Here is a 72,089-nt window from a genome sequence, read left to right on the forward strand (position 1 = left end):
TCTTTGGAGGCATTTCCCAGATATTAAAAATACTAAACTACATTAGCAGTGGAAAGGCTGGAAAGTAACGGCCATAGTGAAAATTGCTTTGGATATAAAATCAGACATCTTTATCTGGCATTTTATAGACCACAGCACCATAATATATTTGAGGTGGAAAGGCATAAAATATGACAACTTCTATAATATTGGGAATAAAAAACAACAGATCAAGTTAAATAGCCAAATCTTCTAACAATGCAATACAATTCAACCTTTCTAGCAGGTGGGCAGGTAAGGTCGTAGTGTGATCAACAAGAAGTCAGTGCTTGAGAGGTAGAAACTTCATCAAGGAAGGGTCAGAAGAGACTTAACCAGAAGCCAGTTCTAGGCCTATCAGAGGAACTGAGAGGAGAGCAAAGCAAAAAAGGTAAGCTTCTGAAGGTTGAGGATGATAATAGACAAGGAAGGTTAGAATTTGAGCTAATCACCAGTGTCAAAAGGCTGAGTGAAAACTATTACTATAATGTAGAGTGGACTGGGAAGGACTAAAGAGCCCATGCTCTGGATTTTCTTATTGGTCTTCAACTGGAATAAGGACTTTCTAGTGTATATCTGAGACCAGTCACACTCACTTGTGGTGTGGTGTGTTGATGGTAAATTTTAGTGTTAACTTGACTGGACCATGGAGGACCTAGACATTTGGTTATCTTTATTCTGGGTGTGTCTGTGAGGGTGTTTAGGCATGAGATTAACATTTTTAATTTTTAGGGTGAGTAAAGTAGGTTGCCCTCCCTAATATGGATGGACCTCATTCAATTTATTGAAGATATGTGGGACCTTCCTACAGAGCAGTAAATTCAGGACCTTCAGGCAGAGACATGAAGATGACTCTTCATGAGCCAAGTTGGCACATGGCACCAAAGACAATTGGTCTTGAGTCCTAAGATCCAGTGCAATTTGTCCTGATAAAGTCCGGACTTGTTTGGACCCATCACCCCTTTTTCCAGTAGAAACATTCCAATGTCAGTCCCACCATTGCATTTTGGAAGAACATAACTTATCTGGTTTCAAAGATTCATAGCAAGAGAGAAATGTTGCCTCAGGATAAATTTTACCTTGAGCTTCACCCATATCCATTTAGATGATGTTTTTAGATAAGACTTTGGAATTTAAATTTTAGCGTCAATGTTGGATCAAATTAAGACATAAATTTGGGTGAGCCAGGGGCAATGATTTAGACTACATTGTGTTGCCTCAAAATTTATGTGATGAAGACCTAACTTCAGGTTTGGGATTAATGCCCTTATAAGAAAAAAATCCAGAGAAACTTGACACTTTCTCTCTATCTCCCATGTGAGGACATAGTGAAAAGGTGACCACAAGTGAGAGCTCCTACCAGATTCAGCCCTGCTGGCACCCTGATTTTAGACTTCCAGACTCCAGACATGTCTTTCCAAGTTACACAGTTTCTTGAGAGCCTGAGCAATTCTGAAACTCAGAATACTGAGTGAAAGCAATAGGACTAAAAAAATAATGAGAGGAGGATGAAGATTATACTGATCTATCAGTCCTCATGTCAGAGAAGAGAGAAGAGATTTCCAGGTAGGGAATTGGTTCATGGGAAATTCTGAAGCCAGAAAAAATCTTATGATATGTTTGGAAAACAGTTAAGTCAAATAGCTAGCTAGAGGGGAGAGTTTTTCAAGCCAATGCATAATGATTTATATATGAAGATGATGCATGAATTCCTGGGTACCATGCATTATCTTTTTTTCAGCTGTGGACATAAATTTACACTGATACTGTGCTTTTTTCTGTACTACTTCTTGACGGTAATGTGGTTGGACCATTAAAGTCCTTTCAAATCCCAAGGTACTCTGATTCAGTTGCACATGTCTGCTTTAGATGAAGGGCATAGTCTGTTACTATATATAAAAAAGTATTAACTGGCAGTAAGTACTCCCAAAATTGTGACCTTGACTTTATCATCAACACTATTTAGTCCAGAGATCACCAAAATGGATTCACAAACTCTCAGAAATATACAATATTATCTATGAAGGCCAAAGTCATAAACAGTGGAGCTTCTATTTATTTCATTTTAATCTCACATTTTGATGAATATTTTATAATATGAATAATATATTAGCAATTTTTATATATATCATAATCAATCAATATATACTTATGAGGATGTGTTTAAAATATTTTCTAATAGGGCTATACAGCATGAAAGTGTGAAGATCATTGCTATAATCAACTGTATTATTCTGAAGTGAAAGGCTTGAAGGGCTTGATAGGCATCTTGGATGGCATTTCTTTTTCTTCTTTTTTTTTTTTTTGGTCTTTTTTTTTGCCTTTTCTAGGGCCGCTCCCGTGGTATATGGAGGTTCCCAGGCCAGGGGCCCAATCAGAGCTGTAGCCACTGGCCTACGCCAGAGCCACAGTAACATGGGATCTGAGCCAAGTCTGCGACCTACACCACAGCTCATGGCAACGCCGGATCCTTTAACCCACTGAGCAAGGCCAGGGACCGAACCTGCAACCTCATGTTTCCTAGTAGGATATGTTAACCACTGTGCCACGACGGGAACTCCCTTGGATGGCATTTCTTAGGAGGTGAGGATGAGCTGAAAGAATTTAAGTATGGGAATGATAAGGCCACATTATTTTTCAGAGTGCTCATTTTGAAGGTTCACTGGAAGACAGGTCTGAGGGGACAGTGAAAAGCAGGGTGAACATTTAATTCTTTTCTCCAAGTAATAGATAATGAAAGTTTGATCTGGAAGGAGGGCCAATAAAGACTTAAAAGAAGGAACTGAATCAAGAAATAATTCACAACCAAAGTATGCAGAATGTGTTTACTGAATGAGAAGAAAATGTGAGAAAAAAAGAATGAAAGATAACTTCAAGTTTTAGGCTTAGGTGACCAGTTAAAATCATCTGCTATAGGAAATACAATTAGGAAAGGTTGAGGGGTATAATATAATCCATGCTCTTATAGTGGGATGTTCAGGCCTTTGGTAGGTGAAGATACACAGAGAAGAGCTGGGGTCTGAGGCTCAGAGAAATTTGGATGGAAGTATGGATATGAGAGTCAGGACAGGTACAAAGAGAGGTCTATGGAAGTATAAAGAATGAAGGTATAAAGTAAAAATGCAGGAACAAACATGCTGGGAAATATTAAAATCATTTGTACACCAGGGGAGCAAATTCAAGGCAATTTCATTTATCTGATAAACTTCGTAGTTTGGATTTTTTAAGTGGATGAAGTGGAAAATGGTGATTCACAGGTGGTGATGTTTTTCAGTCTTTGAAAGCATCTGCTATGCAAGATGGCATCGTTGAGATGTGAAAGAAAAGTTTGACTGTGAAAAATTAGTGGTCATAATTTATTTTCTCTTTTACAAAGAATTGTGATTTTAAACTGAATGTTGGAATTAAATTAACCAAATATATGTGAATTTCTGTATTTTCTCAGGTAAAGTGTTAGCCAAAACTTAGGATAAATGAAAAATAACTCCATCTCAATTTTATTTATCATATTTTGAGAAAAATATTATGTATTGAAAAAGTAACAAATATGCTATTTCATCTCACCTAATTAAAAAATATAGCATTCGTGAAGTTCTCTTGTGGCATATAGGGCTAAGGATCCAGCATTGTCACTGCAGTAGCTTGGGTTTCTGCTGTGGTGTGGGTTCAATCCCTGGCCAAGAAACTTCCACATATTGTGGGTGCAGTCAAAACAAACAATAAAAAAAACATTGTTTTTCATTTTGAAACTTTGAATATTCTCTTCCTTCATCCTGAATATTCTCCTTGTCCATTTCACCCTAGTGAACTCTTACTCAGCTTCCAGTACCCAATTAACAGTTTTTATCCCCAGAAAATTTATTTTGGCTTCCTTAGATGCTGCCTCTCTTATCTATGCTTTTGCAGAGTTTTCCTAAAATTTGATCTATGACATAACATATATTTACTATAATTATTTTCTTCCTTGTAGATTACATTTATTCATTTACTTTTAACAGAGTATTTTTTTCTTATTGACCCTCAGATACAGAGGGTTATGTTAATAAAACACTTCAGTTTAAAGTACACTGTCATCATTTTTCCCAATCTCATTATCCCCTAATCCATAGGTGACATTCTCAGATATCTATGACATTTTTCTTTATTATTATTATTGCAATAATAATAGTATAAAACATGCATATTTTAAAAAGTTTCCTCCTTTTCCCTCTAAGCATTGTATTTAAATTTTTTTATATTGACATTGTGTTGTATACATTGAATCTGCTGCTTTTGAGAGCTCTGTAGTATTCACATCATTCCTCCACTATATTTGCAGATGGACTCCTGTCTCACCTCCAGCTTGAAGTTAACATGGAAACTGCTGCAATGAATAGTCTTGAATATATCCTCTTACAGATTTGATTGGAATATTCTTCAACAGTTGGACTACTGGGACCTAGCAGGGGTAAATATATATATATATATATACACACACACGCATATATATATATGTATATATATATAATTTTAACGTGAATTATTATTTGAATGTTCTCAAAAGTGAAACAATAATGATGGAGAGCTTATATCATTACAATACATAACAACATCGACACTTCAATTTTTGCCAAACATGAGTATATATGAATAACAAATTATCTTAGTTTTTTGCTTCTAATCATTAGTGAATTTGAGGATCTCTTCAGGTCAGGCATTTGGACCACCTCTTGTGCAAATGAATGCTCTTTATTGACTTTTTATGGAATTTTGTTTCTCTCTCTGGTTGATTTGTAGGCATTCAGGTATATTTTAGATATTGTTTGTTGGTAATAGACATAGCATGTGTCTATTCTCAGTATGTCCCTAGTCTGTTATCTTTGCTCATAGGATCCTTCACTGAAGAACAAAATCATTTTTTGTTACTATCGAATTATCATTAAATATGTTCCACCATATATTCATATATATTAGAAAATATATTCACCACATTCATTACAAAAATCCAGCCACTTTTATAATTAGGATTTCCTATGATAATTTTGTAATACATGAAATGTTTATATTATGACCATTTGAAATATTCCTGTAGAGAAGCACAGCTTTTCTCCCCATTATTTTGGAAGCTCTTTTCTATTATAAAATAGAATTTTAGACTGCTTTCCATATTTCTGGTGTATTCTTTGTTAATTCCTAGGTCCTTTTTTTTTTACTGTTTTTTAAAATTGTTATCTTGCTTGGATGTATTTTCTAGTTATTGCCTGAATATAGAAACTATTTATTTTTATATGCTGATCTTGTTTCAGGAAATATATTGCACTTAATTCCAATGCAGTATTAATGTTCTTGGTTTTTCAAGGTAAATGATTTTATCATCTTTAAATAACAACAATTATGTCTTCATTTTTAAAACATATACATCTTAATGTCTTTTCCTATAGTATTTGCCAGGATATCAGTACTATGGTAAACAATAAAAGTGGTAGAGGTCATCCTTGTCTCTTCTTTGTTTTAACAAGAGATTGCATCTGAATATCTTTCTAAAGTATGTGCTTTTGGTTTTTGTTAGAAATTTACCAGATCAAGAAAATGTCTTTGTGTTTATAATTGCTTTTTCTCATGTTATACTATGTGTTGATTCATAGCAGATAATCTTCTGCACCTGTTAAAGTAATCATCACTTGGCTTTTACTTGTGGCCAATTACACCGATATATTTTCTTTTTCTTTCTTTCTTTTATTTTATTTATTTTTTGTCTTTTTGCCTTTTCTAGGGCCACTTCCGGTGGCACATGGAGGTTCCCAGGCTAGGGGTCTAATCGGAGCTGTGGCCACTGACCTATGCCACAGCTATAGCAATGTGGGATCTGAGCCACGGCTGCGACCTACACCACAGCTCACGACAATGCCAGATCCTTAATCCCCTGAGCAAGGCCAGGGATCAAACCCGCAGCCTCATGGCTCCTAGTAGGATTCGTTAACCACTGCGCCACGACGGGAACTCCTGATATATTTTCTGATATTCAATCATCCTTTCATTCTTGGGATAAATAATACTTAATTATGAACTATTTTAATCATACATTACAATCTGGTGGTCAGTGTTTTTTAAAAATATGTGCTTCTATGAGCATATATATATAAGGGATCTAAAATTTTCCTTTTTAAAAAAATTTGCATTGTCTGTATCTAAGATTGGAATAAAGTCCCAGGAACTCATAATAAAACAGTATTTTAGCATATTTCTCTCTCTCTCTTTTCTTCTCAGTTGATACATTTTAAAAATATAGTTCTCCATAATAGTATTATCCTGTACATCTGTATGTAAAAAATATTTACATTATTTTACTTAATAGTATACATCTAATATTATCAAATGGCTTTACATTTTAAGGTATCATTTTAATAGTAATGTAATATTTCCATGAAATAGGCAATATTTCACAAAATAGTATATTTAATCTTGGACTTTTTGGAAAATATTTCCTTCTAAATAAACCTATACTGATGACTATGATTTTTTGACAAAGCAAATCTTCATACCAGAGAGTGAGTTGCTTGTGCCTCAGGGCTTACAATATGGACTTTGTACCCTCAGCATATGGAAGAGTGTAGGGCATATAGGATAACCTTGTTACATCATATATGTTAATGAATGATTGAATCATTTTCCCACACAAGTGTCTCTTGATTTGGTTGATGAGATTTATGTTCACTGACACTACGGAGTAGGCATTGATCAATGGATTGACCTAAAAAGCACAGAAATATGGAAAATCTAGAAGAAAAATTCTAAAACTCCCCCTTTCTATTTAGCTCCATTTCTGAAACAGTTGACACCTGTCTGTGACTAAAGACTGACCGGTCCATGAAGAATGGGATATTTAATACAAATATTTTGCTTATCAGAAGAAAATCCATTTAAAAGATATAATAATAGCCATAATTTCTTCAGTTTTTACTATGTGCTGGGGTCTTCTCTGAAATTACCTTATCAAATCCCAGCCACCATGTATGAAGTATGTACAATTATCCTCATCTATGAGGTAGTGAATCTAGGTTAAGTAAGTTGCCCAAGACTGTTGAGCTAAAACATTGTGGAGACAATTCTAACTCAGATCTCTCTGAGCTATTCTCTTAACTGCCTACACATGTGATGTCAAATTTTATCAGGCAAATCAGCCTGAATGACTGGTGCTGGCTATGCAGGTTGGTGAGGTAAGCGGAATGTCAAAGAAGCACTCACGGCTTCATAGGAAGAGAACATAGACATTAAGTTGTAGCGTCAGCCACCATAGATTGGCAAGGGGCTGGTGGCCTCCTTTGACTATTAATTTAATGTCTCTTGACCTCTGCCTCTTCTGAACATAGAATGTTTGCTAAGTTGACAAATCCTCTACTAATTAAAATACTGTCTCTGGTTATATTTCTGGATTTTCAGGGTTAAATTCTGCCTCCTGCCCCTCTACTACCTCTCCTGCCCCATTGCTTCTGACATCAGCATAACAACTGGCTCTTTTGTCTTGCTCCTGATGCTCCAGAGAAGAAGGGAGCAATGTCTCCTCTCCCTGGTGAAAAAGGATTCAGTCTACTTTCCACTTGCTTCACCTCAACCATCCCAAGGAAGTCTCTTAAGTAGCAAGAAGAAATAGCAGATTTCTGCAGCAAAGAATAAACACACACTGTCATTTTGGAAAGCAAATGGTTATATTTTGAGAACTGCTTCTTCTCTCAGTAAAATATAATTTCATCCATATTTTAAATTTTTTTATGTGAAGGTAAAGGAAATGGGTATATATTCTATCAAAGTCTTTCAATGACATGCTAAATCATTTCTTCTCTTGTTTTTTTTTCATTGTCTTTAACATATTTGTTCTATTGGTTGAATGTCATTGAAAATTGCTTTGTAGAGGTAGACATGCTTTTTTTTCTTCTCCTAACATTGCTCATTAAAGGCCTTTTTGGGTTCAGAGTAGTTGCCATTTTTCAAGGCTGGCATTTCCATTTTGTGGTGTGGCTCTCAGGAGAGGGACTGCTACTTTTAATCACCAATGGGGGTGTTTCATTAGATAGTGTTAGAGATAACTTAATACCTTTTGCTAGCTCTGGGGGAGCAATCACACTTCAGGGCTCTGAATTTGATTCATCAGCGAATCAAGAGCAGGCTTCCTATGGAAGGATAGGTTTTTAGCTGAGCTTTCGCTGGCCATTTCAAAAGAGTTAAAGTTTAAGATTAAAGACAAATGAACTTTTACGTCTGCAAAGCTTTTTTGGGGTTGTACAGGCAGGCTCTTCTCATGGATGAATTCACAAAGAGATATGAAAAAAGTGTTTCAGGAGCTTCTAGCAAGTGTGGGTAGAAATAGTAACAATCAGAGACCTAAGCATGTGCTTACATTTATCATTATAGGGAGAACAATAAAAAGTCCTGAAAATTTGGTGTCAAAGAAAGGAAAAGATGTAACTACTGGATATAGACAAGCCTCCAATGTTCAAAAATATATTTTAACTTGCAAATACATTAACTTCTTTGCAGATTTTTTGAGATATAATTGACATTGTGTAAGTTTAAGGTGTACAACGTGATTTGATTAATCTAGTCTTAAGGAACCTGGAATTATTCCTACCATATGTGTAAATTCCTTAGCTTCCCCTTTTCCTCTCTCTGCCTGGTGTGTATGTCATTCTGTGACCTCGACAAAAAAGAAATAAATTCAAGCCTCCATTCAGAGTAAGCTTGTATCTCCCATATGATGAAAACACTGTGTGGAAATGCAATAGGCATGCATTTGAAGTAGGCTGTGTAAAATGCAGATCTTATTATGAAGAAGAAAACTTTGTTTGCAGTTTGTATTTTATATTTTCAAAAATTCAACCCAGATGTTTTAAATACTTTGTTTTAAGTACATAACTTTTAAGTAATATTCATATATATATATATATGATGCCTTTTTTGTGTGTCTGTGTATATATGTATACACACGTGTGTATATATGTATGTATATGTGTGTATTTATACATATATGTGTATATATATACATGCCTTTGCTTGCACCAAAGTTGCATACTTTTTTTTTTTGTCTTTTTCTAGGGCCACATCCACGGCATATGGAGGTTCCCAGGCTAGGGGGCTAATTGGAGTTGTAGCTGCCAGCTTATGCCAGGGCCACAGCAATGTGGGATCTGAGCCGCGTCTGCGACCTACACCAGAGCACACAGCAATGCCGGATCCTTAACCCACTGAGCAAGGCCAGGGATTGAACCCACAACCTATGGTTCCTAGTCAGATTGGTTAACCACTGCGCCACGAGGGGAACTCTCAAAGTTGCACACTTAATGTTTGTATTATATACATTCTAAAAAATTGGTTTAATCAACTAACTAAAATTGCTTGGAATTAGTCAGTCTTGCATAACTTTCAGCATTAAAGTGGTTGAATAAATGAGTCATAAAGTCTACTCAAGTGTTCAAAAAGGCAGAGCCATGGTCTTCATGCTCCAGAAGCTTTCTATACCAAATCCATACAAACGTACAGGGTTTTCTTTTTTTATTTCATGGATTCTGATCAATAGCTCTATTAACAAATTTTGTAGGCTAGGCCACACAACATCTAAAGAGAAAATTTAAATTATAGTTAATATTAGAATGTGTCTGAAGAATGAGGAGGCTGTCTCAGCTGGGGTTGCACTTTATATTTTTAGCCTCAAGGAAAGGAAGCTATACTGATAAATAGCACCTCTATGAAAAATTTTACTCTATGGTTTAGAAACTGATTTCTTTCTTTTGGAATGGATAAGCAATGAGATCCTGCTGTATAGCACTGAGAACTGTATCTAGTCACTTATTATGGAACATGGTAATGTGAGGAAAAAAGAATATATATATGTTTGTGTGACTGGGTCACCTTGCTGTATAGTAGAAAATTGACAGAACGTTGAAAACCAGCTATAATGGAAAAAAAATCATTTAAAAAATAAAAAGTAAAAAAATAAATAAATGGAACCACCAAAAAAAGAAACTGATCTCTTTATTTTCCTAGGAATCCTAAGCACTTTTTAAAATTGAAGTATATTTGCTATACAATATTATATGCTACAGGTCCACAACATAGTGAGTCATATTTTTTTTTATTATAGTTGATTCTCAATGTTGTGCCAATTTTTGCAGCACAGCAAAGTGACCCAGTCATATATATACATACATTCTTTTTCTCATATTATATTCCATCATGTTCTATCCCAAGAGACTGGATGTAATCCCCCGTGCTATATAGTAGGACCTCATTGCTTATCCAGTCTGTAATAGTTTGTATCTATTAAATGTTCTATTCTCTTTATAGTAGAACTATTGGCTACATTCCCCATTTTGTATAGTATATCCTTATAACTTATTTTACACCTAATAGTTTTTACTTGTTACTCTTGGTTACCAGTAGGGATGGGGCAACTGGGAGGGGCAATTTAGGGGTAGGGAGTAAAAGAGACAAACCTACTTTTAAGCTATATATCCACTTATTGTGGTCTGAATTTATTTTATTAATTTTATTCAACCATGAAAGAGAAATGGCTGAGGAGGAATGGTAAAAACACATACAAGTAGAAAAAAATGTAAATAAAAGAAGAAAAATAAAAAAAGTATGTGGCAATCTATAAGAAAAGACTTTTGAGGGTTAAAAGACACAAAGATTGTAATTAAACATTTTTTCTAAACATCGTAAATGTTATTTACTAAGCGTAGGTATACATTTCTTTTTTAAAAAACATTTACTTTTGTGCATAACAAGTTTTCTTTATATGTTTCAGAAACTGCAGTAGCGTGTGAAAAAGAAAAGCGAAAAAACAATATTCATTTTCTCACCATTATTCAAAACCTGTGGTACCTTTGGCATACTTACTGCCAGGCTCTTCTGTATATGTACATGTAGTTGAGATGATTCTGTACACACACATACAAACACACACATATTATATTGTTTTATGTCTTCAAGGTTTTGCCTTAGTATTGCATCACTTCTGTGACCAAAACCTACCAATGGATTTCCAGCTTACTTTCCATAGGCTGAATGAATTTGGCTCATCTTGGGACCTAATCTCCTTCCACTTTCCCTCTTTCATTCCACTCTCAACAAGCAGGTCTCCTTTCCCTTCCTATAACTTGCCAAGCATGACTCTCTTTGGGAGTCTTTGTCTTTGCCATCCCTCTGCCCACAGCACCCTTCCCTTTAGTGTGTACGATTTTCTTCCTAACTTCATTCAAGTATCCTAAAACCATCTTATGGGAAAAGTCACCCCTAAGCAATGCTTCTAAGTAAAGCTCCCTCATTATCTTCCCACTCAGCCTGATTGTTTTCATACTTCTGGCCACATATATTTATTTCCTTATTGCTTATTTCTCTCTCATTTTACACCACACACACACACACACACACACACACACACCACACTATAAACTCTAGGAGAACAGAGTCTTTGTTTTGTTCACTGCTCAGTTTGCAATGCCTGGTACATAGCAGATAATAAACATTGGACAAATCCTTAATTTATTGGCTGCATAGTATTCCATTTCATAAATATACATGGCTATTGTTGGACAAATGTATAATTAATAATGCAGTATTTGTTATGTTTAAAAATGTTATCCGTCGTTTATGTCCATAAGATTATTTCTTAGCAAAAAAGTTCTTGAGTTAACATACAAATTTTGAAAAATTCCCTTTGAACTTTACAAATAGTATCATTAACTGTTTAGAAAAATTTGTAAGTTACATACACAGATTCTTAAACTGCCTTTGGAATATTCTGCACTAATTTATGCTTTTACCATTTTGCAAATAAAAGGTTATTTTACTATAATCTAGAGAGGAAGAATATTCATTTTCAAAATCTATAGTAATTTGAAGATTTATTTTTGAAGAATAAAATAGCAAAATGCATTTTCAGAAATTAGTGATTTGTTAGTGACTTTTTGTATTTACTCTGCTTTATTAAACTTTTATAGTTTTAATTGTTGCTTTCTTCACTATGTATATGATACATGTATATTTCTATAGTTAAAATACATGACTATGTATTAAAATATTCACCTATAGAAGTAATAAAATTGAATGCTTATCTGATATTTAAGAAACTATATACTTAGGGTGTGCCATTCTCCTTCTATGTAATATCTAATTGCTAAAACAATATGAAAAATTTTATTTTACCATTGTTATATTAAAAGGAAGAAAGTAAAATTTATATATTGAATTACTTTCACTCTTGGTAAAATAGGAAATTGGGACCTGTCTATTTCTCCAATATGACATAAGCCAGATTTTCTGGGGTATAGGCATTTATACTATTTTCCATAAAGGTTATACCAATTTACATTTCAGCTGTTGGTGGGAATGTAATGACTTCATTTTAACTGGATTACTCTTTAAAGCTTCTATTTTCAAACAAGGTCATATTTTGGGATATTAGAGGTTAAGACATCAACATATTTTTTTGAGGGGGAGTAGTGAGGATACAATTTGATCCATAACACTATTTTTATCGAAAAATAAATAAAGCCTTCATTCTATTTTATTTATCAATGTCTTTATTTGGAGGAAGAGCCCTGATGTTATTATTTTGATTTTATAATAGGTTTTATTTTTATGATAGAACTGATCTTCTAATACCAATCTTTTATTTAAAAATGTCTTACCTATTTTCAAACATTTTTATTTCCATATGAGTTACATAAGATTGTTATTCCAATTTCTGCTAAATCTATTAATTAATTTGAAGAAAACTTACATGTTTTTGATAGTAATTTTTTCAAATTAGAAGTCTGGAAGTCTTTTAATTTATTATGTCTCCTTTTTTTTCTTACTCAGACACTTTGATATTTTCCTTCATAAAGTATTGTCAGAATACCCAAACATGTTATTTTCAGGTGTTTACTGCTGCGTTGCTATTGCGAATGGGATTATTTCCTCCTTCTTATTTTCCAAAGGGCTATTTCTAGTACATGAAAAAAATGACCCCAATGTTTACACATTAATAAGATATTTAATACATGTGTTAAACCACTCTGTCCAAAATCAGCCTGTAAGCTGGTTTTCTTGTGCTTTTCAGGGATGCAATCATCATTTGCAAGGCCATATGTAAATTTTCCATCTTTTAAAAGTGTGTACTATTTTGTTTTATTTCTAGTCTTTTGAGGGGTTCATAACTAATAGGAATAACAATTATATAATGAGAGCTGATATCACGGTTCTCTTCTTATGCATTGTGTTATGAAAGTCTGCAGTACCTCACCTTTTTATTGATGACTTTGGATGCCTGATAGAAATATTTACTTTTATGTTAGTAAATACTCTTCATTTTGATATTGAAATTTTAAATCATAAATGAATACATACAATAAATAACTAACAAGGACCTAATGTAGAACACAGGAAATTATACTCAATAATAATAATACTAATAAGCTATAGAGGAAAAGAATTTTAAAAGTAATACTTCAATAAAAATTAGGAAGAAAATAATGCAGGAGTTCCCATTGTGGCTCAGTGGAAACAAATCCAACTAGTAACCATTATGTTGTGGGTTTGATCCTTGGCCTTTCTCCGTGGGTTAAGGATCCTACATTGCCATGGGCTATGGTGTAGATCATAGACATGGCTCAGACCTGATGCTTCTATGGCTGTGGCATAGGCCAGCAGCTCTAGCCTGGAAACCTTCATATGCCACTGAGCAGCCCTAAAAATAAAAAAAAATGCATATTTTAGTTTCACAAATAGCTTTTAATTTTACCTAAATAATCTATTATATTATGTAATGTCTCCTTACAAGATACTTGGAAATTTATCATAAATGTTTACATCACAGATGGCCAAAAAAAAAACAAGAACAGATGCTCAATATCACTAATCATTAGAGAAATGCAAATCAAAACTATATTGAGATATAACTCACACCAGTCAGAATGGCCATTATCAAAGGATCTACAAACAAATGCTGAAGAGATTGTATAGAGAAAAGGGAACCCTCCTACACTGTTGGTGGGAATGTAAATTGGTAAAACCGCTATGGAAAACAGTATGGAAATTCCTCAGAAAACTAAATGTAGAACTACCATGTGACCCAGCAACCCAATCCTGTATATATATCTGAAGAAAACCATGATCTGAAAAGACATATTCACCCCAGTGTTCTTTGCAGCACTATTTACAATAGCCAAGACATGGAAACAACCTAAATGTCTATCAATAGACGAATGGATAAAGAACATATGGTATATGTACAATGAAATATTACTCAACCATAAAAAAGAATGAAATAATACAATCATGGCAACATAGATAGACCTAGAGATTATCATGCTAAATTAGTAAATCAGACAAAGACAAATATTGTATGAGATCACTAATACATTGAATCTAATAAAAATGATACAAAAGATGCAAAATAGAAACAGGCTCAAAGATGTGGAAACCAATCTTATGGTTACCAAAGGTGAAACATGTTGGGGGGCGTAAATTAGGATGTTGGGATTAACGTATGTACATCTCTCTATATAAAATAGGTAACAGGGACTTAATGTATAGCACAGGGAAATCTACTCAATACAGTGCAATAACCTATATGGGAAAATAATTTGAAACAGAAAGGATATATGTATACATAAACCTGTTTTACTTTGCTGTACACCTGAAACTAACAAAATATTGTAGGTCAACTATATTCCAATAAAATTTATTTTTAAAAAGTCTACATCATGGGAATTCCCTTTGTGGCTCAGAGGTTAGCAGACCCCACTTAGTATCCATGGGAATATAGGTTTGATCCATGGCCTCGCTCAGTGGGTTAAGGATCCAGTGTTGCTGTGGCTATGGCACAGGATGGCATCCCTAGTCTGGGAAATTCCATATGCTGCAGATGTGGCCCTAAAATGAAAAAAAAAAATCTACATCACATGGAATTGCTTTATCCTAAGCCAATGTCATTGATTGTGAAATCTTGCTTTTAAATGAGTACCTGAGTTTTATGATGAACTGCTCAGAAGTTTAAAAGTACAATTTTTAAAATTTCAGATCAATATTATTCTCTCTCTCTCCCTCTTTTTTTTTTTTTTTGTCTTTTTGCCTTTTCTAGGGCCACTCCCGCAGCATATGGAGATTCTAAGGCTAGGGATCTAATTGGAGCCATAGCCATCGGTCAATGCCAGAGCCACAGCAACGCGGGATCCGAGCCGCATCTGCAACCTACACCACAGCTCACCTGGCAACACCACATCCTTAACCCACTGAGCAAGGCCAGGGATCGAACCCACAACCTCATGGTTCCTAGTCAGATTTGTGAACTACCGCACCACAACAGGAACTCCTCAATATTATACTTAAATACAAAAGAATCAGTACTTCTTTACATTTTTATTGTATATAAATTATAAATAAAGTCAACTTGAGAGGCACAGTCATTGTTGTTTAAGATTTTTGATATTAATAGGTCAAGTAATTTAATTTTAGGTGCTATACTACACACTGGGAACAGTAAAGTGAGCTATCAATATTAGCAGCAAAAAAAAGACACTTTGTTTCTCTTTTCCTGGAACACATACTATATTTTGAGAGAGAGGTAATACACATCACTTAAACACTAACATTATGAAAAAGCAGTTATAAATGCTATAAATATTCTAATGGAAAAGAAATTTCTTGAAGTCACATTGGGGTAGAGGTACAGTGGGTTGGTGAGAAAGTAGTGGTCCACGACAGATTTTGAGATCATTCTTGAAATGTTAAAGAGAATAAAGAGAGTTCCCTTCATGGCTCAGCAGTTAATGAACCTGACTAGGATCCATGAGGATATGGGTTTGATCCCTGGCCTCACTCAGCTGGTTAAGGATCTGGCATTGCTGTGAGCTGTGGTGTAGGTCACAGACACCGCTCAGATCCCACGTTGCTGTAGCTGTGGTGTAGGCCAGCAGCTGCAGCTCCAATTCGACCCCTAGCCTGGGAATTTCCAAATGCTGCAGGTGCAGCCCTCAAAAGCAAAATATAAAATAATAAAATAAAATAAAATAATAAAGAGAATGCAAAATTTAAGGGTATCAGTAAGTGCATCCTAAAGAGAGTTTCTTTTTTATTTTTATTTTTTCTTTTTAGGGCCATATCTGTGGCATATGGAAGTTCCAAGGCTAGAGGTCAAATCAGAGCTGTAGCTGCTGGCCTACACCACAGCCACAGCGACATGAGATCCAAGCGGCATCTGTGACCTACACCACAGCTCGTGGCAACACCACTTCCTTAACCCACTGAGCGAGGTCAGGGATTGAACCTGCAACCTCATGGTTCCTAGTCAGATTCGTTTCTGCTGTGCCACAACAGGAACTTCTAAGGAGAGATTCTTAGGTAGAACTCTGCAATCTAAGAAAGCCTAGATTTCTGTGAAACTGAAAGTTGACCAAAGAGGCTGGAACTGTAGAACATGCACAGGAAAATTTGAGGTGAATTTGACAGGGCCATATGATTGTGTTTCTGTGGATGACATGAAAAAGCCTGATTTCTGTTGTAAGAACATTAGGGAGCTCCTTAGAGATTCATCTGGATTAAATGTTCATGGACCATGGTGAGGACAAGTAAAACAAAGAGAAGTGGATGAGTGAGCAGACATTTTGAAAATAAAAGTCTATGGCAAGATGAGAAAATAAACCTTCTAACATCTTTCCATTCAAAAGAATGAAACAGTGGTGGTTTCATGGCAGGCAAGGCTCCAACAGTACCTGTTTCCTTTTCAAATTAGAGAAACTACTTCAGACGCTGGACAATGCATCTGGGTAAAGAAGTGTGTTCCTGAAAACTGGGCTTTTCTTATATTCTAGGAGCTATTTAAGTTGGCATAAGCACAAACCAAGAAGTGCTCTCTTTAAAAACATGTATAGGTCATGTTTTCATTAATTCAGACCTCACAAATACATCCATTAATTCTATGTATTAAAACTATTTTAATTGCATTTAATAGACATCAGCTCTGAGAGCTTAAGCAAAATTCACAGCCCTGAAAGAGGAAGGAAATCCAAGTCCCGCTTTCCCATTCTCTGTCTCTCTCTCTCGTGACTTCCCTGTATATATGAGCCTATCTTTTCAGAGACTTCTCAATCTATGTAGTGAAATGTGACTGCCATGTGGTTTATATGCTTCTGACTTTCTCTTTCTTTAATTCTGTATTTCATTGACCTACTTTTAAATTTATGCAGAAGGGACTCTGAATAACTCAGTGTATAAAGTTTGATACAGATTTGCTAACAGTATGTATCAAATGCTCAATCCTTGTCTGATTAGCTATAGCCAGACATTCAGTGAAGAGTAAAAATGCCTGCTGTGAGCTCTTACTGTCCGGGGAAATGGAAGCAGTGGGGAGTTAAGCAGGTAAAATGAAGTAGGAAGACCTTCTAAAAAGTTTTTTTTTTTTTTTTATTACAGGCTTATAGCTTTCCCCCTATAATTCTACCAAAATACTCAAATATGGCCTGGATATAAAAAAATAAATAAACAGAAGATCTGAATAGAAAATTTTTCTAAAGAACATATACAGATGGCCAACAGGCACATGAAAAGATGCTCAAAATCACTAATCCTAAAAGAAATGCAAATCAAAACTACAATGATATAATGCCTCATACTTGTCAAAAAGATAAATAATATATAGAAATACAATAGATTTCTGTGCACTAATTTTGTATCCTGAAACTTTACCTAATTCACTGATGAGTTCTTAGAGCTTTCTGGTAGTGTGTAGGATTTTCAGTATATAGTATCATGTCATCAGCAAACAGTGACAGTTTTACTTCTTGTTTTCCAGTTTGGATTGCTTTTATTCCTTTTTCTTCTATGATTGCCACAGCTAAGACTTCCAAAACTCATTGAATAATAGTGATGGACATCCTTGCCTTGTTTCTGATGTTAACGGAAATTCTTTCAGCTTTTCACCATTGAGAATGAGGTTAGCTGTGCGTTTATCATATATAGCCTTATTATGTTGAGGTAATTTCCATGCATGCTCACTTTCTGAAGAGTTTTTATCAGAAATGGGTGTTAAATTTTGCCAAAAGCTTTTTCTGCATTTATTGAGATGATCATATTGTTTTTATTCTTCAGTTTGTTGGTGTGATGTATCTCATTGATTGATTTGCAGGTATTGAAGAATCCTTGCATCCCTGGGATAAATCACAGTTGATCATGGTGTAATGATCCTTTTAATAAACAGTTGGATTTGGTTTGCTAATATTTTGTTAAGGATTTTTGTATCTATGTTCATCAGTGGTATTGGTCTGTAATTATTTTGTGGTGTCTTTGTCTGGTTCTGGTATCAGGGTGATGGTGACCTTATAAAATGACCTTGAGATTATTCCTTAATATGCATTTTTTTTTGTAAAATTTCAGAAGAATGGGTGTTAGCTCTTCTCTGAATATTTGAATTTGCTTTTGAAGCCATCAGTATCCGGACTTTCATTTTTTGGAAGTTTTTAAATCACAGCTTCAATTTCAGTACTTGTGATTGGCCTATTCATGTTTTCTGTTTCTTCTTGATTAAGTCTTGGAAGTTTCTACCTTTGTAAAAATCTGTTCATTTCGTATAGGTTGTCCATTTTATTGGCATATATATTTCTGTGGAGTTAGATGTAACTTTTTTTCATTTCTGATTTTATTAATTTTAACCATCTCCCTTTTTTTCCTTATGAGTCTTGACCTAAAGTTTTATCAATTTTGTTGATCATTTCAAAGATCCAACTTTTGGTTTTATTGATCTTTTCTATTGGTTGTGTGTGTGTGTGTGTGTGTGTGTGTGTGTGTGTGTGTGTGTGTCTGTATTTCATTTATTTCTGCTCTGACCTTCTACTAACTTTATAACTTATTTCCTTCTATTAAATTTGGACTTTGTCCATCCTTCCTTCTCTAGTTGCTTTAAGTGTAAGGTTAGATTGTTTACATCAGATTTTTATTTCCTGAGTAAAGATTGTATTGCTATGAACATCCCTCTAAGAAATACTTTTGCTGTGCCCCATAGGTTTTGGATTGTCATATATTCATTGTCATATCTTCATTGTCATTTGTTTCTAAGTATTTTTTGATTTCTTCAGTGATCCATTGGTTGTTTAGTAGCATATTATTTTGCTCCCAGGAGTTTGTGGTTTTTTACTGTTATTTTCTTGTAGTTTATTTCTAGCCTTATAGCATTATGAATTAAGTCAGACAAAGATAAATATCATATAATATGTGAAATCTAATAAAAATGATGCAAAAGTACTTATTTATAAAACAGAAACAAACTTACAGATTTCTTATGGTTACCATAGGTGAAACAATGGAGGGGGGGAATTGGGAAGGTGGGAGTAACATATACACACAACTATATAAAATAAATGATTAACAAGAACCTACTGTATAGCACAGGAAAAATCTACTCAATACTTTGTAATAACCTATATGGGAAAAAAGAATGGATATATTTATATGTATGACTGATTCATTTTGCTGTACACTTGAAACTAATACAATCTAACAAGTCAACTGTACTCCAATAAAAATTTTTAAAAAGTTACTAGGGAATTCACTTAGAAGCCTGATGGGTTCTCATGGCTGCCTGTACTTTATTTCCCTTACTTAATCTCTTAACTTTATTAAGTCTTATGTGCATTAAAAAAAAAAGCAAGTATTGGTAAGAATGTGGAGAGAAGGGAACTCTTGTGAACTGTTGGTAGAAATGCAAATGTGAAGCCACTATGGAAAACAGTATTGAGGCTTTACAAAAATTAAAATTAGAATTACCATATAATCCAGCAACTTAACAAATGGGTATTTTTTCAAAGCAATTGACAACACTAATTCAATAAGATTAAACACACCCCATGTTCATTGAAATATTATTTTCAATAACCAGGCTATGGAAGCAAACTAGGTGTCTATTGGCAGAATAGATGAAGAAGATAGATAGGTAGATAGATAGATAGATGGATAGAGAGATAGAGAGATAGATGATAGAGAGATAGATGTAGATGATAGATAATAGATACTATTCTGCTATAAAAATAGGAAATCTTTCCATTTACTACAAGATGAAAGGAATTTGAGGGCATTATACTAAGTGGAATAAGTCACACAAAGACAACTATCATATGATCACACTTACACATGAAATGTAAAAACAACTGCAACAATAAAAACCAAGCTCTTAGGTATAAAGAATAGATTGGTGGTTCTCAGAGGTGGAGGGTGAAGGTGGAAAAAATGAGTGAAGGGGGTCAAAAGGTACCAACTTCTATTTATAAAATAAATAAGTCATGAGGATGTAACATACAGCATGGTGACTATAGTTAATATTGTATAGCATATTTGATAGTTGCTAAGAGAGATCTTACAAGTCCTCATCACAGGAAAAAACATTTTTTTAACTATGTGTAGTAAGGAATATTAACTTGACTTAGTGTGGTGACCACTTCATAATATATGTTAAGTATACCTCAATAAAATAATAATAAATCACACATAATGACATTAAAAATTGCCTGGATATTAACATATTTTAATACAACTGTTATAAGTTAGAACTATAGAACTGTTATAATAGAACTGTTATGGTGTATAATTTTTTGATATGTTGTTGGATTCGGTTGGCTAAGATTTTGTTGAGAATTTTTGCATCTATATTCATCAATGATATTGGGCAATAGTTTTCTTTTTTGGTGGTATCTCTGTCTGGTTTTGGAATGAGGGTGATGGTTGTTACACCTATGGTCAATTAATCTTTGACAAGGGAGGCAAGAACTTAAAATGGGAAAAGGAAAGTCTATTCAGCAAGCATTGCTGGGAAACCTGGACAGCTGCATGCAAAGCAATGAAACTAGAACACACCCTCACACCATGCACAAAAATAAACTCCAAATGGCTGAAAGACTTAAATATACGACAGGACACCATCAAACTCCTAGAAGAAAACAGAGGCAAAACACTCTCTGACATCAACATCATGAATATTTTCTCAGGTCAGTCTCCCAAAGCAAGAGAAATTAGAGCAAAAATAAACCCATGGGACCTCATCAAACTGAAAAGCTTTTGCACAGCAAAGGAAACCCAAAAGAAAACAGAAAGACAACTTACAGAATGGGAGAAAATCGTTTCAAATGATGCAACTGACAAGGGCTTAATCTCTAGAATATATAAGCAACTTATACAACTCAACAGCAAAAAACCAATCAATCAATGGAAAAATGGGCAAAAGACCTGAATAGACATTTCTCCAAGGAAGATATACAGATGGCCAACAAACACATGAAAAAATGCTCAACATCGCTGATTATAAGAGAAATGCAAATCAAAACTACCATGAGATACCACCTCACACCAGTCAGAATGGCCATCATTAATAAATCGACAAATAACAAGTGCTGGAGGGGCTGTGGAGAAAAGGGAACCCTCCTGCACTGCTGGTGGGAATGTAAACTGGTACAGCCACTATGGAGAACAGTTTGGAGATACCTTAGCAATCTATACATAGAACTTCCATATGACCCTGCAATCCCACTCTTGGGCATCTATCCGGACAAAGCTCTACTTAAAAGAGACACATGCACCCGCATGTTCATTGCAGCAGTATTCACAATAGCCAGGACATGGAAACAATCCAAATGTCCATCGACAGATGATTGGATTCAGAAGAAGTGGTATATATACACAATGGAATACTACTCAGCCATAAAAAAGGATGACATAATGCCATTTGCAGCAACATGGATGGAACTAGAGAATCTCATCCTGAGTGAAATGAGCCAGAAAGACAAAGACAAATACCATATGATATCACTTATAACTGGAATCTAATATCCAGCACAAATGAACATCTCCTCAGAAAAGAAAATCATGGACTTGGAGAAGAGACTTGTGGTTGCCTGATGGGAGGGGGAGAGAGTGGGAGGGATCGGGAGCTTGGGCTTATCAGACACAACCTAGAATAGATTTACAAGGAGATTCTGCTGAATAGCATTGAGAACTTTGTCTAGATACTCATGTCGCAACAGAAGAAAGGGTAGGGGAAAAAACTGTAACTGCAATGTATACATCTAAGGATAACCTGACCCCCTTGCTGTACAGTGGGAAAATAAAAAAAAAAAAAAAAAAAAAAAAAGAACTGTTATAAGTTATATTATCATGGTATGATATTTTTATATTGATTTATAAATTAAAACACATTGTGACCAGTTGTTTTGAATGTGCAGTACACTTTATGATGCAAGCAGAAACAAATTTTTGCTTTTCCGTTAAGCTTGCTTAACAATTACTTTTTGCCCTGGGATGTAATCTCATGTAAGTCCTATTGCTTTTCCAGTAATTGTTAAATAATTAAAGTCATTTGCTCACTTTGAAACATTAATACAGTTCAGTGTCACAGTTGAAACTTGTAACCTCTAATTTAAGTTTTCTCCCATCTCTAAGCTTGGACTTACATCATGTAGAGAAGAAGCAGATGGCTTTTTTCCCCTCATTTCATCTCCTTTCAGACTCACAACTCCTTATTTCTTACTTCTTTATGTATTTATTTATTCATTTTTTGTTATAGTTGATTTATAATGTTGTGCCAACTTCTGCTATACAACAAAGTGATTCAGTCACACACAAATATAGTCATTCTTTTTTAAAATATTATTTTCCGTCATGGCCTATCCCAGGAGATTGGATATACTTCTCTGTGCTATACAGTAGGACCTCATTGCTTATCCATTCTTTTTTTTTTTTTTTAATTTTTTTAATTAATTAATTAATTAATTTATTTATTTTTTGTCTTTTGTCTTTTGTCTTTTTGTTGTTGTTGTTGTTGCTATTTCTTGGGCCGCTCCCACGGCATATGGAGGTTCCCAGGCTAGGGGTTGAATCGGAGCTGTAGCCACCGGCCTACGCCAGAGCCACAGCAACGCGGGATCCGAGCCGCGTCTGCAAACTACACCACAGCTCACAGCAACGCGGGATCGTTAACCCACTGAGCAAGGGCAGGGACCGAACCCGCAACCTCATGGATCCTAGTCGGATTCGTTAACCACTGCGCCACGACGGGAACTCCGCTTATCCATTCTAAATGCAATAGTTTGCATTTAATAACCCCATCCTCCCTGTTCATACCACTTCCTCCCCACTTCCCAAACACATCTTATTTCTGAACTCTGGAGAAACTTAAGGTGGAAAGGGTACAGATTAATATATCTGTTGGGTTGTGATGGGCCCTTGGAATTCTTGGGGTCTGGTTAATCTAAAAACTAACTTTATTTTCATGAGACACGTTCAACAATTGCTTATGGTTGATTGTTCATAACTCATTGCTCATCCAGGTAGCTTTCTTGGGGATTAAATATTTGATATTATAGTTTAAAACTAGCAATGCAATAAAAAAGTTTAGTGTTATTACAAGTTTCTAAAACAAAAATGAAATAATTCATTTTATAATACATATTATACATAAACACATGTTCTTATAAAAATCAAAATGTCAAAGTTCCTGTCATGGTGCAGCGGAAACAAATCCAACTAGGAACCATCAGGTTGCAGGTTCGATTCCTGGCCTCACTCAGTGTGTTAAGGATCCAGCATTGTCATGAGCTGTGGTGTAAGTCATAGATGTGGCTCAGATCTGTCCTTGCTGTGTCTGTGGCATAGGCCAGCAGCTGCAGCTCCAATTCTACTCCTAGCCTGGGAACCTCCATATGCCAAGGGTGTGGCCCTAAAAAGCAAAATAAAACAAAACAAAATCAAAAATCAAAATGCTAAGGAACTTTGGCTTACAAGCTATTGTTCCTTTTAATTCCTTCAATCATCACTTTTCCCACCCCTCTCTCCTCTCCTTAGCCAAGTATACTTTATTATTTTGTGAGTCATCTTCAAGACTCTTTTCTATACATACATATAGGAATTTTAATATAAATCGATCTACAATATAAATCAGTTCTATTACTTGATTTTTTGAATCTGACACTTATTGGAGATCCTTGCATGTTAATACATTTAGATATGAATCATCTCTTTAATTACTACATAGTATTACAAATCTCTCAGTTAGTAGTTTTACTTTATAAGGGAGGTACTATTTTAAAGCCGTTGAATCAGATCGCTAAGTGATTTTTTAAAAGCATTCCCAGATATTTGTCCATGTTATATTACTTTCACTCCCCATTTAACTGAATTTCATTAATCTTTGATATTTTCTTGGTATGCATGTCTGTATAATATCCTATGGAGTTATGTTTTCAAGCACTACTCTGATCATTTCATGTATCTATATACATTGTTATTATTATTTTTTAAAATGTCAAGGTTCTCTATTTATAAAGAATGTTTAAAAAGTTAATGTGAATAAAAATTTCAGTAGGATATTTCTTTGTTAAAATTACCCAAATGAAGTTCCCATGGTAGCTAAATGGGTTAAGAATCCCACATTGTGTCCATGAGGATGTGGGTTCAATCCTTGGCCTTGCTCAGTGAGTTAGAGATCCAGCCTTGCTACAAATTGTGATATAGATCACATAAGTGGCTTGGATCTGGTGTTGCCTTGGCTGTGACATAGGTCTGCAATTGCAGCTCTGATTCGACTCCTAGACTGGGAACTTGCATTTTGCACAGGTGCAACAGTTGAAAGAAAGAAAAAAAAAAGAAAAAAATTACCCTTAATATTGCTGTTATCTAATTTAAAACTGTAAGAAAGACATGTACTTGTGACTCTTGAAGGTTTTGGTAATGTACACTTTCTAATTTTCAAGTTCATTTTTAGACATAGTGTTCACAGTTCTGACTCTCCAATTTATATCTCCAATGAATTTGTATATCCAGCCCTCTATTTATATATTCAACTGCCTCCTTCACTCCTTAACTTGAAAGTCTAGTAAGCATCTCACATTTAGTGTCTCAAAAAGAAAATTCCTCCTGATCATTTCCTTCTACACCTCCTCATCCCACAGTCTCCCCATCTCAATTTAGGACCACCATTCACTTAATCCAAAATTTTAAATTTTCTCTTGAATTCTACCTTTGTCTCACAACATATAGCAAATCCACCTGAAAATCTCAAAATGTATCCAAGTGTTTCACTCTTAGTAGCCACCTCTCCTGCCACCATCATCTCTCACAGTGATCATTGCAATAGCCTCTCATCTACTATTCTGGCCCCAAGTTCTGTCACAGAGCATCCTTTAAAAGTACAGTCTCTTTATAGCTTTCCTCTCCTAAGAATTTCTAGTGTATCCACATCTGACTCATTAAGATTCCAAATTCCCTAGAATGATCTGCATGATTTTAGCTGATTTTGGACTCCTGAAAATTTCCTGCCTTTATCTCCATCTACTCACCTCACTCCCTCTACTCCAATCACATTTGTTCTCACTGATGCTTCTAGAAAATTAGAAATTAAGCCATGAAATGAAGCAGTCCTGCTCCTACTCTTTGCCCTTCTGGTTCCCTCTCCTTGCAACAAACTCCTAAGGCCACACCTGTCACCTCCTTTATGTCTTTATTTAAATAATATCAACTTGATAGGTCATCTCTGAGATCAGAAACAAGACAAAGATGTCCACTCTCACCACTTTTATTCGACCTAATTTTGGAAGTCCCAGCCATAAAAATCAGAAAAGAAAAAGAAATGGGATAAGAATTGGAAAGGAAGAAGAAAAATTGTCACCATTTCCAGGTGCCATAATACTATACATAGAAAATCCTAAAGACACCACCAGGAAACTACTAGAGCTCATCAATGAATTTGGTACAGTTGCAGAATACAAAATTAATATACGGAAACTTGTTACATCTCTATACATTAACAATGAACTCTCAGAAGGAGAAATTAAGGAAACAATCCCATCTACATTTATATCTGAATATTCAACTTAAGGCTGACTTCTCAAATTAGCTTAAGCCTCCTTTTCTGGTTTCCAGTTTTCTCCTTAGTATTCTTGACTTAGAAATATATTACTTTTTCTGCTATCTTTTTTATCCACTACAATATGTTTCCTGACAGCAAGAACTTCAAGTTTTATTTATCTGTGGTATATAAACCTGAGCTTGGAACATATATTAGTAAATAATTAGTAAATTAGTAAATAATCAATGAATAATGATTAAATGAATAAATTAACCCCTCTCCAGTCAATGAATCCAAAATGTAAATGTGCACATATATTGGCAATATAGTGCTATTTAATAGTAACTAATCATTAGCCATGCAAGTGCAAATTAAAAGAGCACAGTGACAATATTTTTCTTTAACATCAAAAAATAGCAAAAGAAAGAAAAAGAATGATAAAACTTTTAAAAATGTGTTTTCCTATTGACCCACATATTATACTTCAAGCAAAGAAAGTATTTTTAAGGATACAGTCATGATATTTGCAAATATTTCTTTTGGTCTTGCCCTATGGCATGCAGAAGTTCCCAGGACAGGGATGGAACCTGTGCCAGAGCAGTGACCTGAGCCAGAGCAATGACAAAGCTGGATCATTAACCCACTGAGCCACTAGGGAACCCCCTGCAAATCTTTATTTCTACTTGTATTAGATCCAGAAAGGTTAATATTCGCAATACATTTGAAACAACTATTTATTCAAAAAGGATTAGTAACATATATTCCATATTTAAGATGGAGTGTGGTGCAATTATTGAAAATAATGCTGTGAAGAGTTCACATCATGGCTCAGCAGAAATGAATCTGAAGCATCTATGAGGACATGGGTTCAATCCCTGGCCTTGCTCAGAAGGTTAAGGATCCTGTGTCACTGTGAGCTATGGTGCAGGTCGCAGATGTGGCTAGGTGTTGCTGTGGCTGTGGCAAAGGCAGGCGGCTACAACTCTGATTTGACCCCTGGCCTGGGAATCTCCATATGCCTTGGGCACAGCCTTAAAAAGACCAGAAAAAAAAAAAAAAGGAAAGAAAAAGAAAGAAGAAAAATAATGCTATATGAAAGATTAAGTGATAACATTGGAAAATATTTCCACATATTGCTAAATGAATCAAAGCAAGTTTAAAAATTATAGTTGCTGTAGCTCTGGCTTAGGCCGATGGCTACAGCTCCAATTGGACCCCTAGCCTGGGAACCTCCATATGCCGCAGGAACGGCCCAAGAAAAGTCAAAAAGACAAAAAATAAAAAATAAAAAATAAATAAAAATTATTTTATACAGTCTTCTCCTTAAAATATCACAGACCAGTAGTTTCTATCTCTTAATGGTTAAATTTCCTCTGAATTTAGTATTATAATAGGTAAAAATAAATACCTCCCTAGCAAGCAAAACACAGGTCTGCTGGAATAAAGACAATGCCCTTGATGCCAGTTAGTTTTATTACATTGACAAAATATATTATTATGCTCTGATTTGTTTTCCATTTTAATTAAAAATCACTGTTTACTAATAACCTGATTTCTAGTATAATTTTAGCATCGAATGCCTGGCCTATTTGAATTCATGCATTTTTTTGTAAAAATTAGTGAGAAATTCCAAGGTCAGTCTTTATGTGTTATTTAACACAGTTGAATGATTCTCATTTAAATTTCTCCACATCTTGTCTTCCAAGACATCTCATGGTCTAGCTTTCTCCCTTCTTGACCTTTTATTTTCTCTAGCTTTTTCTTTCTGTCTCCCTCATCACAAATGTTCCCCCAAATTCCACCCATGAGTCTTTCCCTTCTTTCTCCTTCTCTCCAATGGCAATAGAATTTATTCATCACTCAGTCATTCATAATATGTTCTTTCCAAACATATTTATTACCTAAATATTCCAGGTGCTGTGCTTGAAGCTGGAATGCAGTTGTGATTAACTCAGACTTATTGCTGAGAACTGAATTGAGTCCCCCTAAAATGCATACATTGGAGCCCTAACCTCAATGTGATAGTATCAGGAGCTGGGGTTCTTGGAAAATAATTAGGCTTAGATGAGGGTGGGACCCTTATAATGAGATTAGTGCTTTTTTAAGAATAAATAGTGGAAAGATTGCTCCTTCTCTCTGTCTTTCTGTCTTCCTGCCTTTCTTTCTGTCTTCCTTTCTTTCTGTCTTCCTTTCTTTCTGTCTTTCTGTCTTTCTGTCTTTCTGTCTTTCTGTCTTTCTTTCTTTCTTTCGTCTTTTGTCTTTTGTCTTTTTAGGGCTGCACCTGTGGCATATGGAGGTTCCCAGGCTAGGGGTCTAATCCGAACCATAACTGATGGCCTACGCCACAGGCACAGCAATGCCAGATCCAAGCCACATCTGTGACCCACACCGCAGCTCACGGCGATGCTGGATCCTTAACCCACCGAGCAAAGCCAGGGATTGAACCCACAATCTCATGGTTCCTATTCGGATTCGTTTCTACTGCACCATGATGGGAACGCCTTCTCTCTCTCTTTCTACCCACACACCAAGAAAAGACCATATGAATACACAGCAGGAAGGTGGTCAAACTAGAGTTCTCACCAGATACCAACCATGCTGACATTTTGGTCTTGGACTTCCAATCTCCATAATTTTAAGTAGTAATTTGTTTAAGTCATCCAGTCTATGGTATCTCGTTGTTGCAGACTGAGGCAACTAACAGGTTTGGGTACTAAGAAGTGAGATGCTGCAAAAAACCACCTAAACTTGTGGAAACAGCTTTGAAACAATGGGTAGAGGATAGAAGAATTTTGAGGTACATGCTGGAAATAGGGACATTCTGGTAAGATCTCAGAAAATAATGAGGAACATGTTACTGGAAAATCAAGGAAGGAATATCTTTGTTATAAAGTGGCAAATAATTTGGCTGAACTGTGTTCTAGTGTTTTGTGGAAGGTAAATCTTATGAGTCATGAAGTGAAGCAGACTTCTAAGCACTATTGAAGAAACAGCTTGTTTCCTTAGGATTTCTTGTAGTAAAAGGCTAGAAGAGAGAGATGGATTGAAAAAGCAACTGTTCAGCCAAAAGGAATCATAATGTAAAGATATGGACATTTTTCAGCCTTTCCATGTTGTAGAAAATGAGAAAGCATGTTCAGGAGAGAATGCCCACAGTGTGGGTATCAGCCATTTGACCAGGAGATTAGGGTAGGTGTAGACTATAGACATTATCAGCCATCTCAACAGAAGCCAAGAATAGAGATGGTATCATACTAGGAGAAACACTGTCAGCTGGGACTAATGGAAACAGAAAATGGGATGAAGTGAAGACTGAGAATGTTCTATCTTTCAAGAAAAAGGACTAAGTACCCAAAGGTGATTCAGAGATGATCAGGGCTGCTACTCCCACCACTGGCCCAGAATACAAGGGGAGAATAGTGGGGGGCACAGAGGGTGGGTAAATATGCCTCCACATGGATTTTCAATGGACAGGACCTCTATCTAGCAGAGCTGCCTTGTCAGGGCCCTTGCAGAGGGTCCTGTGGGTTCTGTTTTAGAACCATGTCTGATTTATGGATTTAAACTTTAGAGTTGATGTTGAAATGAGTTAAGGCATTGGAAAGAAATTGGGGCTATTGAGATGGGATAAATGAATGTATTTCGCATGTGAAAAGAACATGAATTGTTGGGGGGCAGAATGCTGTGGACTGAATTGTGTTGTTCCCAAATTCATAAATTCCTTAAGTGACTTAAATCACTCAAGGAATTTAAAGCCTTGTAAGGATGATGATCAAAACAACAATAGTCAACATTATGTGAGAATTTAATTTAATACATGTAAAACACTTAAAGCAGTGTTTTACTCAGTGTCAATGCTCCATAATTGACACTGAGTAAAACACTGCTTTAAGTGTTTTACATGTATTAAATTAAATTCTCACAAAATGTAATGACGTGAACTCTAATCCCAACCTGATTTTAGAAAAAAGTGACTGTGGGGATAGTGAAAAGAGGTGGCAAGATGTACAAGCAGAGTGAAGTAGGAACTTATGCAGGGTATTATAGAGGCAGAGACCACTGAGGAGTCAAATTCGGTAATCCCCAACAAAATTTGGCCATGCCCCATGGTAGCTAGCAGTGGAGATAAAATAATTTGGCTCATTTGAAATACATCTGGAAGTTGAATCTGAAAAATCTACTAAAGTAGTGGTTGTGAGATGTGAAGGAGAATAAAAGTTTTTCTTGATTCTCAAGTGTCTAATATGGTGGGGTCATTTGTTGAGAATAGAAAAGCAAAGCAAAGAATACATAAATTGTATATACAGCTCTTTCTAACTTTTCTGTATTGCATGGTGTGGGGTTAGGATACATGGTATGTCATGTGTTTTTCACATCATCCCCTCATTCAGTCACTGATTTATTATGCACTCTGAACCATGCCCTCTGCTAGATGTTTAGAATACAAGGGTAAGGGATGGACCTCAGTAGGCCTGAGGCTTGGAGATGTGGTGACAGGGACTCAGACCTCCAAGGAGGAGGCCGCCTCTTTATTTTTGGTGATTTAAGCTCTACAGAGATGCAAGGAAGATGTTTCTGTGAGTGAAGAAAGAAAGTGGACTCTGGACCCAGTTGTTACTGAAATGAACTAATGCTTCTAGAGTGGAAGGTGGGGGTGGCTGCTGAAAGAAACATTAAGCAAATCAGAAAGTGCAAGTCCTTTTTTCATCCTCCAATCTTTCAGAGAACTCCAGTATCTTTTCTTTCTTTCTCTTTCTTCCCTCCCACCTTCCTTCCTTCCCTCCTTCCTCTCCCGTTCTTTCTTTTTTCTTTCTTTCTTTCTTTCTTTCTTTCTTTCTTTCTTTCTTTCTTTCTTTCTTTCTTTCTTTCTTTCTTCCTTCCTTCCTTCCTTCCTTTCTTTCTTTCCTTTCTTTCTTTCTTTCTTTTCTTTTCTTTTCTTTCTTTTCCTTCCTCCCTTCTTTCCTTTCTTCTTTCTCCCTCTCTTTCTCCCTTTCTTTCTCTCTTTCAGATTGGTTTAAATAAGGAAGTCATACTTACTCCACAAAACACTGCTCTATTAACTGGGTGGCATTTAGTGAATTGGAGACTAGAAAAATTCACTGAGTTCACTGAGGTCATCATGTGTGACCAACTATGTCCTTGAAAAAGTTAATCAGCAGAATTCAGATGGAGCCCTATGGACCAAAACAGGGTCAGCACCACATCTTGGTCCCAGTCACAAGAAGGGAATAAGGACCTTCAAAATGCTCAGAGTTCTTAAAATTTCCTTAAGTAAGTGGGAGAGCACAGAGGTCTGACTCCCTGAGCACCTGGGTATGAGTGATGCATATTGAGCAGATGTGTCAGATAGTATAGGTGAAATACATTGGGCCACAGAGACTGGCAGTGACAGGGAGCTGGACTGAGCAGTAAGCAGCAAAATCCAGCCCCTTAATGTTCCCACATACCTGGACCTTATGGGAAAGATAACACTCATGATGATGTTTGGATGTACAAGGATGAGCTCAGTTATTAATGGAAACTATCTGAGATCCAGATGTCAAGGAGCGAATGAAGTCAGTGGAGCCTGAGTTATAGAATCACAGAGCAGTTAAAAGCTTGAGCTCAGAGTGGAGAGACAGTAGCTTATTAGCCCTCATATGATCAGGAGGCTCATACGGTTATATTTCCAGTGCAGTACTTGACCCTTATTTCCACATTATTTGTCTAATTGCCTTCTCTGTCAGGATTCATGCTTGAGTATCTAATAGAAATCATGCATAGAAAATGTTCAAAACTTAACCACTCATTTTCCCATATAAGTTATTTCTTCCAAATTCTTGTCCATCTCAACCAAAACTCTTTCCATTCTTATTTCTCGAGACTAATCCCCTGAATTCATTCTTGAATTTCCTTTCAATCCTCATGGATAATCCATCAGAAGATCATGTTAGTTTTACGTGAACACATATCTGGAATGTAATCTCACTTCATCAGCTCTAAGCCATACTATTTTTACTGGGAGAACTGAGATAGCCTCGTAATCTCCCTTGCTCCTGATCGTTTATGTATGTATGTATATATATATTTATTAATTAATGTATTTATTGCTTTTTAGGGCTATACCCATGTTTATGGATGTTCCAAGGCTAGTGGTCAAATTAGAGCTACAGCTGCCAGCCTACGCAACAGCCGCAGCAACGCAGCATCTGAACCATGTCTGTGATCTATATACCACTGCTCACGGCAGTGCAGGATCCTTGACCCACCGAGCAATGCCTGGGATCGAAACTGCATCCTCATGGATCCTGGTCAGGTTCATTAACCACTGAGCCACGAAGGGAACTCCCAAGTAATTCTTTTAAAACATAAATCAGATCACCTTAGTCCTCTGCTCAAAATTCTCCAGAGACTTCTCACTTCATTCTGAGTGAAAGCTTAAAGACCATCAATCAGCATTTCTGTTCCATCATTTCTAATCTCTTCCCCAGCCCTACTCCCTCCCCCTGATTTTACTACTTCTCCCATGGGCCAAGAACTGTCCTCCATCACAGGCATTTGCAATTGCAGTTCTCTATCTCAAATTCTCTTCTTTAAGTCTTTTTAGGACAGTGTACAGCACATTTAGCCACTCAATGAAGATTTGTTGAGTGAATTACGGTGTCAGAGGCTTTCCCAAGAAGGGAAAGTCTTTCCCAATATTTTAACCAAGATCAGAAAAATAATCAGAGGGCTAAAGCTGAAATGTGGGTGAGGGCTGATAAGGAAAGAGAGATCCCAGCAGAGGGAACAGCATGTGCAAAGATCATGAGGCACGAGTGAACATGTCTTGCATATAGTTGAGGAACATCAAAGAGGTAAGAAGTAAAAGTAAAACTGGAGGGAAAATAGAAGCAAGGATATATAGGGGATAAAATTAATATGTAGGAATGCATGTTATACTTTTCTAATATGATTTTTATTTATTAAATTATCATTTTCCTGGACAACCAAGAATTAAATATTTGAAGTAGTCTCTAATTTTGTTTCCATTTTTTTAGTCATTTGATCCTACATATCTGATGATCTCTCTTTCCAGTTACTTTTGTTTTTATTCCTACCACTGATTCTTTAATTCAGGTCTGCATTTCCTTTTCCTAGACTGTTTAAGGAACATTCATGCATCACTGCTTAAATTTCTTTATTTATCTAAAGCATACACAACAGGCTCTGATAGAATTTTTATTTATTTTCTTAATCCTCCTTTCTGTCCCCTCTAGCTCACCAAACTTCAGTGGTTCTCCTCTTTACTAAGTCAAGAGTCCTGATTTTAGCATTCAAATTCCATCAGCAAACATTTTCAACCTACATATCTGACATAACTCCTGTGCATATGCCAACAAAACTAGACTTTCCTAAAATCTAATATACCTTAGTAGAATTTCTCAAATAAGTTACATATTTCATCTATAAGCCATCTATTGAACCATATTTATTTAGCATATCCATGCCTTTATGCGTATTGTTCAAAATATCTGAAGCCCTATTTTCCACTTCCATCTGTTAAATTGCTACACATTTATCAAGATTTTTCTCAAGTAGCTCCCCAGCTACTTTATAAGGCCAGCTTTAGTCATCCACTGAAAATAAAATTTCTAGTCTTTGAATTCCTGTAGCATTTTGTCTTCTCTCTAAATTATAATCTGATTTTTATGTAGCTATTTATTTTATTGATTAAAAAATTTAGTGAGCATAAAGTTATATTGCAAATGAAATTTCAAAGCAGATGTAAAACTTCATTTTTCCATTATTCTTATCGATATTAATCTTCTTGTCTTACCCCTCACTGCAAGTCTCAAAGATCTTGATACATGGGTTATAAATTATTCTTTCCCCCCTTCCTTAGGGTAATTATTACCATGACTTGCATATAAGTAACAAACTAATAAATGAGTTTTGAATTAAATTAATAGCACTTATCCTGGATTGAAATATTTAAATATATAATATTTTATTGAGGTATGTTTGATTTATGATATTTCATAAGTTTCATGTATAAAACATAGTGATTTGAAATGGTAAATAATATACTATAAAATATGTTTATATATGAGAATTATTTCAGAGTCTCAATCACCAGAAGTGTGTCTTATAAGTTCTATTTATAATGTGTTTATAAGAGCAAGTGAAGCTCTTTACAATAGATTAGTTCTCCTCCTCTGACTATAAAATACATAAGTCAAAGGCCTTCTATGCTGAACAATTAAGTTAAACAATGGCTCAAAACTAGTAGTTATTACCTTGAAATAATATTATCATCCCCTGGGGAGATTTTGAAACACTCAATGCCCAAGATATATTTCAAATCAATTAAATCAGAATCTCTGCAGATAATACCCAGGCATCAGTGTATAAAAAGAGTAATGCATCATGATCCAGTAGGATTTATTCCATATATGCACCAATTCGAGTCTTTCACCCATTCTAATTTCTTTCTTTCATTTCTGATTTCTTTCTTTTACCCATTCTAGTTGACTCTGGGTCAACTAGAAATGAAAGGTAACATCCTTAAATTGAAAAAAGTAAGTCTATTAAAAAGCCCTGCAATGAGATAATGATGGAATCAAAATGATTCCTTCCAAAATAATTTTTAAAAGATAAGAATATTTTCTTTTGTCACTTTTATATAGCATTGGAAGTCTTAGTCTCTGCAGTAGGGCAAATACAAAAATAAAAAGCATATAGATTATAAAATAATAAATAAAATTCTTATTTCCAAATGAAATAATTGTCTATGTGGTAAATCCCAAATAATCTATAACAAACTTAGAACTAGTAAGCAAGTTCAAAAAGATAGCACGATATAAGGCGACCACACAAAACTCAATCATAATTTGGTATATTAGCAATGAATAAATGAAATAAAAATTTTAGTATAATACAATTTAAAATCACCCTAAAAATGAAATAATGTATATAATTTAAAAATGGATTTGCTAAATATGATAAATTCTGAGTAAATAAATTAGACTATACTTAAACAAATGTAAAGGTATACCATGTTTATAGAAGACTCAACATAGAAAAGATGTTAATTACCCCTAAACTGTTATATAGGCTAAAAGCAATTTCTATCAAAATTCAAGCAGCTATTTATTTGAAATACAGACAAGCTGATTCTAAAATTTATATAAAAAGATAAAGGAAGTAGTATAGCTAAAATAAGTCTTAGAAGGAAGAATAAAGCTGAAAGAAGCATATCATTCAGTTTTAAGACTATCTGGCCATACTAATTAAGAAAATGTAGCATTGAAGGAGATACAGACTTATTGATCAATGAAACAAACATAGACTCATACAAATACACTGATTTTTAACAAATTACAAAAGTAATTCAGTGAAGAAAGGGCAGGTTTTTTTGACAGATCTTCTTCTTTTCTTTTCTTTTCTTTTCTTTTCTTTTCTTTTCTTTTCTTTTCTCGACCCCTTCTTTATGGCCACACTGCAGCATATGCAAGTTCCCCGGCTAAGGGTTGAATCAGAGCTGCAGTTACTAGCCTACACCACAGCCACAGCAACACCAAATCCAAACTGTGTCTATGACTCACACAACAGCTCATGGCAACAGTGGATCCTTCACCTACTGAGTGAGGCCGGGGATCGAACCCAAGTCCCCACTCATACTAGTCAGGTTTGTTTCTGCTGCAACATGATGGGAACTCCCAGGGCAGTATTTTTAATGATTCATTTTAAACTATTGAATTTTCATAGGCAAAAGTTTAAATTTGACCTAAATTTCACCCATATAAAAATTAACTCAATTTGAGTAAAATATATATATGTATGTAGGTGTGTGTAAATATATATGGAAAACATATAAAGATAAATAATTTAGAAGAAAACATAGTAGAAAATATTTGTGACTTAGAGTTAGATGAGGAGTTATTGGAAATGACACCAAAAATGTAATCTAGAAAAAAATTAACAAAGTACATATCAAAATTTAAAAATATATTTTCTTTAAAACACCCTGTTAAGAAAATGAAAGTTAAGCTACAAACTGGGAGATAATATTTACACAACACATAATAAATCAAAGAAATTATATAGAGAATACATAAAGAAAATCTATTTTAACCAAAAGGATAGGCAGATATGAAATAAGAACATAAAAAGATGTTCTACTTCAAAAAAAGGCAAACTAGAACACTAATTAGAGCCAATACAGTATAATGCATACAACAAATAAAATGGCTAAATAAACAATACTGACAATACCAAGTGCTGAAAATGATGCAGAGCAACTATTTCTCTCTAATGAGAGAGTAGAGGAATGGAAAATAGCATAGACAGTCGGCAGAACATTTTGGCAGTTTCTTATGAAGCTGTATGTACATTTATATTACTCACGAATCACTTCTGTGTGCACATTTATTCTAGAGAAGTAAAAATTGTTATCCATCCAAAACTCTGAACACAATTGTTCATAGCAGCTATGTAATAGATTAAAACTGGAAACAACCAAATGTCTTGCAGTAAGCGAATGGATACACAAAATGTGACACATATAATGAAATATTTCTCAGCTATTAAAGAAATGAATTATTGATATACACATACCAGCTGAGATGAATCTAAAGGTATTGTGCTGAGTGGGGGAAAAAAAAAGCCAATCTCAAAATGTAACCACACATTTTATGATTATATTTATAATTCTTTCTCAATGAAAAAAAATTGTCTTGATGAAAAGAGAGTAGCTAAATCTAGGGTTTGAGTAGTGTTTGATTATAAAGGAGAAGAAAGGGGAAATTTCTTCCTGGCAATGGAACAGGTATGTATCACATTTGTGGTGGTGGTTAAATAAATCTATACACATGATAAAATTTCACTGCACTGCACTCTAAAAATTGAGAGCAAGTAAAAACTGGTGGACTACACATAAAGCTTGGAGTTTAGTTAATGGTGAAATGCCAGTGTTGATCTCTTGGTTTTAGAAATGTACTTTGGTTAACAAAGATGTCATCATAAGGGAAACATGGGTGAAAGCTATATGGAAATCCTCTACTATTTTTGCAACTTATTGAGCCAAATGTCTACAAATAAAAGACAAAAACAAAAATGGAGCTCCCACTCTGACCAAAGTGGGACCATATGGGCTAGAGATAACAGGGGTATTCTTCCCCTCACGGGGCTCATAGCAAAGCAATATTGGACCTTTAGCTAAAATAGTAAACACAAGAGAGGAACTAAGTTTGAGATTGGGATTTTGTAAATGCCTGAGAATTCAAATGCCTGTTGACGTCTCATTAAAAGTACAGGAGATAGTTGAATGGAAGGTTCAGAAAGAAAGATGAATATATAGGTTTGGGAGTCATCAGCATAGGATGATATTATCACAAAAAGATGAAAGGTGACATAGAAATGTACCCTCCTCTTGAGCTGCACATCTACACTAGCTTGAGCTGGTGTCTCCTCTCCTTCCCTTAAGGTATTGGTGCTGTGGCCAATGTCACAAACTCAAATGCCAAAAAAGAACATAAATACATGATCTGAGCCTGGCAGATAGAAGATAGACAGTGAAAGGACTCTGGAGAATGGGAGGAAGCCTGTTTTAACTCAAAGTCATTAAATTCAAATTTTGGGCAAACTCATTTGTTCTAGCCAAACAAAATAAGGCTGCAGCCAGATTCTGCAAAGAGCTGAATGTTTGCAACTTCCATTGGGCATGTAGTTGACGAGGTTACTAGTCTCTAGTTAAATGATGACGCATTCATGGCTTAATATGTTACCTGTTTAACATATTTGCATTTTGAAAATGAGTTTCATGAGATACAGTATTTTTATCCTTTGAGAATTTTACACCAAGAAACACTGTAAAATATAATAGGAAAATAGATCCACCTCACACCTGTCAGAATGGCCATAATTAATAAGTTTACAAAAAACAAATGCTAGAGAGGGTGTGGAAAGAAGGCAACCTTCCTAAACTGTTGGTGGGAATGTAAATTGGTACAACCACTGTGGAAAATAGTATGGAGCTACCTCAGAAAACTAAACATAGATCAGACACAACTTAGAATAGATTTACAAGGAGATCCTGCTGAGTAGCATTGAGAACTTTGTCTAGATACTCATGTTGCAACAGAACAAAGGGTGGGGGAAAAATGTAATTGTAATGTATACATGTAAGGATAACCTGACCCCCTTGCTGTACATTGGGAAAATAAAAAAATTATAAAAAAAAAAAGAACTACCATATGATCCAGCAATCCCACTCCTGGGCATATATCTGGACAAAACTGAAATTCCAAAAGATACATACAACCTATCTTCATTCAGCACTATTCACAATAGCCAACATAGGGAAACAATCTAAATGTCCATTGACAGAGGAATAGATAAAGATGTGGTACAATGAAATACTACTCAGCCATAAAAAGGAATGAAATAATGCCATTTGCAGCAACATGGATGCAACTAGAGATTCTCATACTAAGTGAAGTAAGTCAGAAAGTGAAAGACAAATACCATATTATATTACTTATATGTGGATTCTAAAATTTGGCACAAATATACCTTTCTACAAAATAGAAACAGATTCACAGACATGAGGAACAGTCTGTGGTTGCCAATAGGGAGGGGGATGGATTGGGAGTTTGAGGTTAGTAGATGCAAACTATTACATTTAGAATGGAAAAGCAATGAGGTCCTAATGTACAGCACAGGGAATTATATCTGGTCTCTTGGGGTAGAATATGATGGAAGATAATGTGAGTCATAGTGTACAGCAAAAATTGGCACAACATTGTAAATCAACTCTAATAAAAAAATTTAAAAAGAGCAAATCATGGGAAAATCTGATCTGTGGTTTTTTTTTTGTTTGTTTGTTTGTTTTTTGTCTTTTTGCCATTGCTTGGGCTGCTTCCATGGCATATGGAGGTTCCCAGACTAGGGGTTGAATCAGAGCTGTAGCCACTGGCCTATGCCAGAGCCACAGCAATGCAGGATCCAAGCTGCATCTGCAACCTACACCACAGCTCATGACAATGACAGATCCTTAACCCACTGAGCAAGGCCAGGGATCGAACCCAAAACCTCATAGTTCCTAGTCATGATCTGTATTTAAAATACATGTTCATATAAAGAGAAAGTGACTTTTAAAATTCTATTTATTTGTCCAATATAAGTTATAATTTAGACCCCGTTTTGTTGACTGACTTGCTAGAAATGCCTTGTAGGTACTGGTACATCTTTCTTGCACATGTTAATTTTTAAGAATAAGACTTTTCATTTATCAATTCAGATAGCAAATTAATCAGCTTCTGAGGATTTGACAAATGGAACATGGATCATTTAATTTTATTATTTTATTTTTAGTTTTTTGTCTTTTTAGGGCTGAACCCATGGCATATGGAAGTTCCCAAGCTAGAGGTTAAATCGGAGCTGTAGCTGCTGGCCTATGCCACTGCCACAATACCGATCTGAGTTGCATCTGTGACCTACACCATAAGTCATGGCAACACCAAATCCTTAACCCACTGAGTGAGGCCACGGATTGAACCCATGTCCTCATGGAAACTAGTGGGATTCATTACCACTAAGCCATGATGGGAACTCCTGGATCAGTCAGTTTTATAATTATGATTGGAATCAAACACTTCACATTTTATGCTAATATTGGTGATTTGGGTGACTAACTGGAAATAAATTATTTCTGCAAAGATTCATCTCAACACATAATAAATCAGAGGCTAGGAATAAATAAATTTCTTTAAGGAAACCAGATGTAGAAAATATTTAATGAACAGAATAATCATGTGTAATAAGAAATCTTAGATGTGGTATGAGATAAAATCTGAATGTAAGCATGGCTTTTCCAGAAACTCCTTACTCTGGTTTACAAAGTCCTGTGTGAGTTGGTTTATGTCTATCTGCTCTTTTTTTCATCTCTTATGTGATGGTTACGTGGTTGTGTTTTTCTATTACTTTCATATGGCAAACCTGTCCTAGGTTTACTTTACCTCTGTCCTTTGCCTGGGATGCTCATTCCCCGGTTATTTGATTTTCTGACACCTTCTGGTCACTCAGATTATTATTGAGAGGCCTGTTCAGAATAACTAATCTACAATAGTTAACTAATGGCTTTAGATAATTTTATTTTATTTTAGTTCCCCAGTGACTCAACAGGTTAAAGACCTGGCATTGTCACTGCTGTGCCTCTGGTTACACCTGTGGCACAGGTTCAATCCCTGGCCCACAAACTTCCAGATGCTGTAGGTGCAGCCAAAAGAAAGGTTATTTTATTTTAATTGTTTGAGTGCACTGGTCACTAGCTGGTATTTTTAAATGTGTTCCTTTGCGGTCCTTCTTGATTTCTACCCATTTCTAACTTTCATGTGTATTGGCAAATATAAGTCTATGTAGTGGGCTGAACAGCATTGCCAAAAAATATGCCCTACTCTCTAGAATCTGACCTTAGATGTATATAGCAAAAAAAAAAAAAAAAAAAAGGTGAGAAGTGAAGAATGTTGAGAAGGGGAGCTTATCTTAACTTCTCTGGGTAGGGTCTAGCACACACTGAGGAGAAAACTGATGTAAATGTGGAGGCAGGAGTGGAGATATAAAACCAACAACCAAGACATGCAGGCAGCCAGCAGAATCTAAAAGAGGCAAAGAGAAGTCTTCCCTGGACCCTCCAGCAGCAGCATGACTTTGGTGGGAAAGCTCGACTTCAGACTTCTGACCTCTAGGCTTGGGAGAGAATAAATTTGTATTGTCTTTAGCTATTTGCTACAAGGCAATTTGTTATAAGAGCAATGAGATTGATATACTTTCTTTAAAAATAAACCTCAAACTAAATCAATCAAGTTGTTAAAATAGAGTTAAAAATAACAAAGATAGAGCTCAAGGAATGACTGGAAATATTGCTAGGAAACAACATAAAAGGTCATGAAAAGGAAAACTTACCAAAAACACAAATGGAGATCTAGTGGACACACACAAGCAAGTCTCATAAAAAGACATTGTAAAGTGAAAACCATGTCTGATACAGAAAAGGAGAGATGAAAGTATGTGCTTTTGGGGTCCCTGACAAGAGAAAAGAAAAATATTCAAGATATGACATACACATTTCTCTGTGAAAAAATTATATATATATGTATACATAAATTTATTAATAAAAGGAAATACTACCTCCTCCCAAATATTGTACGATTAATGAAGAAATATCAAGCTATAGTTTATAAATTTCCATTAAAATAGAGGCATATGGTCATATAGGTAGCAAAAATAAGATTTTTTTTTGTCCTTTTGTCTTTTCTAGGGCTGCTTCCTGCAGCATATGGTCCCAGGCTAGGGGTCTAATCAGAGCTGTAGCCACCAGCCTAAGCCAGAGCCACAGCAATGCAGGATCCAAGTTGCGTCTACAACCTACACCACAGCTCACGGCAACGCCAGATCCTTAACCCACTGAGCAAGGCCAGAGATTGAACATGCAACCTCAGGTTCCTAGTTGGATTTGTTAACCTCTGCACCACGATGGGAACTCTGAAAATATAAGAATTTTTAGGCAGAAGAAATGTAACAAATTTAATCTCAGACTTCCTCTGAACCATACTTGACATCATAAAACAAGAAATATGTATGTGTAACTCACCGAATTCAGGAACTAAAGGAATGAATGAAGATTCATGAATCTTCTTGGAATATTATATCTGAGGATGAAATCCAACTAATCAAAATATTAATAATACAAACTTTAGGAATGCAAGATAATAAAAGTTCTAGCAGTTGGGAAGGCTTTTTAAACCATGGCTCAAAATCCTGAACCCACACATACAAAAAAAGATTTATTTCAATAATATTAAAAATGAGTTTCTGGATATTCCCACTGTGGCTCAGCAGGTTACAAACCCAGCTAGTATCCCTGAGGGATGTGGGCTTGATCCCTGGCCCTACACAGTTGTTAAAGGATTAGGCATTGCCATGAGCTGTGGTGTAGGTTGCAGACACAGCTCTGATCCAGCGTTTTTTTTCTCTGTGGTGTAGGCTGGCAACTGCAGCTCTGATTTAACCCTGAACTAGGGAACTTCCACATGCCACAGGTGCGGCCCTAAAAAATAAAAGAAAAAAAAAAGAAAAAAAATGAATTTCTTATTAGTGAAATAAAAGATAAATTACTTTCTGTGAAAATTGTTTGCAATTTTATCACAGACAAGGTCAAATATTTTGCTTTCTTTAAGGGTCTAATCGGAGCCACAGCTGCTGGCCTATGCCACAGCCACAACAACACCAGATCTGAGTCACGACTGTGACCTATACCACAGCTCACAGCAATGCCAAATCCTTAACCCACTGAATGAAGGGCCAAATATTTTGAATATATAAAGAGCTTCCAGGTGTTAACAGGATAACATCAATAATGTAGCAAACAAATGGGAAAATTTATGTGACCAGACAATGCACAAAAAGGCAAAACGACCTGTCTGTACACATAAGTAAAGATGCCAAATCTTGTTTGAAGTAGAGATGGACAGTTAAATCACACTGAAATATCATGTTCTCGATGTTAGTGAAACAAAAATCCAAAAATATGATAACCCTCCCTGTTTGTAAGATTTGTACTATCAGGGACATTTCTCCATTGTTGTTGTAGGGTAGATCTCTGCACATTCTATGAAAGAAAATTTGTCAGTAGTTATCGAAAACACTTGTACAGACCCTCGCACACCACTTTCATTTTGGGGAATTTATTTTACAGATGTACTTCCAGAGGAAGGAAATTAAATAAGTGCATTGCAGTATTGTGTGTAAAAGAAAACTATTTTAAAGTTCTGGTTAAAAGAATTAAGATACCTCAATACAATTGGAAACTATGCAGTTATAGAAAATTATGACTCAACATTGATAATAATGTTGTCAAGAAAGAAACATTTATGTTTCTACATATAATGTGAAGTGATGGACATAAAATAAAAGTGAGTATATGCACTATGTTTTCCCTTTTACTTATGATGTGTCTTGGTATGGATCTCTTTGGAGTGATATTTTGTGGAATTCTCTATACTTCCTGGATCTGGGTGTTTATTTCCTTTCCAAAGTTAAGGAAGTTTTCAGTTTTTCCTCCTTTGAGTAATTTCTCTGCCTCTTTCTCTGTCCTTCTTCTGGGATGCCTGGAATGTGAATGCTTTTATGCTTGATGTTGTCACTTGCACAACTCCTGAGCTCATTGAGCACTTTTATAATCATTACTTTGAGTTCTTTATTAGGTAGTTTGCTTATCTCCACTTTGCTTAGTTCTTCTTCTGGGGTTTTATCGTGATCTTTCCTTTGAAACATTTTCCTTTATCTCATTTAGCCTAACTCTTTCATTTGCTTTAATGTATTAAATATGTTGCATATGTTTCTTGATCTTGGAGAAATGGCTTTATGCAGGAGATGCCCTATGGAGACAAGCAGCACACTATCCTCTGCTCACCAGAGTTATAAGGTCTAGGGGTGGCCCTTGGGGTAGCTGTTTGTGTCTCTGTTGTGCTTGGGTTGACTGCTGCGGTCATGCTGGTTGGCTACCAGTCCCTATTTTGTGCAGATGCTGCTGGCCTCTGGTGGGTAAGGGTGGGACTTGGAGATCCTATGGCTACTGTCTTCTCACTGCTGGACAGGGTCAAATCCTGGGCCCACTGATGGCTGGGGTTGGGTTCCCAGGCAACTCCTTGCAGGGTGTCAGTGTCCTGTGTCTTGTGCCAGCCCACTGGTGGATGGGGCTTGGGCCCTGCATGACAATCTGCTTGGCCTATGGTGTCCAAGGAGCAATTCTGACCAGAGCTAATAGGCTAGCAGGAGGATTTGAAACTTGTGTTTTTCCAGTGTCCTTGTGGTAGAAGGAGCTTTAAAAAATGGCTTCTTCCCAGGGTCCCCAGGGGGAATCCCAGCATCTTTCTGCTTCTCCAGGAGGCTCTCCAATATCAGTAAGTATATCTAACACAGTCCTTTCAAAATACTACCATGGTTCTCTATCTCAGAGCTTGGGAGGTTTTTTGTAGTGTAACATTGAAGGAAAGAATCTGTTTCCTACAGTCCTCTGTCTCCCCAGTACAGACGCCCCACTGTCCCCTGTTCAAAGGTGACCCTTCTGGAGACTCATTTTCCCTCAGCAGAATTCCAAGGCTAGGAAGTCCAGTGAGGGGCTTAGACCCCTCTCACTCATTAGGAAGAACCTCTGCAATTGTGGCTATTCTCCCATTTGTGGGTTTTCCAACCAGTGGCATGGGTCTTGGCTATAACCCACCTCCTATCTGTTCCTTAGTGGCTTTTTCTTTATATCTTTAAATGTGGAAATATTTTCTGCTAGTTCCCAGGTTGTTCTAATTGATAATTACTCTGTAAGTAGTTGTAACTTTGGTGTCTCTGTGAGAGGAGGTAAGTTCAGAATCTTCCTATGCAGCCATCTTGGCCACTCTCCAGCATTGTCCTTATAATGTTTTAATTTTCTCCCTTTCTCTAATAAGTTTGAGTTTCCTGGAAATAAACCTAAAATAAACACTTTTTTTTTTGTCTTTTGTCTTTTTAGGTCCACAGCCATGGTATATGGCAGTTCCCAGGCTAGGGGTCTAAAAAGCTGCAGTTGCTGGCCTACACCAGAGCCACAGTGACACCAGATCCGAGTCACATCTGTGACCTACACCACAGCTCATGGCAACGCTGGATCCTTAACCTACTGAGCAAGGCCAGGGATCAAACCCACAACCTCATGGTTCCTAGCCAGATTCGTTTCCACTGCGCCAAGACAGGAACTCTCTAAAATAAATACTTTTCTACAGAACCTTTCTTGGAGAGTACTCTTGAGAGATAAATGTGTAAGGAAGTAAATGAGGCAAAACTGGAGAGAGATGTTGACCTATAATTGCAACAGAGACCTCATTCAATCTTTAATATGCTCAGAGCCAATGCGGTTCTTCAGAGCACTTCAAACTTGAAGTGGATACTCTTAAGGGATATTAACATGCTATTCAAAAGTATTCGCAATTTGTGCATACTCTCATAGTTTCAATTTATTTCCTCTCCCTAAAACTTAAATTCTCCCATCTCTTTGTTTTCATATTCCAGACCATCATTAGGCCATTCCTATTGCATATGTCTCTATACAGATTCATAGTTCAGCCCATTCCTCATATCCAAAATAAATGACCAAATCCAGTATTTGGAGCTTTTCTCATTGGAGGACATCAGGCAGGACCATCTCACTGGGGCTGTGACATAATTGCACTCCATTAGTACCTCACATTGACCTACAAAACTGACCCATTCATGAGAACCAAAGGCATCCTTTTTCCTTCTCCATGAATTGGCCATAAAGAATCTCTCACATGATCAGAGGTGTTTGCTAAGCATGAAGAACTGGTGCAACTGTGAGGAATGGCATTAATTCTCTGGGTAACCTTCTTGTGTATCTTGTGTGGTCACTCTCACACTGCCTGCATATGATCCCAGTTGTATCACTTCCGTCTTATGATGGATTGATGTAGAATCCACCTAACTTTATATTACATTGGATCTGACAGAATCCAATGCATTGTGGGCAACTCTGGCCAGATAATCAGAGTGTTTCACTGTTGCTCCATATGTCTCAGTTGGATTGGCATGACAGGAGCTATTTTTGGAATCACATATAGTTCTCTGAATTTATTGTGGCTTTGCTCTAGAATGATGTGGTCTACATTGTCATTAACTATTGGGTCTATCATTAGCTCCACATGTCTTTACATCAATAAATAACCTCACTTCACTGCCCAATATGGTAGCTACTAGGCATATGTGATTACTTCAATTTAAATTGAGTTAAATAAAATCAGAAACTTAGCTCCTTAATTGTGCTAGCCACACTTTGAGTGTTCAGTAGTCACATACAACTGTTGACTGCTATATTACACAATACAAATATGGAACAATTTCAGTATTGTTGAAAGTTATATGAAAAATGATGCAGAACATAAAGTCTTTCAAGTCATAGGAGCTAAGTGGCATGCCTTCTTTCACTAGGTAGGGTTCTTTTGAGTTCTTTCCTGTATTAGATCCCTCTTAAACCTGACCATTTTTTATGCCACTGAGGAATTAGATTTTGACTCATTTTCCCAAGTTAAAAAAATGCTTCCATCTATAAGAAGACAATCCACAGACTGGGAGAAAATATTAACACAAGGCATTTCTTACAAAGGACTGTTATCTAAAATACACAAAGAAGATGCACAGATGTCAAAGAAGCATATGAAAATGTGCTCCAGACCATATGTCATCAAAGAAATAAAAATTAAGACAATAATGAGATACAAATTATATGTGTTAAAATAGTCCATTTCTGTTTTGTATATAGAGTCCTCTGTGCCATATTAAAGATTCCACATATAAGTGATATCATATGCTATTTTTCTCTTTCTAATTAACTTCATTTAGTGTGAGAATCTCTAGTCACATCCTTGTTGCCGCAAATGCCATTATTTTTTCTTTTATACAGCTGAGTAATATTCCATTATATTTATGTACCACATTTTCCTAATTGACTCATCTGTCAATGAACATTTAGGTGGCTTCCATTTCTTGACTGTTGTGAATAGTGCTGCTAGGAACATAAGAGTGAATTATCTTTTTGAATTTTAGTTTTGTCTAGATATATGCCCAGGAATGGGATTGGTGGATAATACAATAATTCTATATTTAGTTTTCTAAGGAACCACCATACTGTTTTCCATAGTTTTGTATCCATTTACATTCCTACAACAGTGTAGGAGGGTTCCCTTTTCTTCACACCCTCTCCAGCATTTGCTGTTTGTAGACATATTAATGATGGCCATTCTTACCAGTGTGAGGTGGTACCTCATTGTAGTTTTGATTTGCATTTCTCTAATAATTAATGATGTTGATAATCTCTTCATGTGCCTATTGGCTATCCATATGTCTTTGGAGAAAAGTCTGTTTAGGTCTTCTGCCCATTTTTTTGTTTGTTTTTTTTTTGTTTTTGTTGTTGCATTGTATGAATTATTTGCATATTTTTGAAATTAAACTCTTGTTAGTTGCATAATTTGCAAAGATTTTCTCCCAATCTGTGGGTTGTCATTTTTTTTTAATTGTTTCCTTTGCTGTGCAAAAGCTTTTGAGTTTAATTAGGTTCCATTGGTTTACATCTGTGTAAAATATAGGCATGTATTAAAAATAAAGCAAGGTATGTATTCTATTTTTGTATTTATGCATTACAATAGCACATTGCTTTCTACAATAACCATTAAAATTACAGTGTGTACCATAAATTGGCTTTGTGTATATACACACCTTGCTAGATCCAATAAGGATGCCATTAAGAACTACTTATACTCTATTTATTCCTCTGCCAAGACTTTTTTTTTCCTTCCATTTACCAAAATTTCTCAGGAAATGCTGCCTCCAAAACTCAAACAGCTCTATCAAGTATACCCTGTTTCTTATTTGAGGAACATACTCTATCTGATTATTTGTCCTGTGCTTTAGAGCGCATATCCCAGTATGAGCTGGATTACCATATCCATTAAATTTCATTTATATGGCGGATCCTTGAATCTTTATGCAGTTTATCTCACACCCCATGGAGCCTAAGTATCTTACAAAGCCCTCTGTGCCACTTGCAACTTTGTGCTCATCTGCCTATAAACATGATATAAAGACCCATTGATGATCTAGGGAATGTCCAGAAGGTCAAGGTACCTTTGAAAAGTCAACATAGCTCTGGGACAAAAACATGATGTATACTGTTGTCCATATCTTGTGATATTAACTGTTTTTGGTGATCCTTCTGAATAGGTACAAAAGATTCCACATTTTGTACTACTTCTATAATCAAAACTAAGTAATAACTTAGTTGTTTGTATTAGGTTATTATCATCTGTAAACCTATCCAATTTTTAGGGCCTAGTCTGTTGAATTACATGAGGATATGAGAAGTACCACACTTATCATCTTTAAATATTGGAGGATAGGAATTCCCATTGTGTAGTGGAAATGAATCTGACTAGTGACCATGAGGCAGCAGGTTTGATCCCTGGCCTGGCTCAGTGGGTTAAGGATCCAGTGTTGCTCTGAGCTATGGTGTAGTTTGCAGATGTGGCTTGGATCCTGCATTGCCATAGCTCCAATTAGACCCCTAGGCTGGGAACCTCCATATGCCACAGGTGTGGCCCTAAAAAGGAAAAAAAAAAAAGAATAAATAAATTTGAGGATAATATTATGTTTTCCATTCCTTCAAAAATGTAGTGTTATTTTTTATTTACTATTATTTTCTGAGGAAGTGGATAAATTTAGAGGCTTCCAATGGGCTTTGTGCACTCTAATTCTTACCATGTAGAATAAGGACTCAATATTACAATTCTTCCAACTGCCAGTGGATTCATCGCAGTTATACTCAGTGATCAAGAACATGACCACAGACTTGTTAAGTCCACATGTTCCAGATTTCATTTTAACAGGACAGAAATAGTGGTGCTTTACATCCTTGGTTTTGGTGCCAATTCAGACTCATATCCAATAATCCTAAAAAGATATGGCTATTCCCCTCTCTTATATCTATAGATACTCAGTATATAGTGGCCTGTGCTTTTGGGAAAGAACTTGAGACAAAACTGTAAGAATTACCACTTGATATAATTTCTGAGTTGTTTACTTGGTCCTTCCTGATGGTGACTCAGACTCCTACTTGATCATTAGATTCTGGATCTGAGAACTGACTCAGGTCTGGAAACTAGGAAAAGAGGGAACACTATGTCAATGGCACTGTTGTGTTCATTCTCCTCATCCTCTATTCTTGATTATATAAAATAAATAATTTTACACAATCCTTTAAATATTGTTCCATCATCTTCAGGATACACTTTCATTCATACGCTCTTGGTACCTATTAAACAGATGCTGCAGATCCTTTAGCATATTATCTTTTTTCCCTTAGCTAGCTGAGTACTTCTCCATGGGACTGTACTGGTATTGGACTCTCTTCTTGGTCTGGAGGGAGATGAGGGTAGATCCTTGGAATGTAAGAAGCATAGGCAGGAACACTGACTCCGAAAACACCTGACTTATTTGAGTCTTATGCATGATCTCCAAGCAAAGTTTCCTTAAAACAGAACAACTATCTTCTGACAAATGTGGGTTGCTTTCAACTCTGAGAGGGTTCAGGGGAAAATGGAATTTCAAGGGTCTCAACTTCATCTAATCAATTATCTTTATTCCATATCTTAGGGGAATATGCTTTTATCATTAAAACCCTTTCTTTAGTCCAGGAGACCTGCTGGGTTGAGAAGTTACTCTTTGAAGATTCACTAGTTTTATGATTACATTTTGAACCTAATCTTCTACTCTGTCTGCTCTCCAGTGGCAGGCAATTAAATTTTCCTTAAATGTTGCCAAGTGTCTCTCTGGTATTCAGATTTTGCCTTGGATGGATAATTAATCACCTGAACTTATCATTCTCTCTCTTCAATTAAAATAAAGTGGCTCTAAGTAAAGCATTCCCAGTTCATACTACTTATCACTTTCCTTTCCATCAATTTCCATTAATAATTACATAGCCAGTGTGTCCTTTTCCACCAGCAGTGGGCTCCAGTTCACTCTGTCCCAGTTATCACTGGCAATAATTTTAACAGCTGTCAAATGGCAAAGACTTACTCCCAGCAATAGTCTCCTCATTGCTGGGTAGTTTTATACACAAATTACCAGTTTATATGATCTTTTAGTACTAATATTTTCTTCATCTTAGTCCTCATTTTATCTTAATTCAATAGGCAACAATATACTTAATACCACAAATCCTTATATTCAAGCATTTTTCATCATTCTGGTTGTCTCATTGACTTCTCAGGTAATGCTCATGGGAACATTATTATTTGAATTCTTTTTTTTTCTTTTTCTTTTTTTTCTTTTTCTTACATTCTCACCTGTGGCATATGGAAGTTCCTGGGCTAAAGGTAGTATTGGAGCTGCAGCTGCAGGCCTATGGCACAGCCACAGCAACACCGAGTCCAAACTGCATCTGTGACCCATTCCACAGCTTGTGGCAACACCAGATCCTTAACTTACCGAGCAAGGCCAGAGACCAAACCTGCATCCTTACAAAGACAATGTCAGGTCCTTAACCAGCTGAGCTACAATGAGAACTCCAGGATGAAGCACATTTAAAGAAAGATTTGATCAGTTCACTTGAGTTCAGTTCTGTGGGCTTGTGCTAATGCTCAAATGTATGGTAGTTTATTTTCTGAAATACTCTGCCTCTATTCATCTCCCAAAAATGTGAAGCATCTCAAATTCTTCTGGGAGACATTTGTAAAGTGGAGTTAATAGATTAAATTGCAGAAATATTAAACATTTTAAAATGTATTTACATATAATGCCAAATTCATTTCCAGATTTTTTTCATATGGTAGTTCTATTTTTAATTATTTGAGGAACCTCCACATTTTTTCCATGGTTGCTGCACCAATTTACATTCCCACCAAGAATGTACAAGTATCCCCTTTTCTCTCTCCACAATCTTTCCAACACATTTTTTATCTCAGTTTTTTTTTTTTCTTTTGTTGTTGATTTTTTTCAGCCACGCCCATGACAGGCAGAGGTCCTGGGCCAGGGATTGAATTCTAGCCACAGCAGTGACAACACTGAGTCCTTAACCACTAGCCCACCAGGGAAGTCCTTTATCTAGTTTTTTTGAATAACTATTTCGATGGGTGTGGGTTGGCCATCTATAGCTCTTTGGAAAAGTATAAATTTGGATCCTCTCCCCATTTTATATCATATTGTTTGTTCATTTGCTATTGAATTATATGAGTTCTTAACATATTTTGGATATTAGCCCCTGATCAAACATCTGATTTGCAAATATTTTCTCTCATTTTGTAGATTGCCTCTTCAGTTTTTCTTTTCCTTTTTCTTTCTTTCTTTCTTGTTTGTTTCTTTCTTTCACTATTTTTAAATAATTCAATGGATTTTATTATATTTTAAGTTGTACAACCATTGTGGTTAGAACATTTAGAACATTTCCATCCCAAACCCCCAGTCCACCCCTCCATTTCCCCCCCACACACGTACCTGTCCCCTTTGGTAAACATAAGTTTTTCAAAGTCTGTGAAACTGATTTTGTTCTGCAAATTACTTCATTTGCATCCTTTTTTTAAGATTCCACCTGTAAGTGATATCATGTGATGTTTGTCTCTTACTGCCTAACTTCACTTAGTATTATAATTCCTAGGTCTATTCATATTGCTGCAAATGGCATTTTACATTCTTTTTGATGGCTGAGTGATAGTCCATTGTCTATATGCACCACATCTTCACCTTCTGCACCACACCTTCTTTATCCATTCATCTGTCAATGGACTTTTTGATTGCTTCCATGTCTTGGCCATTGTATACAGTGCTACAAAGAACTTTGGGGTACATGTATCTTTTTGAATTATGGCTTTCTCTGGATAGATGCCCAATAGTCAGATTACTGGATCATATAATTCTATTTTTATTTTTTTGAGGAAACGCCATACTATTTTCCATGGTGGCTGTACCAATTTACATTCCCACCAACAGTGAAGGAGGGTTTCTTTTCCTCTGATAACTCTCCAGAATTTATTGTTTGTAGACTTTTTGATGATGGCCAATCTGGCTGGAGTAAGGTGGTACCACATAATAGTTTTGATTTGCCTTTTTCTAATAATCCATGATATTGGGCATATTTGCATGTGTTTTTTGGTTATCTGTATGTGTTCTTTGGAGAAATGTCTGTTTAGATAAGCCATTTTTGATTTTTTGTTTGTTTTTGATATTGAGTTTCAGGAGGTGTTTATATATTTTGTAGATTATTCCCTTGTCAGTTGCTTCATTTGCAAATATTTTCTCCCATTCTGTGGGTTGTCTTTTCCTTTTGTTTATGGTTTCCTTTGCTGTGTGAAATATTTTAAGTTTAATTAGGTCCTATTTTCAGTTTTTGTTTTATTGTTATTATTCTAGGAAGTGGATTTACAGATATTTCATGACAATCCACACAGTCCATCACTGTGGAACAGCAAGCCTCATGCCACTATGCCCATGCAAAGACTGAATGTTGTTCTTTTCCTGTGTTGGATCATTTATTTAAGGTGGACTCTCATTGTTTCCTTAATCCCCCTCTCAACCTCAACCTCCCTATACAAAAGCACAGATAAATGTGCTTATATGGCTAAGATAAATGATGCACATGAGTTGTTTCTTTATAATAACAAGAAAAAAGTAGTATGTTTGGTTTGAAAACTACAGGAATTGTAGAAACTCATAGACACTAGAGGAGCCAGTAAAACCCATGTTGACTGTGGCTAGGTTTTCTCTCATTATTCATATCAGAAGTAAAGGAATCTTTCAAGCACTTGTTGTTTTGTTGTTCTTTCTGCTCTGCTACTGGTCTCTATTCTTCTTGATGATGTGCCTTAATTCTTCTGTATATTTTCAATAGAAACGTCCTCTTTTATGGAACAAGGAAACTTCCTTTTATGGAAAATTTTTAATATTAATTTATGTTCCTCTTCCACTTAAACCCCAACACAAAAATGCACAGGAACACACACTTCACACACACATACACACACACTCACTAACAGATATCTTCTTTTCTCATAGTAAATATTTTTGTTCTTGCTTTGTTTGTTTTTATTTATTTTCAACACTGAACCCCACAATCCTAAGAGAGAAACTGAAGTTTCACAGTCACTCCTAGGATAGAAAGTGAAGTTTCATTTTGCAGGACAGAAGTAAGAGCATTTAATTATTTATCTGAAGTAGTAAAAATAAGAGTTTTGAGTACAGGACCAATGCTGTTGGCAAACCAGCAGGAAGGAAATTAAAATTTACTCAGCGAGTGTTTTCCAGACACTGTGCTCGGCACTTTTCATGTGCTATGATGCCATCAGTTTTTAGCAATAATTCAGTAAAGTAGAAAACATTATACATTAGTTTACAGGAAAGAATACTGAGACTTAGAAACAATATGTGAACTGCCCAAGGACAGAGATATCAAATCACTGTGTAAGAGCTGTTTAGATCAGTAAAGTTTAAGTTTAGATCAATATAAGTTTAGATCAGTCTCTTTCTAGAGACTGTGCCTTTTTCTCTTATTATCAAACTACAGAAAAAATTATTTGGTGAGGTATTTATTAGTGGTGCTGTTTGGGGCATGTTTGTAAAACAGTGTCTCTGCTTCAGCAGACCGTCTTTGTAGAAGTACATAAACTCATAAAAATGCCTCTTTCCTCCTATTAGGCTCATTTTTCTAATCATCTTATATAAGGAATTTTCAAATGATGCTAATTTGAAATTGAGATAATTGAGACAGATCCTAAGTGAGCAGATTTAGAAACCTAGGTTCTATGTTTATTTTTAATACTTAAAAATACAAGTATTTAGGGTATGTGCACTTCAAATGTGGTTAAAATTGCTTACCTTATTAAAACATATTTTCCACTATATATTAACAATTAGAGTGATTCACAAGTATAATAATAACATGGCATTTCTAAAGTCTGATATAAACATCATATAGGTCTTTAATATAAATCTGTTCTCTTCTGAAGTCAATGAGTGGTGCCTGTGAAGAGCAAAGAGGAGTGAGTGGGTAGGAGTGTGTTGTAGTGGGCTACTTGCTTCTGCAAACTTAATGTCTTTTCTAGAAGTTTGGTTAACTTTTATGATCTGTCTACTTCTAAACTAGGCCTGGAGAGATTAAAATGACATTTTGATGGGAAATTGCATAAATTTTGCTAAATTTACCATTAATTGAAGACTTTCTCCTTTTTAATACACTCCTACACTCTGCAACACTTTAATTAATTTCAGTGTATAGTATTAAGGAAAATGAGAACAAATATTTTCCATATTACCATGATGAATATTTTAGAGACATGTTGTTTTAATTTTTTTAAAGCTAAGTTTTATTAATTCCATTCAGTAAAGAACACTTTAATAAGAAAAGAATTAACCACATTGAGACTACTATTCTGAAACCATGACAATAAACAATGAGGAAAACCAAAATGCCTGCTAGCTCTAATTTTATTATATTTTCTTATATGGATTGGAAATCAGAATTCACCACTTGTTTCCTTTGGAAATTAATTTAAAAGAAATTAAAATGATCATTTTTATGAATAAATTATTGTGTTTAAGAATATTAACTCTTTTTCTCCAGCATTGCGACTAGTACGTCATAATCCTCCACACTCAAGTATTCTGATGAGAAAAACTTTTAAGTCACCCTTGTTACACATTGGTCAGTTAACCAAAAAATAGTAAAACAAAATAAAAATTCTCAATTAGCACAACCTAGCTTTGCTCTCCAGGTAATTTTATTTATCTTCTTAAATCTATATGTGTGGGGAAACCAGACTGCTTAGAAAGTATACTTCTTGCTAATGCCAAAATGTCACCTGAAATCAGCCAAGCCTTCCTGACCTGGAGCTTGATAGTTTTAACACTCAGCCAAAGTTATGTAAAATTTTTGAAACTCTCACTTATTTGACACAAAATTTTGCTTTGACTTCCTCAAACCTGTGCCTTATATAACAACTCCTTCTGGTTTGTTCTTCATCATAAGACTTGAGTTTCTTTCCAATGGAAATTTTAATTGCTAAATTTTGTATATATGTATATATGTCATATTAAAATATTTTAAAAATTATATAGTATCATACTATTATTACTATTAATAGTACATATAATTCCAAAAATAAATAATTTAAATAAAATAACTACATAGTGATTATTTTACATACAGCCATTTTACTTATACATATATGTATATTGTATAATGTGTGTATATTTTTGAAATGAAAAAAGATGCTTAACATATGTTAATTATTATATATAAGACCCTTACTAAATAATTTTAGATGAATAAATGAAAGACTATAAGGAACACATTTTATAATCTCTATTTTTTAAATAAAGAAACTGAAGCTTATGTAGTTCCCATTGTGGCTCAGCAGCCTAAGGACCCGAAGTTGTCTCTGTGAGGATGAGAGTTCGATCCCTGGCCTTGCTCGGTGGGTTAGGGATCTGTCATTTCCACAAACTGTGGAAGGTCACAGATGTGCTTGGGATCCAGGGTTGCCATGGCTGTGGGTAGGCCTGTACCTGCAGCTCTGATCTGACCCCTGACCTAAGAACTTCCCTATCGCATAGGTGTGGCCATATAAAGAAAAAAATAGAAAGAAGGAAATTGAAGCTCAGAGAGCCTCAAAAAGATGAATCTGATCATCTAACCAGTCAGAATAAGACTCATATTTGTAGATAGAAATCAGTTTGATTCCAAAAACTTACAAAACCAAGTTATATGATATATAATAGGTTGGATTATATACATTTGGAGACCTGAGCAGAAGAAAAGCAATTACAGAAGTTATAAACATATAAGAAAAAAATGTGCTGTGTGTAATACATAGCCTGCTCATTCTGCATTAGAACTTTATTTAAAATAGTATTCAGAGTTCCTGTTGTGGCTCAGCATGTTAAGAACTTGACTAGTATCCACAAAGATGCTGGTTTGATCCCTGGCCTTGCTCAGTGGATTAAGGATCTGACATTGCCCTGAGCTGAAGGGTAGTTTGCAGATGTGATCTGGTGTTGCTGTGGCTGTGGTGTAGGCTGGCAGCTGCAGCTCTGTTTTGACCCCTACCCTAGGAACTTCCATATGCTGCAGATGTGTACCTTAAAAAATAACTAAATAAAAAATAAATAAATAAAATAATGTCACCATTAATTGTGTTTTCATCTCATCAGGAAGTTCTCCATGATCAGAAGATTTGGGATGTGAATTAGATATAATTAACTAAAGAATAAAAAAGTAAATATATTTAAAATTTTTACTTTTTGAGGTATTTAGGTAAGACTAGAAAAAAATTAATACCCCAGAATTATTTAAACTTATTACTGCTTATACACAATTCATTTGAGAGGAAGATACACTGCCTGATAAAAGAACTACTAAAAAGATAAGCAGAAATGTCTTTAAAAGACTTCTATAATCTATATTGAGAAATTATACTTTCTCCATTTATTCCTATTCAAATGTATTTTAACTTTTAAAGAAAAACATCACTCTGTGAGGAATATAAACAATATTAATGATCAAGGTTCTAAGGCAGAAAACAAAATGCTGGGAGGCTTTCATGGAAGATGAGATTTCCAGGTGACTTTGTGATTTCTGCTAAGATTATGAAATAAACAGTATAGAGTTTCCTAACATTCACTCAATAATTTAACAAATATTTATTGAATATCTGCTACAGGTCAGGCAATATGGTAGCCTTAATAAATATGTCAATAAACCAAATTATTCATGTCCTCTGCAACTTGCTGAGCATTGAATAACTCTTAACCAAATTGTCTAAAAGCCAACAGTTGCTAAATAAAGTTTTAAAATCCATTCATAATGGACTTCCTGTTGTGGCTCAGTGGTAACAAACCCAAGTAGTATCTGTGAGGACACAAGTTGGCTCCCTGGCCTCACTCAGTGGTTAAGGATCTGGCATTGCCATGAGCTGTGATGTAAGTCGCAGAGGTGCCTCGGATCCAACTTTGCTGTGGCCGTGGTTGCAGGCCGGCATCTACAGCTCCTATTCAACCCCTAGCATGGGAACTTCCATATGCTATGATTGCAGCTCCAAAAAGAGCTCCCCCCCAAAATATCCATTCATACTATTTTCCAACATTGAATTTCTTGATAAATCCTGTTAGCATTACCTCCAAAATGCATTCAGACCCCAACCACTTCTCATCAGGTCCATCCCTACCTGGTGCACACCCCTATCCTCTAGCCCCATAATTGCTAGTGACTTCCTAACTTGTCTCTCTTCTCTTGCTCATCTCCTCTCTCAATGTCTCTTCTCAACACAGTAGCTACAGTAAGACTTTAGTGAAGTCTTTTCTTATCTCTTAGACAGAAAAGTTATTCCAACCTCTATATGCTTTTGCTTGCCCTGTTCTATTATTTTCTATACCAAGCATCACAACTAGACATGATTTTTTTTTCCCTAATAATTCTCAAATAAGTTCGAATACTACCTGGAACATTGCAGGTATTCCACTTATATTCCCTTTGAAAGAGTATGATGGGATTGTATATTTCTATCACAATAATGCTAATAACATAGGCTCTTTATACAACTTATTAAGCTAAAATTAAGATAAGTAATAGATACAATAAATAGCTTCAAAATATTATTTTTGGTTATGCTTTGATATGGGTGATTTTATTTTCTTTTCTTTCTTATTCCAATTTTTTAAAATGAATGTGAATTAGCCAAGTGGTTGGCAAAACAAAACAAAAAAAGAGCAGCAGTAAGAATTCAAAATTATTTTTAAATAAAGAAAAATAATTTGCAGAGTGATAAAACATATAGAGATAAAAATTAGAAATAATGTACTTAGAGAACAGCAGCATATGTTTGTGTTAATACCAATTAATCATTTCCAGTATGGTTTGGTAATGAAGCCTCTTAATTAGGAGGGAGTAGAATTGTGCCTTGATGTCAGTTTTTTTTGTTTTTTATTTTTTATTTTTTTTGTCTTTTTGCATTTCTTGGGCCGCTCCCATGTCATATGGAGGTTCCCAGGCTAGGGGTCCAATCGGAGCTGTAGCCACCGGCCTAGGCCAGAGCCATGGCAACACAGGATCCGAGCCACATCTGCAACCTACACCACAGCTCACGGCAACACCAGATCGTTAACCCACTGAGGAAGGGCAGGGATCAAACCCACAACCTCATGGTTCCTAGTCGGATTCGTTAACCACTGCACCACGACGGGAACTCCTTAATGTCAGTTTTGATAATTTTCTTTTAGCATCCCATTCCTGTGGCCCTTTTATTCTCCCTTCTCATTTCCTCATTTTTTCAGCGTATTACTAATATCAGAGACTTCTGCTCATATAAAGAATTGTTAGTTTCTTTGACGTAAAGAACATCTGTTCTGTTTCCAGAGGGCTCAACAGCTCTATTTCCATTTTCCTGTTTTAGTTTCTAATTTTAATTTAATGAACCATTGCTACATCTTGCATTTTGAGGAAGGAAAACCTTCTTGTACAACTTATTTGGAAGGTAAATGTACTCTGGGATGAATGATTGACTACGACTATATATAAAAGGTACATTGTGAAATGTTCTATTTTTTATATTGAATATCCCCCCATAAATTCTGTCCTGCTATTCTTTGAATGCCCTTCCTTCACTGATTATATTTATCCCACCATATACATGGATATAATGTTCAACTCTGAAATTAAATTTACCTTAGCCCTTTGGGATTTTGCTCTTTTACTGCTTGACAGCAAGTCACACCAAGGTTTGGGTTGCCTTGACATACAAATATCTCCTAAAATTATAGGCATAAAAGAATGCTGAAATAATTTAGAGGAAAGTATTATTATTATTATTTGATGATTAGTACTTGACATTGGGTAGGGGTTAGTTTTGGAGAAAGCTTTTGTGGGATTTGATAACATATGCCATTGGTGTAGCAACTTAGTTAATTTTGGTTTCCAAGAAGATGAACTATATGGACTTTTTGTTTTCTTTGACGATTTCTAGTTTTATTATAAGAAGATTAGGTTGGAGTTCCTGTCCTGACTCAGTGGTTAACAAATCCGACTAGGAACCATGAGAGGTTGCGGGTTCCTTCCCTGCCTTGCTCAGTGGCGTTGCCATGAGCTGTGGTGTAGGTTGCAAACGCAGCTCGGATCCTGAGTTGCTATGGCTTTGGTGTAGGCCGGGGGCTACAGCTCTGATTAGACCCCTAGCCTGGGAACCTCCATATGCCGCTGAAGCGGCTCAAGAAAAGGCAAAAAGGCAAAAAGACAAAAAGACAAAAAAAAAAAAAAAAAAGATTAGATTGTGGCTGATAATATCAAATGATAATATCAAATATATGGACAAGTACAAGAAATATTTTTGAAGCAATTTCATGGCCATAATACAATGCACATTCAGGCATATATATTAATATGCACATTATTTATATATATATACATATATATAGCTATGCAATACGTACACATGCTACATCTTTATGTATATATATGTGTTTTTACTATACTACTGCAAAATCCTCAAAATTGGTGGTTTAGTTTACTTGATTTGATAAATTCTTAAATATGAATATTTCAAACATAAAATTCTCATTATAGGAGTTCCTGTCATGGCACAGTGATTAACAAATCCAACTAGGAACTATGAGGTTTCGGGTTTGATCCCTGGCCTTGCTCAGTGGGTTAAGGATCCGGCGTTGCTGTGAGATGTGGTGTAGGTTGCAGACGCAGCTCAGATCCTGCATTGCTGTGGCTCTGGCTTAGGCCGGTGGCTACAGCTCCGATTCCACCCCTAGCCTGGGAATCTCTATATGCCACGGGAGCAGCCCAAGAAATGGCAAAATGACCAAAAAAAAAATTCTCATTGTATTTATTGTAAATTTTCTTTATGAGTTTTATTATTTCATTTTTTTCAGTAGATAGTATCATTTTTTAATGCTTTTGACCTTGAAAACATTGAAGTCTACCTTACATGATATTATTGTCAGCCCAGAAATCATATCATTCATTATTTTTTATGATTTTTGAACTATCAACTTCATTCTGTTTTGGATATGTACATTATAACTAGGGTAATCATACATCCTTAGTTGCCTGAACAGTCCCATTACACCTGTTGTATCAGTGCAGTTAGTAACTGGCTTCACTTTTAAAATCTTCCTAGTTTACTGAAGATATTATATGGTCTTTCAACTTACAAAAAGTTCTACTTTGCTTTTATTTCTTACCTAATAAAGGAAATCTTTGCTTTAATAGAGGAAATGATTATACTTATAAAATTTATTCTCATGATTTATACATGTGTTTTTTTCTTCCTTCTTTATTAATTGCAATATTCTTTGCATTTGTATAAAATTTTTGGTATGTGTTATTATCACAAATTTCCATTATTTTTCTGACATGAACAATTTTTTAATGCTTACTTTTTAAAATAATTCATTCTAAATATTTTATTTGTTTTGTTTCTCCATTCTGAGATTTTTTCCTATTATTACCTGCTTAAAACTGCATTTTATTATAAAATAAAAATATGTTTACTTTCCATTTTATTAAATTTCCATCTCATTATAACATTAAAATGAATACTATTCTATTTTTCATTCAAAAAATAAAAAGGACATCTTATTAGATACTTAATTCTCTTTCTTTTTCTATATTTGTCTTTCCTTTTTTTTTCTGTAAATATTTTCTCCTGTGCTCTAACGTAATAGTTGAGAAGCCCAACACTAGTCTATTGTTTTTCTTATTGAAAACCAAATTTTTCTATGTGGAAGCTTGTGAAGTCTGATTTTTGCAATGTAGAAATGTTACATTGCATTTCTACATTGAAGGATCTATTTGTCTAAGTAAAATCTGGGTATGTTCCTATTTTTTTTTTATTCATCCTATATAAAAATTTTTATCAATTTCCATTAGGAAGACTAGCATTCCTATTCATGGAAGATCTCTTCTATTATTTATTTAATTTTCATATCTCATCATCTTTTACTGGAAAAAATATTACTTGAAACTGTTTGTGTGTGTGTATGTATATAAATTATTTTAAATTATGGGAAGTTAGTGTGATGTCCACTACTGATAAGGATGAAGTAAGTAGTTGTAGAAGTCCCAATAAGGAACCATAGATAGAAAGGGAAACCTAGGGGACTTTGGGAGATCACCGTCAATTAATAATTGCTCAAGAAGGACTTCAGAACAAGGCAGCCTTGCTTGACTGGTGGAGGTGTGAGAATTGCCTCAGGTCATTGGGTGGGGGATGAGGTGAGGCCTGCATTCATCTTCAGACCAAGGGCAGGAGTTTGAGGACTGCCCTTCTGCTGATTTGAATAAGCACCATGACCAGACACCAAGGAGGAGCTACTACTCAGGAAAGAGGAAGAGGTGGCCTTTTCCCACCCCCACTCCCCTTGGATGATAAAACTGCAGCCCACATGATCCTTAGGGCGGAGCCTCTTTGCCTGCCTGCTTGCATCTCTCATAAACATCCTATCCTAATAAATCTATTTCTTGCATATCACTTTGTCTCTCTCTGAATCCCTTCTGCATGGAGGCATGAAGAACTTGAACCTCAGTAAGTCCAGGCACGAGGTGAGTGATTATAATTTAAAAACCATGGGTTCAAATTCCAATCTGGGTTTAGGCTGGGTTCAAGTCATTACTGCTATCAGTTTCACTAAGACATTTCTATCAGGATTTTTTTCCAGTTATCTATTGAATATTTACATGTAGAAATTATTCTTATTTCCATACACTGTTTTTGTGTTTTATGTTTCTTTCCTTGAGAATTCTTAATATCACTCATGCATTTTTTTTTCTAGTGCCTCACTGGGATCTAATGATATTAATATTTGGCTTTATTTCCCTCCCTCACACCCACAAGTCCTGGTACATGAGCATACTTAATTTTTATCTTCATTGACATCATTTCCCAGGTAGGTAAGTTTTCAGGTGCTCAGGTAGAGGCCATTGGCAGTAAATGATAAACCAGTGGTCCAATAAGCACTTCTCCATGGAGAGAGGCTTCTCTGCCTCCAGACTTTTCTGTGTACAAATGAAGATGGTGTGATTCTGTAAGACATAGAGAGGAAATTACCTTTCCCTGGATAGGTCCTCTCCAGAGCCATAGGAGAGGGCCTACCATAATAGCAGGTCCCAGGTCTCCCTCCACAGCATCACAGCAATGCTCTGGTACTGGTGACAGCTGAGTGTTCTGTGGACCTTTCTCCAGGTTCTACTGGAGACATTCCAGATAATTCTCTTCTGAGCAGTTTCATGTTCTGCAATGCACTATGATCTACCTCCATCTAATTTGTTTTATTTTTAAGTACTTTTGGCAAGGATTTAGGAGACAGAAGAGTTAAAAATATGTTTCTAATACCTTCTTCTCTGAATATGCATTTGGGCATCTTATTATCCTTTAACATTATAAAAGCACTTAACAGCCAGTATACGGGAAATTAGAAAATAATGGGTTATTGTGTGTAAGGAAGCATACTTGAAACAATGATCATGGTGATGTTGAGAATAAAGACAACTATTGTCAAAGGGTCAAAAAAAGATATAGAGACAAAAATATCAATAGAATATAGATCTTGTTATATATATTATATACTAGTCACTTCTCCCTGGGGGTATAAATATGAATAAGACAAAATTCTTCCTCTTTAAGGTCTCATAGTCTAAAAGTTTTTATAGCATTCATTGTAGCAATAGTGTAGTAATTGTAGTCAAAATTTTTCATGCACCAAAGAAGTCAATTTTTTTTCTAAGTGTTCCACATGTTTGCTCATTTCACATTATCTCATTTAATACTCAAAATGTTTCTACAAGATAGGATTGTTATTATACTTCTTTTACAACTTAGAAACCAAAGGCATTGGGATGCCAAGCAACAAATCACACTTGTATAGGCATGCATGAGAAATCAAATCAAGTCGTCTAGTTCCAGAATCACTTTATTAGTTACTGTGATGTCTAGCACATATATAACTCATAAAAAAACCATTAAATTAAGAAAAGAACAATAAAAGACTTGAAAAACCGTCTAGGGTACAGAGGGTCTGTAGGGAAGATCTCTGCTGTGGAGTAGACCTGTGTGAGTCCTTAGAGATTCCTGCACTGATCCACACCATATTAACCCCGTTGGGTTAGTTGAGAGGTCTATATTGGAAGAAGCACACATTGAGAAGAAAGTTTGACAGAGGAAAACCATCTTCTTGGAGAGTAAGTAGCACAATAAAACATGGGGTGGAAAAGTTTACAGCTTTAGCTAGATAATTAACTTTGAATCCTCAAACATATGAGCAATTGCTTTTTAAAAATCCCATCAGATGATGAGGATTAATATACCATTTCTCATGAATTACCTTTTGGAACTGAAGAAAATGCAAAGTAGTTTTAGTTAAAAGGAGAAAAACATCCATTATATTGAATAATAAGAATCATTGACAGTGTAAGCATACCTTAATTCCATTATAGTCAAAAAAAAGAAAGACAAAGTGTTATTTTGGTGTAATAATTTGTCCATTTAAGCAAATCTGAGTATGATGATCTAGCAGGTCTTTTGGCATGATTAATAGTTTAGTGTTATATTATTGCCAACAAAATAGATTTTTGTTAACTCTTCTAATATGAAATGTTTCTTTCACACCTATTCAACATGACATATGGCAAAATAAATTGTTGTCAAGCCAAATGGACCCAACAAACCATGTCTGCTATAAATCATGTTTGTAGAAAATCCTGAGGTTAATATTTATGCATTTTCTTCCTTATGGGAAAAGTACTAACAGAAATTACTGTAAGAAAATTGAGTTTCTTTTGGGAGGGTGTGGAGGGATAGTATAAGACTTTCCATCTCACTTCTTTTGTAATAACTACTGTTAACAGTTTAGTGTACTTTCCTCCAGACTTTTTGTTTATTTACATAAACTATCTTATGTAGGATTTTTATTTCATTTATTTATTTTTAATTTTTTGATTTTTCATTGACTTATTCTGAACTGTTTTAATATCTCTGTTGTCTTGGATGGTGAAAATGAAATCATCTTTGGCCATACCTGTGACATTTGGAAGTTCCTGGGGCAGGAATGAAACCCAAACCACAGTGGTAATAACTCATACTGCTGCACTAACAACACCAGATCCTCAAGCCAATGTGCAACAAGAGAACTCTATATTATTGTATATATTTATGTTACTCACTGAAATATCTGTTTGCATTTTTCCTTCTACCTTTTGTAAAATTTTACCGTGCCTTAGTACAAAAACTAAGATTTTCTACATAACATTGAGTAGAAGTAGTGAGAAGAGATCACCTTGTATACCTAATCTTAAGATTTTTCAATTAAATTTGATGTTAGGTGTATTTCTAGTAGATTTTCTTTATTGGATGGAAGAAAATTCTTACCTATTTCACATTCACTGAGATTTTATAATTATGAATGAGTGTTGAAATAGGTCAAATGCAAAATGCAAATCAAAACTAGTATGAGGTACCACCTCACACCAGTCAGAATGGCCATCACTAATAAGTCCACAAATCACAAATGCTGGAGGGGTTGTGGAGAAAAGGGAACCCTCCTCCACTGTTGGTGGGAATGTAAGTTGGTACAACCACTATGGAAAACAGTATGGAGGTACTTTAGAAAACAATACATAGAACTACCATATGACCCAGCTATCCCACTCTTGGGCATATATCTGGACAAAGCATTCCTTGAAAAAGACACATGCACCCTCATGTTCACTGCAGCACTGTTCACAATAGCCAAGACATGGAAACAACCCAAATGTCCATTGACAGATGATTGGATTAGGAAGATGTGGTATATATACACAATGGAATATTACTCAGCCATAAAAAGAATGAAATAATGCCATTTGCAGCATTATTTTGGAACTAGAGACTCTAATACCAAGTGAAGTAAGTCAGAAAGAGAAAGACAAATACCGTATGATATCACATATCTGGAATCTAATATACAACACAAATGAACCTTTACACAAAAAAGAAACTCATGGACATGGAGAACAGACTTGAGGTTGCCAAGGGGGAGGGAGTGGGATGAATTGGCAATTTGGGGTTAATAAATTCAATTGCCTTCAGAATGATAAGCAATGAGATCCTGCTGTATAGCACTGGGAACTAAATATCTAGTCACTAATGATGGAGCATGATAATGTGAGAAGGAATGTATACATCTATGTGTAACTGGGTCACCTTGCTGTAGAAAATTGACAGAACGCTGTAAACCAGCTACGATAGAAAAAACAAAAATCATTATTAAAAAAAGCAATAGGTCAAATGCTTTTTCTATATCTAGAAAATTGACAGAACACTGTAAACCAGCTATAATGAAAAAACAAAAATCATTATAAAAAAAGTAATAGGTCAAATGCTTTTTCTATATCTATTGAAACTTGTACACATACATTTTATTTTGTTACTGTAGTGAGTTACATGTATTCGTTTTTTAATAGTGAGCCAATCTTATATTATTATACCTTTTTAAATGTATTGCTGGATTTGTTTTGCTAAATTTTCCACAAGCATTTTGCCTATATTGTCAAGAGTAATATCAGGGTGTAATTTACTTTTTCTGTAATGTTCCTGTATCAGGATTATATGAGATTCATACAATAAATTGATAAGTATTCACTTATGCTCAATTTTTAAAACAAAAAAATATAAGATCAGTATCATTTCTTCCTTAAATATATGATAGAATTTACCACTGAAGAGATGTGAGCCTGGAGTTATCTTCATCAGAAGTTTTAGTTATGAAATCAATTTAATTTTTAATACATTTCAAATTGCTTTATAAATACATGTTTTATTAAATGCATTTAATAATTGCATTAAATAAGGATACATCTATTCTTTTGTTCATTTTGATAAATTTTCAAGATTTTACCCATTTCACCTAAATTGTCAATTTTATTACTGTAAATTTCTTCATTATTTTTAATGTCTATAGACATTATCTATTCCTGATATTTATTCATTATTTTTAATGTCTATAGACTTTATTCCTGATATTAGTAATTTGTAATTTATTTGACTCTTTAATTTTATACATTTTTATAGATGTTTAACAGGTACAGTAATCATTTAGAAAACAAATTTTTGGCTTTGTTAATTTTCCTTATGAAAGTACACTCTAAATTTCATGAACTCTGCATTTGTTTTTGTTATTTTCTTTCTTTTAATTTCCTTAAAAAGTTACTTATTTCTAAGTCCTGAAATCTTATTTTTATTCCATCTACACTTAATTAGTGAAATTAATGTTTTTAAGTCTTTCATCTTGATATGATTTCTATTTCTCCCTTTCATTTTTTGTTACTTTATTTTTCTCTTGATTTTTTGGTATTGATCTAATTTTATATTTTAAAATATTCCTTTTTTAGGTCCTTAATTTTCTTTTTATTTTGGTCATGTTTTTAGTATCGTCCATTTACTGGATACTCTGGAAATTACAAAACCCAAACCTAGCTTAAAAGTCTCTACCTTCTATTTTGCAGTTTAACTCTGTTGCCTTACCTTCTGTGATCTGAATTGCTGCATAAGACATCTTTGGTCATATGTGATATTTCTGTTATGTCTTCTTCAGTTTTTTGAGTTTTTTTTCTGTCAATTTCATTTTTTGCCCTCTAGTTTATTAAGCCTTTCTTCAGGTATATACAGACTCTTATTAAAGCCATGCAGTATATTTTAAATTTCATATATTTATTTTTGTAACTCCAGAATGGATATTGGATTATTTTCCTGGATTGTAATTTGCAACAGAAATATTCTATTCCTTCATTCAATTTATCCATATTTAATTCTATTTCATTTAACATGTTTAATATGGTTAAGTTCTTGTTGCTGACCATATTATTAGGAACACTTTGGAGTTTACTTCCATTGGCTGTTTTAATTCTTTATCAGTGAAACTTTCCTATTTCTCAACACATTTATTTATTTTTTCTTCTTTTTTCTTTTGCCTTTTAAGGCCATGCCCATGGCATATGGAAGTTCCCAGGCTAGGGGTCCAATCAGAGCTACAGCTTCCAGCCTACACCACAACCACAGTGATGTAGGATCCTAGCCACGTCTGTGACCTACACCCCAGCTCAGGCAATGCCCAATCCTTAACCCACTGAGTGGGGCTAGGGTTTGAACCTGCATCCTCATGGATATTAGTTGGGATCATTAACCACTGAGCCACGAAGGAAACTCTGACACATTAGTTTTTGATTCATGAAGTACATAATGAGGATGATACAGTGTAGAATTTCTGCTTTATTATTTCCTCCAAAGAGTGGTGATTATGTTTAATTCTTTGTAGTGATTGCATTACATGGTGATCTTCCTGACTCAATTGGGGCATGGTTTTAGGACTGACTAGGGTAAGTTTATTTCAGTTTCTCCCTTTTGCATAGTTTTTCTTCCTATCCTTTACAACTAAGGCATATATTTTCTGTGATCTCAGCTCAATGGCCAAGGTGTGAACCAGGGTCCGTCCACTCTGGTGGTTTGAAGTCTTTTCCTCATCTCCAATAGTCTCAGTCTTTGCATGGACAGTTGAGGAATTGGCTAAAGACCTGATGGGAATATTAAATGGTATTTTAGTTCTTCTATCCTGAAAATAGTTTCTCTCTTGTACCTTGTCTCCTCCCCCATCTTTTCTGGCTTAGCAGTATTGAAGTCAATCAAATTCTTCCAGCCTGACTCTACCTCCCTTTGTACTGAAGTTTGGAAAACTATCTCAGGTAGATCATTGGTGTAAATATGGGGCTCACCTAGTATGTTTTCCTTCCTTCGGGAATCAGCCAATGTTAGTTGTTGTACAGTGCCTGCAGAAAGCTCTTTAAACGTTTTTACATGTCTTTATTTTGTTTTTTTGTTTGTTTTGTTATTTTTTAAAAAAATTTTATTACACCTGATTTACAATATTCTGTCAATTCCTGCTGTACAACAAAGTGACCCAGTCGTACATGTATATACATTCTTTTTATTCATATTACACTCCGTTATGTTTCATTATAAGTGATCAGATATAGTTCCCTGTGCTAAACAGCAGAGTCTCATTGCTTATCCACTCCAAATGCAACAGTTTGCATCTACAAACCCCAAACTCCCAGTCCTTCCCACTCCCTTCCCCTCCCTCTTGGCAACCACAAGTCTGTTCTCTGTGTCCACGTGTTTGTTTCTTTTGCGTAGATAGGTTCATTTGTGCCAAATATTAGATTACAGGTATAAGTGATAGCATATGGTATTTGACTTTCTCTCACTGACTTACTTCACTTAGTATGAGAGTTTCTAGTTCCAACCATGTTGCTGCAAATGGCATTATTTTCTTATTTTTTAGGGCTGAGTAGTATTCCATTGTGTATCTGTACCATATCTTCTTAATCCAGTCATCTGTCATTTGACATTTAGGTTGTTTCCAGGTCTTGGCTATTGCGAATAATGTTGCGATGAACATAGGGGTGCATGTATATTTTTCAGTGAAAGCTTTGTTTAGATACATGCCCAGGAGTGTGATTGCTGAGTCATATAGTAATTCTATGTTTCTGAGGTATCTCCATACTCTTTTACATAGTAGTTTTACCAATTTACATTCCCACCAACAATGTAGGAAGGTTCCCTTTTCTCCACACCCTCTCCAGCATTTGTTATTTGTAGACATACTAAATATGGCCATTCTGACTGGTAAGGGGTAGTACCTCAATGTAGTTTTGATTTGCATGTTTTTATTTAGTTCAGCTTATTTTTAGCTATTTAGGAATGGAGGGTAAGTCTGCCATGGCCAGTAACAGAAGGTCCGAATTCACATAATTATTCAAAAATGCTTTGCAAGACTGAGTCTGTTCCTGGGAATCCAATGATGTGCAATATAACAGTTCCTACTTTCACATACCTTATGTTTTCATGAAGGATGCAGACAGCTGGAGAGATAGAGCATTTGGTGTCTGACAAGAATTTACAAGCTCACCAAGAACTCCATAAATTAACCAAATATCTTTAAAACTTCATAGACCTTAGATTGCCTCTCCCAAAATTCTCCACAGAATTGCTTTTGGCAACAGGTATAGTTAAGATATATGGCTCTATATTTCTGGCATTAATTATCAATCTCTGAAGTTTGTCATTAAAATGTTGATGAGGGAGTTCCCGTCGTAGCGCAGTGGTTGATGAATCCGACTAGGAACCATGAGGTTGCGGGTTCGGTCCCTGCCCTTGCTCAGTGGGTTAACGATCTGGCGTTGCCGTGAGCTGTGGTGTAGGTTGCAGACGCGGCTCGGATCCCGCTTTGCTGTGGCTCTGGCGTAGGCTGGTGGCTACAGCTCCAATTCAACCCCTAGCCTGGGAACCTCCATATGCAGTGGGAGCGGCCCAAGAAATAGCAACAATAACAACAACAACAACAACAACAACAAAAAGACAATAAATAAATAAATAAATAAAATGTTGATGAAAACTTCAAATATAGCATACTTTCTTTCTTTAAAACATATGTTTTAATATATTTTATGTCTACTTATATATACATTTTTATATTTATGGCTATAGAATGATATTATTCTTTCCAAACATAAATGTAGAGAAAAGAAACAAATCAAATTATTTGTGTATAAATAAATATTCAGTTTTAACCAATATTTATACTTTTATATGTAGATTAAATGCTAAATGATATAATTTTTCTTCTGTAAACAGCTGAAGTTGATATTTCTTTCAACATGTCAGGGGTTAGATGTTAGAATTTCCTAGAGCCTTCTGTAATATCTGTACCCTTTTCAGTCAGTCAATGCAGGTTAAGTCAGATAGTATAGATTATCTATTCTAGTTATAGACAAGCAGTCTTTAAATGCCCTTTGAGGAAGTTGTATTTTATTTTTTTATTTTCTATTTTTTAATTTTAATTTTTTCTGCTGTACAGCATGGCGACCAAGTTTCACTTGCATGTATACATTTTTTTTCCTCCCTTTGTTCTGTTGCAACATGAGTATCTAGACATGGTTCTCAATGCTACACAGCAGGATCACATTGTAAATCCGTTCCAAGAGGAATAGTTTGCATCCATTAACCCCACATTCCCGATCCCTCCCACTCCCTTCCTCTCCTCCCAGGAAGCCACAAGTCTATTCTGAAGTACATGATTTTCTTTTCTGTGGAAATTTTCATTTGTGTTGTATATTAGATTCCAGTTATAAGTGATATCGCATGGTATTTGTCTTTGTCTTTCTGATTTATTTCACTCAGTATGAGAGTCTCTAGTTCCATCCACGTTGCTGTAAATGGCATTATGTCATTCTTTTTATGGCTGAGTAATATTCCATTGTGTATATATACCACATCTTCCTAATCCAATCATCTGTCAATGGACATTTGGGTTGTTTCCATGTCTTGGCTATTATGACTAGTGCTGCAATGAACATGTGAGTGCATGTGTCTTTTTAAGGAAAAGTTTGTCCAGATATACGCCCAAGAGTAGGATTGCTGGGTCACATGGTAGTTCTATGTATACATTTCTAAGGTATCTCCATACTGATCTCCATAGTGATTGTACCAGCTTACATTCTCACCAACAGTGGAGGAGGGTTCCCTTTTCTCCACAACCCCTCCAGCATTTGTGACATGTGGACTTATTAGTGATGGCTATTCTGACTGGTGTGAGGTGGTATCTCATGGTAGTTTTATTTGCATTTGTCTTATAATCAGGGATGTTGAGCATTTTTTCATGTGCTTGTTGGCCATCTGTATATCTTCCTTGGAGAACAGTCTATTCAGGTCTTTTGCCCATTTTTCCATGGGGTGATTGGCTTTTTTGCTATTGAGTTGTATAAGTTGCTTGTATATTCTAGAGATTAAGCCCTTGTCCATTGCATCATTTTAAACTATTTTCTCCCATTCTGTAAGTTGTCTTTTTGGTTTCTTTTTGGTTTCCTGTTTTTGCTTTTCAGTTTGATTAGGTCCCATTGGTTTATTTTTGCTCTTATTTCTGTTTCTTTGGGAGACTGACCTGAGAAAATATTCATGAAGTTTATGTCAGAGAGCGTTTTGCCTAAGTTTTCTTCCAGGAGTTTGATGGTGTCTTGTCTTAAATTCAAGTCTTTCAGCCATATTGAGTTTATTTTTGTGCATGGTGTGAGGGTGTGTTCTAATTTCATTGCTTTGCATGCAGCTGTCCAGGTTTCCCAGCAATACTTGCTGAATAGACTTTCTTTTTCCCATATTATGCTCTTGCCTCCTTTTTCAAAGATTAATTGACCATAGGTGTCAGGGTTTACTTCTGGGTTCTCTATTCTGTTCCACTGGACCTCCCGTGTGGCTCACAACATAACTACTTGGTGTTGCTTCTACAGCAGCTGTGGCTTGACCCCTAGCCTGGGAACTTCCGTATTTTAGATCCTATAACCTGGTAACATAAGAATTTTGTCTTTGCTGATACTACTTTAAGGCAGAATATTTCCTATTTAATATTGAAATAAGTTATCAATAAACATAATTATGCCTATGTTTTTCATAATAATTTGGTTTTCATATCTCAAATTATTTGAAATAAGTTTTTTTTTTTTTTTTTTACTTTTTAGGGCCGCACCCATGGCATATAGAGTTTCCAAGGCTAGGGGTCGAATTGGAGCTGTAGCCACCAGCCTACACCAGAGACACAGCAACGCCAGATCTGAGCCACATCTGCGACCTACACCACAGCTACAGCAATGCCAGATCCTTAACTGACTGAGCAAGGCCAGGGATCAAACCTGCAACCTCATGGTTCCTAGTCAGATTTGTTTCCACTGAGCCACGATGGAAACTCCTTATTTGGAATAAATTTAATTAATACTTCTGGTGTTTTGATGTGGGGAAAGGCATACTCCAGATCAACAATTTCTAGTTCAGAAAAAATGAAAGTAATAAAAAAAATGAGAACAGTGGTTAATTTAGAATTTGTATGGCTTTACTGAAGATGTGCTGATTTGGTTTATTGCTTCATGAAGTTTTTACTAGGTATCTTAGAGTACTTAAAAGGCCTATGTTCTCCTGATCTATAGAAAATATATGATCTGTTATATAATTGGATTAAGGCTGTCCTTGAAGAATATAAATTAGTTTTCAGTTTTCTCTGTCCATCATAGTGATCAGTTTGGAAAGAAAGAAACTAGTCAGAGTTTCTCAGCCTCAGCACTATTGACATTTTTGGTGGGGTAATTACTTTTTGTGATGGGCTGTCTTGTGTACTATTGGATGTTTAGCAGCATCCTTGGCTTCTACATGCCAGTAGAATCTTTCCATCTCGACCAGACAATCAAAAATGTCTCCAGACATTGCCAACTGACTCCTTGAGGGCCACTCAATTTGTCTTAAAACTTGTGGTGTGCACCCAAATGATTACAAAGACGTACAGGTAAAATGCCATGTGTGTGAACAAAAAAATCATGACCTTTCTTTTCAGTTCTGCACTCCAAGGTTGAGGTCATCCTGTCTCACAAACTTTAACCTTTATAGCGAAACCAGGGCACAATCTAAACTTAACTTCCACAAAGAATTGTGTTAGATACCTACCTAAGTTGACATACAGAAAAAAAAAATCTGAGAATTAAAAGCAAATATGAAATATCATATAAATCATAGGTATCATCTTTATTGTCACAAAAAAAATTATTAGGTGATTT

This window comes from Sus scrofa, chromosome 1 (genome assembly GCF_054392235.1).
Source record: "Sus scrofa isolate SSC_HxYL_T2T_F1_AM1 chromosome 1, Sscrofa_HxYL_maternal_Yorkshire_Landrace_v2.0, whole genome shotgun sequence".
Lineage (NCBI taxonomy): Eukaryota > Metazoa > Chordata > Mammalia > Artiodactyla > Suidae > Sus > Sus scrofa.